Raw genomic sequence first — 65,359 nt, 5'->3', positions numbered from 1 at the left:
CTTGTTCAATTCTTTTGGGATGCCCTTCAGGATATAGAGGATCCTGGGTAGAGACACCACCTCTAGTTGTTACTTCATAAGCATGTTTCTCTTTAGAATTATTCCCTAACAAGTCATTTTGCACTTTAGTGAGTTGATCAATTTGAGTTTGAATCATATGAAAATGTTTAACAAGCATCTTAACATCATTGGAGGTTCTCTCCACAATACCATGCAATTCACTAATAGCTCGAGAATTTTCCATTAAATGATTCTCTACTCTCATATTAAAATTTTCTTGCTTAACAATATAATTATCAAACTCATCTAAGCATTGTGCAGGAGGTTTCGAATACGGAATATCTTCCCTAGTAAAGCGTTGAAGGGAGTTTACCTCAATCATGGATGAAGGGGGAATTATCTCACATATATCTTCTATGGGAGGTAGATTCTTCACATCTTCAGATTTAATACCTTTCTCCTTAAGAGACTTCTTGGCTTCCCTCATATCTTCATCATTTAATTTAATTAAACCCCTCTTCTTCAATATTGGCGTTGGAGTTGGTTCAGACGTAGTCCAATCATCATGATTCCGGCTTATTTTAGCCAATAATTCTTCAGCGTCGTCTGGAGTTCTTTTCCTGAAAACACAACCAGCACAACTATCTAGGTATGCCCTAGACTCAATGGTTAGTCCACTATAAAATATATCAAGTAAATCATGCTTTTCCAAATCATGGTCAGGCTGAGCTCTAATAAGAGAGCAAAATCTCGCCCAAGCCTCAGGCAATTTCTCTTCATCTCCCTGGTCAAAATTATAAATTCTCTGCAAAGCAATATGTTGAGCACTAGCAGGAAAGTATTTGCGGAAGAAAATATCAAGCAATTCTTTCGGACTTTTAATAGAATTAGGTGGCAAATTATTATACCAAGTTTTAGCGTCATCCTTTAATGAGAATGGAAAGATTTTAGCAACAAAGTAAGTACGCATCTTGACATCATCAGAAAACAAGCTACTTATAGTAGATAACTCAGTCATGTGTTCAACAGCACTTTCTTTTTCAGTACCACAAAAGGGTGTTTTCTCAACAATAGCTATATGAGATAGATCAAGAGAAAAATCATAATCTTTATCCTTAATGTTTATAGGAGATGTGGCAAACTTAGGATCGGAGACAGCTTTATATCTAACGGCATGTTACGCAAGCAACTTTTTAATTTTTCTTGCATCAGTAGTAGCATTGCATTTTTCAATAAAATCATCATTAAGCTCCACATAATCTTCCTCAGGATCATCACTAAAATAATCAAGTTCAGGTGAACTAACAGGTGTAGTAGCATTAGGAGTTTTAGTATTTTCAATTTGTCTAGACCTAGCAATTGTAGCATCTAGAAAGGATCCCAATGAACCACTATCATCAAGCACAGCAGAAACATTATCAATATTATGAGAGTTTTCAGATTCAGCAGACGTACCCGCATGTGAAGCATGCGGCGGTGAAACAAGTTTATCAATCACAGATGGTGAATCAAGTGCAGCAGAGGTATTCAGAATTGTACCTTTTCTTGTAGTGGATGGTAATATGGCGATCTTAGTATCGCGAGGTTTACCCATGATGGAGAATTTGCAGCGAACAATATTAATCCAAGTGAACTTCCAAATAAAGCTATGCTCCCCGGCAACGGCGCCAGAAAATAGTCTTGATGACCCACAAGTATAGGGGATCGCAACAGTCTTCGAGGGAAGTAAAACCCAATTTATTGATTCGACACAAGGGGAGACAAAGAACACTTGGAAGCCTTAACAACGGAGTTGTCAATTCAGCTGCACCTGGAAACAGACTTGCTCGCAAGAGTTTATCAGTAGTAACAGTTTTATAGCAGTAGCGATAGTGAAATAACAGCAGAGTAACAAAGACAGCAGTAGTGATTATAGTAAACAGCAGGATTAAAATACTGTAGGCACGGGGACGGATGACGGGCGTTGCATGGATGAGAGAAACTCATGTAACAATCATAGCAGGGCATTTGCAGATAATAATAAAACGGTGTCCAAGTACAAAGCAATCAATAGGCATGTGTTCCATATATAGTCGTGCGTGCTCGCAATGAGAAACTTGCACAACATCTTTTGTCCTACCAGCCGGTGGCAGCCGGGCCTCAAGGGAAACTACTGGATATTAAGGTACTCCTTTTAATAGAGTACCGGAGCAAAGCATTAACACTCCGTGAACACATGTGATCCTCACATCACTACCATTCCCTCCGGTTGTCCCGATTTCTGTCACTTCGGGGCCATTGGTTCCGGACAGCGACATGTGTATACAACTTATAGGTAAGACCATAAACAATGAATATCATGATGAAACAATAACATGTTCAGATCTGAGATCATGGCACTCGGGCCCTAGTGACAAGCATTAAGCATAACAAGTTGCAACAATATCATCAAAGTACCAATTACGGACACTAGGCACTATGCCCTAACAATCTTATGCTATTACATGACCAATCTCATCCAATCCCTACCATCCCTTCGGCCTACAGCGGGGGAATTACTCACACATGGATGGGGGAAACATGGCTGGTTGATGTAGAGGCGTTGGCGGTGATGGCGTTGGAGTGCCAGAACTGAGACTTCTGGCTCCCGCGACGGAGTTTCGCGATGTGGCGGCGTTCTGGAGGGTTTCTGGCGACTTCGACTTCTCTCCGTGCGTTTTTAGGTCGAGGCCGATAAATAGTCCGAAGGAGGGCGTCGGAGGCCGGCCGAGGGGGCCACACCATAGGGCCGCGCGGCCCCCCCTAGGCCGCGCCGCCTTATGGTGTGGGGCCCTCGGGCCTCCACCTCAATTGTCCTTCTGGCTCCGTCATTATTCTGGGAAAATAGGGCCTTCTGCATAAATTCCGAGGATTTTCCCGAAAGTTGGATTTCTGCACAAAAACGAGACACCAGAGCAGTTCTGCTAAAAACAGCGTTAGTCCGTGTTAGTTGTATCCAAAATACACAAATTAGAGGCAAAACAATAGCAAAAGTGTTCGGGAAAGTAGATACGTTTTGGACGTATCACTGGCGTCAAGCGTTGGCCTGTGGATTAGATAGCCACTACTACTTCGCTTCCGCTATTTGTGATGTTCGTTGATCAATAGATCAACTACTATTGTAATATTGGATCATGTGATCTACCTTTGTAAGACGATTATGTGTTGTAATAAATGATGACTCTATGATATTCAACTATTATGTCTCGCAACAACAATATTCCTGGGATTGCGATGTATGGCATAATAGGCATCTGGACTTAAAAATCCGGGTGTTGACAAGTTGGTATCAGAGCCATTGTTTGACCTTAGGAGACCCTAGTTATAATGGACGTCTGAAAAACTTAGTTTCAAAAACCAATGAAGTGAATATTTGTGAAAACTTGTTCTTACTCTTATCCTTGAGATCTTTTTCAAAAATGAGAAATCTATACTCTACTTTCTTTGCAAGCCTACCTAAAATTTTGCACACTTGACTATTTCTTTAACTTACTTATCCTAATTGCTCACAGATGGAGTACCAATGGGAGTTCTATCAGCTTGGTCCCGGAGGCGACCTAAGGTTCGAAAAGGATTTGAAGCAACTAGTGGAATATCTAGGACACCCGTATCCCGAGTTCTTCGGAATACCCCTCAAAAACCACTCCGGAGAACCACCTCGGTGGGAAGTTTCTACTGATCCACGAAGAAAGCTTGGAGCCCCGGTATGGGAAACCATCTGGTTTTCTGTAACAGGAAACACTTGGAAGGAAGGACTAGTAAGAGCTAGGCAAGAAGCAATTTCCCGTCTGTGTGGACAAAATGAGAACAAGATCAAGAACACTCGCTTCATCTACTACCCAAGACATGACCCCATGGGAAGACCGATGACCATGCCACCACCCACGGAGATGAACCACTATGTAGCACCCCGGGACTTCAGGCAGTACAAAACCCGCAGGGATTTGGACAACGCCCTCGCCTCTCGCTAAGCACATTACCCGTGAAGAAGAAGAAACCACCATGACGAGTGAAGAGTAGTATCCCTAAGTCACTTGAGTAGGTGTGAGTTTGTATCAGGATCCCCTTGTATCGTAGAGCGATGAATGGTTCTTCAAACCAATGGTGTGTTAGCTTTGTAATATGTGATGTTTGGTATGAATGAAAAAGTGTTGTTGGTTTTACCCCCTCAACACTACTCAAGTTTTCATATTATGAACTTTTTGAACTTTAACTCAAACAAACCATAGAAATTTCCCTCTTATCTTATCATCTACCTCAATGTTCAGATGGCCCCACCAACCCGCAGCAACACCCAAGACGCAATGCTGCAGATGCTCCAGATGATGATGGAAGACCGCGAAGCCGAGAGAGCTGAACGCCAAGCCAACATAGCTGCGCTGCAACAGCTAGCTCAGAACAATCAAGGCCATGGAAACCACGATCACCCTGGATCGAAACTGAAGAATTTTCAGAACACCAACCCTCCGATGTTTAGCAAGACCGAAGAGCCCCTAGATGCTGATGTCTGGCTCCAAACCATGGAGAACAACCTAGAAGTTGCAGGAGTTGAAGCCGCAGAAAAAGTACTATTCACCACCCACTACCTGTCAGGACCTGCTAGAGCCTGGTGGACAAGTGCCCGTGCAATGAATGCGAGACAGATGATGACATGGGAAGACTTCAAGCTGTAGCAAGTACCATGTGCCCCAAGGACTGATCAAGAAAATGAGAGACGAGTTCCGTGAACTCAAGCAAAGAAGGATGTCCGTGGTGGAATACCGCGACAGGTTTCTCACTCTGTCAAGGTACACCCCGGATGAGACCAACACCAATGAGAAAAGGAAGGAGAGATTTCTGAACGGACTGCACGACGAGATGCAAACTGTGTTAGTGAACATTCCGTTCGCTGACTTGGAAGCCCTCGTGGACTCAACCATACAGATGGAAGGAAAGCTACATCAAGCCAATGAGAACCGCAAGCGCAGAATGATGAACCAGAATGGACCCCACCATACCCAGAAGTACCGCAACAACTCCTCTGGAGGATTCACCCCAAGATACAACAAGCCCCCTGCTCAGAGTTATCGCCCCAACAACAACAACAACAACGGAGGACCCCCGAAGCCCGGAGGTAACAACAACAATAGCCACCACAACAACAACAACCCCAATAGCAACAGCAACAATGGGAACAACAACAACACCAACATTGGCCCGAGGACTGGAAGCAATGCCATCCCCGTCACCCCGAAGGACAAGTCAACTGTAAACTGCTATGAATGTGGAGTTGTGGGTCACTATTCCAATGAGTGCCCCAAGAAGCTTGCCAAGATTGCCGCCAACACCGCTGCACCTGCCCAGCAACAGCGCCACTTCACAGGTAGAAGGAACCAGAACAACAACAATGGCCGCCTCTACCATATGACTGCCGCTGAAGCTCAGGAAGCTCCACAGACCATGCCAAGTATGTTTTCCTGTTAATCAAAATGCTCAATCTCTCTTAGGAACCTAACTTTTCTTAAAATCTCGGGACGAGATTTGTTTAAGGGGGAAGGGTTTGTAACATCCCAAAAATTTCAAAAGAAAGAAAATGAATTTCACTATTTCCAAATTTTGGAACCAACATAAAGTTTTCTAGAATTAAGTTTGAGACATAGTGATCTTGCTTAATTATTGTTTTATTTCCATGATTGCTTGTTATTAGTATTTGAAATGATCTTAAACCCTAAACCTCACCCCTCTTTTCACCACCCAAGTTAAAATAAAATAAAAGGAAATTAAATAAGGAAAAGGTATATGTGCCTATGGCTATTTTGTAAATCTTTACCCTAGGCTTTCTACTTTGTTTAGAGGTTTGGAAAACCCTCATAAACCTTACCTAGTACTTATCAAACCAAATCCAAGTTGAATCCAAAGAAAATAAAAAGAAATTAAAAATGCCATAGAGGCATATGAGAGAAAAATGCAAATTTATGAATTTGGGAATGTTGACCCTAAGACTTGTTGTGAATGGTGGGATCACTCCTATATACCATTTCAACACTCAACAACACCATTTGGGTCAGGCCAAGTCAAATTAAAACTCAAATGCCACATATGCATAGAGGCATATGTGACACATAGCCATAATACCCAATTATTGCCCTATGACTTTAAACCTAGCTTGACCAAATGATGGGAAACCATCTCTAAACCTAATATAACACTAAATTGACCCTAACCCATGCCCAAGCAAAGCAAGGGGAACAATTTACAAGAATAATGAAATTTGACATACCACCTCTTATGTGTTTTGGCCAATTTTGCAAATCTTTGAACAAGACCTTTTGGGAATGGTTTCAATGGTTTGAAAATGGTTCTAAACTAATAAGAATCACATTAGAGTCAAGGAAAGTCAAATCAAATGGAGAGAAATCAAATAGTGAGAAAATCCCAATTTCACTCCCATACACATAAGGCCAATTTTGCAAATCTTCACTCAAGGCCACCATTGCTTGATCTTTGGTTTCTAAAATACTTATATAACTTAAACAAACCCAAATGCATCAAAGAAACCAGAATCAAATCAAAATATTTCTCAAAATCATCTCACATATGATCATGGTCATATGTGCACTTTTTAACATGTTCCTCACTTTACCCCTCTGGTTTTATTCTTTCTCAAACTAAACTTGGTCAACCATTGACACCTCATCCAAGCCCAAGTATTCAAATCTTGTTTAATTAGTTCAACTCAATTACAATACTGATGTCAAATTCAAATTTGAATAACTTTCAAACTACTGCACCAAATCTAGCAAACTTTATATCTCTGGAAAGCCCATGAAATTATCTACGCAATGCCACTTGTCTCACTTGCAGATTGTTTGTAGAATTCAATATAGCAAAAATGACAAGTCAGGGCCTTTTCTAACTTCAAATAATTATTCAAAATTATCTATAATTGATCTTGAGTTGATTCCAACTCTCATAAATCACAATTGATGTCCTTTAATTTATTATGCAATAATATAGCCAAGTTGTTTGCATGATCATGTACTGGATCAAAGTAATGGCTATGTAGCCATTTCTAGTGCATTCAAATTTTGAATTTAAATCTTATAAATAGTATGATAGCTACTCTCTCATTTAAATATTGATCCTAAGTACTACAATAAGATGAAATGACCTTAGGCTAATAAACCTCTGATTGTTATTACTTAGAGATTTTTAAACCATTTAAACGTTAGTTTTAAATTGTATGAGGTGTAGCACCTCATTTAAATTATTACTCCCTCATAATAGATATGAAAGGTTGACCTTGGTCAACTTATATTTCATACCTTATTATTATTTGTAGAGATTAAATCTTGATAGGATTTAATGAGAGGAAATTATTTTCTCCAAAGACTTAAATAGCAAATCAAATAAATGCTTATAATGAGAGGAAATTATTTTTTCTCTTAAATAAGAACAAATCAAGTAATTCACCATACCATGCTTGAAGTGATGTTAGAATTAGATGTGTGAACCCTTTGGTGTGTTTTAGTCTAGCATGTAAGTATTGTTTGGTGATTGTGTACCTCGTATTCATTTATAGACGCTAGTACCGGAGACTATCAAGAGGAAGAGGTATTCTACCAAGAGGAAGAAGAAGAGAACTTTGATCACCACAACAATCAAGGCAAGCTAGACTAATGCAAGTTATAATGTTGCAAGCTAATATTCTTGCAAGATACCCTATGGCAAAGCTCTACAAGAGCAAGGCCTCATCCCCATTTAATTTATGCTTAATGATCCTATCCCAAGTTTTTACCTTACAAGTTTTTGACTTTGGTTTATCAAAGCTTACTTTTTGATTCATGATTCACTTGGTTTAGATATAGAGTAGAACAAGAGCATCAAAGTTAGCCTAGAGCAAGACAAGCTAGTTAGCACCCCTCATGACTAGTTGCTAGTGCTAAACAAATAAAATTACTACTCTAGATGGGAACATGTGAAATGAAATGACTTTGAAAACCTTGGAATGATGATTCATTCTATTGAAAGACTTTGAAGGTGAATATGACTTGTGAATGACTTGGTGAATTTTACAAAAAAACTGATGGTTGGGTTCAGATGCGATACCATTCCAATTTGAAAGTACCCCACAATACCCAACATGGGTAAGGGCTTAACTAGAAATTTATGTGCTTTAGTATGCGTTCCCTCTAAACAAGCATCATCGGGGTTATGCCGAGAGCTGCCTCTACAACAAAAGAAAGGATTGTGATATGACGTGAATGAGGTGAATGTCCGGCCCAAGCCCTGTGCAGTTCCCAGGCTGACAGTCTGTCTTCACTGGGAGGCTAAGCTCATGGGGAGAGGTGCCTATACTAGAGTATGTAAGTGAAAGGTTATGGTTGGTAGTCCGCATACGGAGTATGATAAATCAGGGCCAGTTAACCCTGACGGATTATTGCAAATGTTGTGGCACAAGTGTACGACCCCTGCAGAGTGTAGAACTATTCGAATAGCCGCGTCCACGGTTATGGACGGTTGGAAAGGCCATACTGTTCCGTCATCAGACCATTTTCAAAAATGTGACATATGACTTGTGACTTGAATTTGAAAGGTGAATGATGAATTTGAGTTGAATCAAAACCAAGTTGTGGGAATGACACTAATGTTCCCACTTGAGTTAGTCTAGTGATTCAAGCATCTTTACTAAATGTTTATGAAATAAACTTGGCTTTATGCAAATAAATCTAGAGCTTAGTATCCCCTTACTAAAATTGATAGTGCTTACACTAGTATTAGTTTGCGAGTACTTTAAAGTACTCATGGCTTTGTCCCTGGCTATTCAAATGGCCAGACTTCGAAGGAGAACAGCAGTACGAGGAATATGGACAGCAGGACGTCTACGACAACTAGGACTGCTCCTGACGTCAAGCGTTGGCCTGTGGATTAGATAGCCACTACTACTTCGCTTCCGCTATTTGTGATGTTCGTTGATCAATAGATCAACTACTATTGTAATATTGGATCATGTGATCTAAGACGATTATGTGTTGTAATAAATGATGACTCTATGATATTCAACTATTATGTCTCGCAACAACAATATTCCTGGGATTGCGATGTATGGCATAATAGGCATCTGGACTTAAAAATCCGGGTGTTGACATGTTGTCTCCATCCACTTTCATGTTTCTTGTGCGTGAGTGATAAGTGTGTGTGCAGTTGCCTATGTCAGAGTTGTTTCCATTGACTTGTTCTCCTCTAATTTTGATAATGCATAACTCCAACGATGGATACTTTGACTGGCTTGTCTTGATACTGAACAGTTTGTAACGAGCTTTTATCTGTAATTCTTGCTGATTATAACAAGTTCTTACTGGGCACCGAAGTTTCCATTCATGAAAGTTCTAATAATCAGGCTGACAGGACTACACACTTTCGTAAAATATGAAAATGGTACTGTTGTGCCTACCAGCTTGACATCCTTCGCTGCCAATGATTTTCTTCTTCCTTCATGATCACTTCACCTTTGGTGCTCATAATCTCTTCTGTATATGTGCTATATTGATCTTGGCTCAATTTATATTTGTAGCTCCGTTACTTGTTCATACAGTACTGGTTAAGATGACTAGTTGTTGCACATTCTTACTCTTGGAAATTACCGATGTTTTTCTACTAGTATATACTAATGTAGACCTTTAAAGCTACCATATGTGTCATTTTCTATGGTGGGAATACTTTGTGCCCGTCGAAGAGAACGCATAGCAGATCACACAGTTGCACAGAGGATGATATGGAGAGACTATTTCCCTACTTAAAAAGATGTGGTATACCGCAAGATACACACAAAGAAGCTAATAAAATACAACGACAAACAAATATATGTCCAGGTGCACCAATAATGGATAATTTTCCTCCATTTCGATGATCATGCTGCTTGTACTCTGGAACCATATTAAGAATAAGCATGTTCTTCTTATGCTCAATTATTCACATATCCTAGCAGCTACTCTGTGTCAATTTTATTGTAATATGAAGTACATTATCAGACTAAATCACCTGGTCCACCATTGTATATATGCATACCAGATTTGTTGATTCCATAACCATCGACCATGAATTTTGATGAATTGCTGCTGCCAGTTAAAGCTTTGTTGTCATCTGGATTAAAAAACTTGTTGTTTCTATCAATTATTTGGATGTTTTTTATAAAAGCTGATTTTCCATATCCTTCGGAGGCAAAATGACCACTACCAATTTGTGGAGAGTCTATTGAGGCAGTGGGTCCAGAAACTTGCCCGCCCCAAAATGCACTTTCACATCTGTCCTTAATGTAGGTGAATAATGAACTTGGCCAATATCCAACTGGAGTATTCTCTTCACCATATACCACCCACCAATTCTTAGTCTTCGGGTCCTAAAATAAATAAATTTATGGAATGAGTGTCTTATATAATGCATATGCAGATGTATGTAAATTCCGTTGTTTAAGTGTTCAGGGGCATAACTTATTTTTCTCCTCTTAAGATAGATAAGTAGACATGTTTTCTCTTAAACTTTTGTCATGGCAAGGAATTTAAATCGATAGAACACATTTGAGTTTCATGGGTGTTAAAAATGTTTGCTAAATACCTACTATCTTAATGGTATGCTGAGTAGTAAGTTCATTTAGAACAATACTTTGTGATGGGGGTATGCCCATAGGGGGTGGGTCGCCAGTCCCACTCGCCATGAGGATGAAGGCCCAGGAAGGACCGCCAGTCGCCCAACCGACTGGGCCCGAAGGCGACTGGGCCGAAGTCCTAAGGAGATGATCTGCTCGGTTCAAGATAGAGATTACTTGAAGAAGGGTGCGGTATCCCGGATTTGTAGTAACTGATACGATTCGGAGTTATCCCTTTGTAACCCTAGGCCGGGGGTGGAAATATAAACCCCCGGGCTGAACCCAAGAAGGACACATCATCTGAGATTCAATCTCCTCATTGTAAGCTCTTGGCTTCTCGCCGACTGAGCCCCCCCCATTGTAATTCTCCACTGAGCAATAAGATCTAGCAGGACGTAGGCCTTTTACTCTCCGGAGGGGCTGAACCTGGGTAAAACCCTTGCGTCTCTTGCACCTCGACCCGTAGATGGCGATGTTCCCTTGCCCTCGCATCAATGAAGTGCTACCCCCTGTAGCATCTGCCGTGGTCATATCCACGACAGTGGCGCCCACTGTGGGGCATGGGACATCAAGCCTCCGAGCTACGGCGAGGCCCTACTCGCCAGTACGGCGGCCGGTCGCTTCCGGCAGGATGATCGCCACCGGCAGTTTCTTCCACATCCAGCCAAGCACCTACCGGCCCGCCTCGTCACCTCTCAAGCACGCCTGGATGGTGCCGATCGGCTCCATCAACCTCTTCGTTGGGCTCACCGGTGTCAGCGACCCCGCCGAGCCTCGCCCCGGTCGGTCGCATGACCCCTTCGCGCCGGGAAAGCTCCTCACCGCTACTCGCCCAGTCACCGGCGAGGTATACGCAGAGGCCGAGTCGGCCCTGGAGGATGATGCCGATTCGGCGGCCGTGGCGCCGACCGCCAACCCCATCGTCATCGCGTTAGCCGCCGACTCCATCGTTACCTCGTCAGCCGCCGACTCCATTGACACCGTCCCAGCCATCGACTCCGGTATCGCCGCGATCGACGCTGACTTCACCGACATCATCGCTATGACATCGGTCGCTGGGTCCACCACTGCGTCCCCGACTGCCCGCTCTGTCGCCACGGCGTCGTTCAAAGACTCTATCTCCTTGGTCTCTCACCCAAGCGACTTTGAGGATGGCTTCGAGGACGACTCCGTCCTCTCCCTCTTCGGCAGCGACTCCGACCCGGACTCCGTCGAGGCCCCACGCTACCGCTACCCGACCGCAGTCTTCATGGCAGGGGGCGAGGAGGAGCTTCCGGTCGACGCCTTCACCACCCCCCTCCCTGCAACCGCCACCGCGACCGAGATCGAGGCGCACCGGGCGGCCCTCGAAGAGCAGAGGAAAAAGGAGCTCGCCGAAAGGTAGAAATTCCGTCTCGAGCAAGACGAAGTGAGAGCCGTATCTCATTATCGTCAGCAGCGAAGCCGCCGGCGCATGGAGCGCGCCCGCGCAAATGACTTCCCCAGCGCGCGCCTTAACTTCGACGACCCAGATGGAGAAATCCGGGTCGCCCGAATCCAGAACCCCGACATCCCGGAAGGAAGTCGGGCTGCTGCCGACAGTGCGGCGCACGGAGCACCTCCGCCACCACTACCGCCACCACCCGAAGTTCCTCGGGCAGAAGTTGACGCCAACGGCCTACCGTTGCACTCGTCTCCAGCCGACAACGTTGCGGCCGCACAAGCCGTCCTCGCAAGAATCCCCGAAACGGGAGACGGCGCGATCCTTGTCCAGCACGCCAAGGCCTTAGTTGCCAAGGCATTGGAGCAACAGCACGCCGCAGCCGACTCGCAAGGGCGACTCTATTCGCGCACATCCGCCAGTCGCGCGGCGTCGTCGGACGCGGCAAACCGCGCAGTCGTCAACGCCAACAACGGCCCACCGCCAGCACCGCGCGCGGCCCACTCGTCCAACAACCGAATCGAGCCGCGCCCCGCGCGGGTGATGGTCGCCGCCAATGGACAACCAGTCGACGCACGAACCCACATCGTCAACGACCAAGAATGGCGGGCGCGAAACCGGCTGAACGACCGCCACGCCGATGAAGCCCCGCGCCAGAGCGCGTTCACTCGAATCGGCCCCGCTTGCTTCGGGCCAATGATCAGAGGCGAGCCATACCCCGTTGGGTTCAAAAGGCCCCGTGACATCGAGAAGTACGACACACATATCGACCCCACAGTCTGGATCGATTCGTACGCCATGGCAATGGGAATCCAAGGCCACTCCGAGTTACTCGCCGCACGTTACCTGCCTCTCATGATGGACGGCGTCAATCGCCACTGGTTCAACACCCTCACCGCCAATAGCATTGACTCCTGGGAAGAAGCCCGCGCTGCATTTATCCAGCACTTCGCCAGCGCATACACTCGTGCTACAACCATAGAAGACCTGGATCGCTGCGTCCAAGGCCCGCGCGAGTCGACCCGCCGGTGGGTGCAGCGCTGGCAGGACATGTGGACGACCTCCAGCGGCATCAGCACGGACACGGCAATCTATTGCTTCCGACGGTGCTGCCGGTATGAACCGCTAAGCGCCAAGCTCCGTCGCGTTAGCAGAGATAACATCTCAATCTCCGAGCTCTTCGACATCGCCACCCGCTACGCCGACGAAGACCCTACAGTCGACTCGGACGACGAGTACGGCCAGCGACGCAATCGCCGCCCCGCGCACACGGAGCCCCGGCGTGGCGACTACCGATTCGCCGGCTGGTCTAACAGCGGCAAGCGCCGCGGAGAGGGAGGACACAACGAGCTGGTCGCCAACGCCGACTACGATCAACGCGAGCCAAAATCGTTCCGGCGCGACACTCATGCACCACGGGAGGATCGGCCTCAGCCCAAGCGCTTCGACGCCCATGCATCTATCACAGCAAGGAGGGCAAACCCGCCAATCACACGACGGGAAATTGCTACTCCCTGAAGCAGATAGAGAAGGCCCGCCGCGCCAAGGAAAACGATGGCGGTAATCAGCACAAAGACCGCGCCAAAGACCAAGACCAGCACAAGGGAGAAGGCTTCGGTCGCAGCGCCGGCTCGCTCCACACCTTCACTGGGGTCGGCGATCGGCGGGACAGGAAGGTCCTCGCAAGGGCAGTGGCGGTACACGCGGTCATCCTTTCTGACGTGCCCCGGTGGCTTAACTGGTCCGAGCAGAGCATTACCTGGAGCCGCGAAGATCACGCCCCCCGCATCGAGTACCCTGGTCGAGTGGCACTAGTCGTCAGGCCCAAGGTTGCCGACTACTGGCTACCAAAAACCCTGATGGACGGGGGAAGCTCCATCAACATTATGTACTACGAAACCTTCCAGCGACTCGGTTTACCAGACTCACGCATCGAGAACACCAAGGTCACGTTCCACGGCATCGTCCCCGGGCGGAAGGCCTTCCCGATCGGCAAGGTTACGTTGCCAGTCACCTTCGGTACGCCCGTGAACTACCGCACCGAGCGGATAACGTTCGAGGTGGTGAACTTCCACAGCTCCTACCACTGTGTGCTCGGCCGACAGGCATACGCCCGCTTCATGGCGACACCCCACTACGCATACAACATGATGAAGATGCCAGGGCCTCGAGGCGTCATCACTGTCCACGGCGATTCGGAGATGGCACTGGAATGCGAGGACGTCAGCGCCAAGCTCGCCGACGCCTTCATCGCCGACGAACAAGACAACTCCGCCGAGCTCGCCAAATACCCAGTCGATCGCAACGACCCCGCCATCCTGGAGAAGCCGACCGAGCTCGAGTCGTCCGCAGCAACCTTCAAGCCTGCAACAGACACTCGCCAAGTAGATCTTGTAGAAAACGATCCAAGTAGGCAAATTACCATTGGGACGGGCCTGTCCGCCCAATAGGAAAGCGCGCTCATCAAGTTCCTCTGTGAGAATCGAGATATCTTTGCATGCAAACCGTCTGACATGCCAGGTGTCCCGAGAGAACTTGCTGAGCACAAATTACACGTCGATCCCTCCGCGTGACCCGTTAGGCAGGCACTGCGCCCTGTAGGAGAAGAGCGGCGACGCGTGATGCGTGTAGTTGACACGTCCGTTGGGAACCCCAAGAGGAAGGTGTGATGCGCACAGCGGCAAGTTTCCCTCAGTAAGAAACCAAGGTTTAATCGAACCAGTAGGAGTCAAGAAGCACGTTGAAGGTTGATGGCGGCGGGATGTAGTGCGGCGCAACACCAGAGATTCCGGCGCCAACGTGGAACCTGCACAACATAACCAAAGTACTTTGCCCCAACGAAACAGTGAGGTTGTCAATCTCACCGGCTTGCTGTAACAAAGGATTAGATGTATAGTGTGGATGATGATTGTTTGCAGAAAACAGTAGAACAGTATTGCAGTAGATTGTATTTCAGTAAAGAGAATTGGACCGGGGTCCACAGTTCACTAGAGGTGTCTCTCCCATAAGATAAACAGCATGTTGGGTGAACAAATTACAGTTGGGCAATTGACAAATAGAGAGGGCATGACCATGCACATACATATTATGATGAGTATTGTGAGATTTAATTGGGCATTACGACAAATTACATAGACCGCTATCCAGCATGCATCTATGCCTAAAAAGTCCACCTTCAGGTTATCATCCGAACCCCCTCCAGTATTAAGTTGCTAACAACAGACAATTGCATTAAGTATTGCGCGTAATGTAATCAGTGACTACATCCTTGAACATAGCACCAATGTTTTATCCCTAGTGGCAACAAAGACATCCGTAACCTTAGTGGTTCTTGTCACTCCTCCATTCACGGAGACATGAACCCACTATCGAGCATAAATACTCCCTCTTGGAGTTACTAGCATCAACTTGGCCAGAGCATCTACTAATAACGGAGAGCATGCAAGATCATAAACAACACATAGACATAACTTTGATAATCAACATAACAAGTATTCTCTATTCATCGGATCCCAACAAACGCAACATATAGAATTACAGATAGATGATCTTGATCATGTTAGGCAGCTCACAAGATCCGACAATGAAGCACAATGGGGAGAAGACAACCATCTAGCTACTGCTATGGACCCATAGTCCAGGGGTAGACTACTCACACATCACTCCGGAGGCGACCATGGCGGTGTAGAGTCCTCCGGAGATGAATCCCCTCTCCGGCAGGGTGCCGGAGGCGATCTCTGAATCCCCGAGATGGGATTGGTGGCGGCGGCGTCTCGATAAGGTTTTCCGTATCGTGGCTCTCGATGCGGGGGTTTCGCGACGGAGGCTTTAAGTAGGCGGAAGGGCAGGTCAGGAGGCGGCACGAGGGGCCCACACCACAGGGCCGCGCGGCCAAGGGGGGGGCCGCGCCGCCCTAGGGTTTGGCCACCTCGTGGCCCCACTTCGTCTCCTCTTCGGTCTTCTGGAAGCTTCGTGGCAAAATAGGACCCTGGGCGTTGATTTCGTCCAATTCCGAGAATATTTCGTTACTAGGATTTCTGAAACCAAAAACAGCAGTAAAAACAAAGAATCGGCACTTCGGCATCTTGTTAATAGGTTAGTTCCAGAAAATGCACGAATATGACATAAAGTGTGCATAAAACATGTAGATAACATCAATAATGTGGCATGGAACATAAGAAATTATCGATACGTTGGAGACGTATCAGCATCCCCAAGCTTAGTTCTGCTCGTCCCGAGCAGGTAAAACGATAACAAAGATAATTTCTGGAGTGACATGCCATCATAACCTTGATCATACTATTTGTAAAGCATATGTAGTGAATGCAGCGATCAAAACAATGTATATGACATGAGTAAACAAGTGAATCATATAGCAAAGACTTTTCATAAATAGTACTTCAAGACAAGCATCAATAAGTCTTGCATAAGAGTTAACTCATAAAGCAATAATTCAAAGTAAAGGTGTTGAAGCAACACAAAGGAAGATTAAGTTTCAGCGGTTGCTTTCAACTTGTAACATGTATATCTCATGGATATTGTCAATATAGAGTAATATAATAAGTGCAATATGCAAATATGTAGGAATCAATGCACAGTTCACACAAGTGTTTGCTTCTTGAGGTGGAGAGAAATAGGTGAACTGACTCAACATAAAAGTAAAAAGAATGGTCCTCCATAGAGGAAAAGTATCGATTGCTATATTTGTGCTAGAGCTTTGATTTTGAAAACATGAAACAATTTTGTCAACGGTAGTAATAAAGCATATGTATCATGTAAATTATATCTTACAAGTTGCAAGCCTCATGCATAGTACACTAATAGTGCCCGCAGCTTGTCCTAATTAGCTTGGACTACCGGATCATCACAATGCACATGTTTTAACCAAGTGTCACAATGGGGTACCTCTATGCCGCCTGTACAAAGGTCTAAGGAGAAAGCTCGCATTGGATTTCTCGCTATTGATTATTCTCAACTTAGACATCCATACTGGGACAACATAGACAACAGATAATGGACTCCTCTTTTATGCATAAGCATGTAACAACAATTAGTAATTTTCTCATATGAGATTGAGGATATATGTCCAAAACTGAAACTTCCACCATGGATCATGGCTTTAGTTAGCGGCCCAATGTTCTTCTCTAACAATATGCATGCTTAACCATAAGGTGGTAGATCTCTCTTACTTCAGACAAGACGAACATGCATAGCAACTCACATGATATTCAACAAAGAATAGTTGATGGCGTCCCCAGAAACATGGTTATCGCACAACAAGCAACTTAATAAGAGATAAAGTGCATAAGTACATATTCAATACCACAATAGTTTTTAAGCTATTTGTCCCATGAGCTATATATTGCAAAGGTGAATGATGGAATTTTAAAGGTAGCACTCAAGCAATTTACTTTGGAATGGCAGAAAATACCATGTAGTAGGTAGGTATGGTGGACACAAATGGCATAGTGGTTGGCTCAAGTATTTTGGATGCATGAGAAGTATTCCCTCTCGATACAAGGTTTAGGCTAGCAAGGTTATTTGAAACAAACACAAGGATGAAGCGGTGCAGCAAAACTCACATAAAAGACATATTGTAAACATTATAAGAATCTACACCGTCTTCCTTGTTGTTCAAAACTCAGTACTAGAAATTATCTAGACTTTAGAGAAACCAAATATGCAAACCAAATTAGCAAGCTCTAGGTGTTTCTTCATTAATGGGTGCAAATTATATGATGCAAGAGCTTAAACATGAGCACAACAATTGCCAAGTATCACATTACCCAAGACATTTATAGCAATTACTACATGTATCATTTTCCAATTCCAACCATATAACAATTTAACGAAGAAGAAACTTCACCATGAATACTATGAGTAGAAACTAAGGACATACTTGTCCATATGCTACAGCGGAGCGTGTCTCTCTCCCATAAAGTGGATGCTAGGATCCATTTTATTCAAACAAAACAAAAACAAAAACAAACCGACGCTCCAAGCAAAACACAAAAGATGTGACGGAATAAAAATATAGTTTCAGGGGAGGAACCTGATAATGTTGTCGATGAAGAAGGGGATGCCTTGGGCATCCCCAAGCTTAGACGCTTGAGTCTTCTTAGAATATGCAGGGGTGAACCACCGGGGCATCCCCAAGCTTAGAGCTTTCACTCTCCTTGATCATGTTGCATCATACTCCTCTCTTGATCCTTGAAAACTTCCTCCACACCAAACTCGAAACAACTCATTAGAGGGTTAGTGCACAATAAAAATTAACATGTTCAGAGGTGACACAACCATTCTTAACACTTCTGGACATTGCATAAAGCTACTGGACATTAATGGATCAAAGAAATTCATCCAACATAGCAAAAGAGGCAATGCGAAATAAAAGGCAGAATCTGTCAAAACAGAACAGTTCGTAAAGACGAATTTTAAAATGGCACCAGACTTGCTCAAATGAAAATGCCCAAATTGAATGAAAGTTGCGTAAATATCTGAGGATCACTCACGTAAATTGGCATAATTTTCTGAGTTACCTACAGAGAATTTAGCCCAGATTAGTGACAGCAAAGAAATCTGAAACTGCGCAGTAATCCAAATCTAGTATGAACTTTTCTATCAACGACTTTACTTGGCACAACAAAACACTAAACTAAGATAAGGAGAGGTTGCTACAGTAGTAAACAACTTCCAAGACACAAAATAAAAACAAAGTACTGTAGGTGAAAATATGGGTTGTCTCCCATAAGCGCTTTTCTTTAACGCCTTTCAGCTAGGCGCAGAAAGTGTGCATCAAGTATTATCAAGAGATGATGCGTCGGCATTCTTACCAGGGGTGTTGCTCTTACCTTTCTTACTCTTATTCCTACTCTTTGGTCTAGGGAATACATGACCGCATCCGGGTGTAGAGGTAAAATTTAGAGTGCCTTTCCCAACATCTATGACTGCTCCCATGAGTTTCAGCAGGGATCTTCCAAGCGTGATTTGTCCTGTCCCTACACATTCAATAACGAGATAATCAGTGGATACCGCCCTTCCAAGAAAGGTTGTGAAAACACCTTCAGCTATACCCTTAGGAATTACAATAGAGTTATCCGTAAGAGTTATTTCTTCTCCCCCTTCAGTAAGTCCCCAAAGTGTCAAAGATTTATAAAAAATTTCAGGCATGAGGCAAAACTCGGACATAATATCACAACGAGCAGGAAAAGTTTCACCACCAATAGTAGCTTTAACGGTAGGCACCCACATTGAAGGTTCGAAGCTTAATGGAACATAATCATAATATTCGCGAATTCGGTTATACACTTCTTTTAAACAGGATATATTTGTTTCAATAGTGTTTAATCTATTATGCATGCTAGCATGAGATGGATCAAAATTATTATCGGAACTAAATGATGTAATCAATTTCCTTATGGCATTAAAAGCTTGATCCCCATCACAATGAAGGAAATCTCCTCCCACTACAGCATCTAAGGCATATCTATAGCGAAGAATAATCCCGAAATAGAAATTACTAAGAAGCAAACTTAAGGTCATTTTAGGTTCAGTTTTACTATAAGCATCAAAAATTCTAGACCATGCTTCTTTAAAATTCTCTTCACCTCCTTGTTTAAAAGTGAAGATCGATTCCTCAGGTGATAGAGTAACAACTACGGGACTAGACATGATAATAAAGTAAATGCGAGTAACTAATTTTTTTGTGTTTTTGATATAGCAAACAAGATAGCAAATAAAGTAAAACTAGCAACTAATTTTTTTGTATTTTGATTTAGTGCAGCAAACAAAGTAGTAAATAAAACTAAGCAAGACAAAAACAAAGTAAAGAGATTGAGAAGTGGAGACTCCCCTTGCAGCGTGTCTTGATCTCCCCGGCAACGGCGCCAGAAATTTGCTTGATGCGTGTAGTTGACACGTCCGTTGGGAACCCCAAGAGGAAGGTGTGATGCGCATAGCGGCAAGTTTCCCTCAGTAAGAAACCAAGGTTTAATCGAACCAGTAGGAGTCAAGAAGCACGTTGAAGGTTGATGGCGGCGGGATGTAGTGCGGCGCAACACCAGAGATTCCGGCGCCAACGTGGAACCTGCACAACACAACCAAAGTACTTTGCCCCAACGAAACAGTGAGGTTGTCAATCTCACCGGCTTGCTGTAACAAAGGATTAGATGTATAGTGTGGATGATGATTGTTTGCAGAAAACAGTAGAAACGATATTGCAGTAGATTGTATTTTAGTAAAGAGAATTGGACCGGGGTCCACAGTTCACTAGAGGTGTCTCTCCCATAAGATAAACAGCATGTTGGGTGAACAAATTACAGTTGGGCAATTGACAAATAGAGAGGGCATGACCATGCACATACATATTATGATGAGTATTGTGAGATTTAATTGGGCATTACGACAAAGTACATAGACCGCTATCCAGCATGCATCTATGCCTAAAAAGTCCACCTTCAGGTTATCATCCGAACCCCCTCCAGTATTAAGTTGCTAACAACAGACAATTGCATTAAGTATTGCGCGTAATGTAATCAGTGACTATATCCTTGAACATAGCACCAATGTTTTATCCCTAGTGGCAACAGCACATCCGTAACCTTAGTGGTTCTTGTCACTCCTCCAGATTCACGGAGACATGAACCCACTATCGAGCATAAATACTCCCTCTTGGAGTTACTAGCATCAACTTGGCCAGAGCATCTACTAATAACGGAGAGCATGCAAGATCATAAACAACACATAGACATAACTTTGATAATCAACATAACAAGTATTCTCTATTCATCGGATCCCAACAAACGCAACATATAGAATTACAGATAGATGATCTTGATCATGTTAGGCAGCTCACAAGATCCGACAATGAAGCACAATGGGGAGAAGACAACCATCTAGCTACTGCTATGGACCCATAGTCCAGGGGTAGACTACTCACACATCACTCCGGAGGCGACCATGGCGGTGTAGAGTCCTCCGGGAGATGAATCCCCTCTCCGGCAGGGTGCCGGAGGCGATCTCCTGAATCCCCCGAGATGGGATTGGCGGCGGTGGCGTCTCAGTAAGGTGTTCCGTATCGTGGCTCTCGGTACTGGGGGTTTCGCGATGGAGGCTTTAAGTAGGCGGAAGGGCAGGTCAGGAGGCGGCACGAGGGGCCCACACCACAGGGCCGCGCGGCCAAGGGGGGGCCGCGCCGCCCTAGGGTTTGGCCACCTCATGGCCCCACTTCGTCTCCTCTTCGGTCTTCTGGAAGCTTCGTGGCAAAATAGGACCCTGGGCGTTGATTTCGTCCAATTCCGAGAATATTTCGTTACTAGGATTTCTGAAACCAAAAACAGAAAACAAAGAATCTGGCACTTCGGCATCTTGTTAATAGGTTAGTTCCAGAAAATGCACGAATATGACATAAAGTGTGCATAAAACATGTAGATAACATCAATAATGTGGCATGGAACATAAGAAATTATCGATACGTTGGAGACGTATCAACGCGCAATCGCCGAAGATGTGAACCGTCTACTCGCCGCCGGCTTCATCATTGAAATCAAACACCCCAAATGGCTGGCAAACCCAGTCCTGGTGCTAAAGAAGAACAAGACGTGGCGAATGTGTATCGATTACACAAGCCTCAACAGCGCATGCCCCAAGGACCCATTCGTCCTGCCGCGAATCGACCAGATTATCGATGCGGTCGCCGGGTCCGAGTCGCTATGCTTCCTTGATGCTTACTCCGGGTACAATCAAATAAAGATGGCCAAGGAAGACCAAGAGAAGACAGCATTCATTACGCCCCTGGGTGCCTACTGCTACACGTCCATGACCTTCGGCCTCAAGAACGCCGGAGCAACATACCAACGGTGCATGAACAGCTGCCTGGAAAGCCAAATCGGCCGCAACGTGCACGTCTACATCGACGACGTGGTAGTCAAGTCGACTCACCAGGCCGACCTCATCAATGACCTCGCCGAAACATTCGCCAACTTACGGCGATACAAGATCAAGCTCAATCCTCTAAAGTGCACCTTCGGGGTCCCTTCTGGATAGCTGCTAGGCTACGTCGTCTCCAAACGAGGCATCGAGCCCAACCCGGAGAAGACACTGGCGGTCATGCGCACCAAGCAGCCGACCTGCCTAGTCGACGCGCAGAAACTCGCCGGCCGGGTCGCCGCCCTCAGTCGCTTCATACCCCGGCTCGGCGACAAGGCCATGCCACTCTACCGCTTGCTCAAGAAGTCGGAGTCATTCAGGTGGACAGATGAGGCGCAGCGGGCCCTGGAAGAACTCCAACACGCCCTTTCGAATGCCCCTATCCTCGCGGCCCCGCTGCCAAAAGAGACTATGCTGCTATACGTCGCCGCGTCGAACCGCGCGATAAGCGCGGTCATGGTCGTCGAACGAAAGGAAGAGGGAAGGGAGCAACTGGTACAGCTCCCGGTCTACTACATCAGCGAAGCTCTAATCGAATCCAAGCAGCGGTACCCGCATTACCAAAAGCTGGTGTACGCAGTCCTCAGGGCCCAGAGGCGACTGGCCCCTTACTTCCACGAGCACCCCATCAAGGTAGTCGCCTCAACACCACTCGCCGACATCATCCGTAACCGTGATGCAACTGGCCGGATCGCCAAGTGGGCAGTCGAACTCGGCGTCCACAACATCACCTACGAGTCGCGCCACGCCATTAAATCTCAGGCACTCGCCGACTTCCTCGCTGACTGGGAAGAGGCCCAGCAACCAAGCTCCCCTGCGGACCTCAAGCACTGGACACTGCACTTCGACGGTTCTAAGAACCTCGAGGGGGCAGGCGCGGGAGTCGTCCTCACATCACCAAAGGGCGACACCGTGAAGTACGTCCTGCAACTCCGATTCGAGCCCTGCACAACCAACATGGCCGAGTACGAGGCACTTCTACACGGTATGCGAGTAGCAAAAGAGATGGGCGCAACGCGGCTGCGCTGCCTCGGCGATTCCGACCTGGTCGCCAGCCAGACTTCCGGCACCTGTGACGCCACCGACGCCAACATGATTGCATACAAGCGCGCCGTCGACCAAGCCGGCGCTAGCTTCACCGGCCACGTCGTCGAATGGGTCGACAGGCGCAAGAATGAGGAAGCCGATGCACTAGCCAGAATTGGGTCCAAGCGACTCCAACCCCCTCCGGGCGTCGTCCTGGATATCCTCAGCCACCCCTCGGTGCGCGCACCCCGCGAGCTGGACATTGCTGAGCCTCCAGCTCCCGACTCCACCCTAGTCGCACTCGCCGCCGACAGCGCCGATTGGACCGAGCCGTACATAAGCTACCTCGAGCGCCAGATACTGCCAATGGATGAAGCCAAAGCACGAGCTATCATACGCAGGTGCAAGTCTTTCACCATCATCAATAACGAACTATACAAGCGCAGTGTCTCGGGAGTGTTCCAACGATGCGTTGCCACCAAAGAAGGGCGCAACATCCTGCGCGACATCCACGCAGGGGACTGCGGCCACCATGCAGGCGCGCGTTCAATCGTTGCCAAAGCTTTCCGTCATGGCTTATATTGGCCAACAGCCCACGAAGACGCAGTCGCGCTCGTCCGTTCGTGCGCCGGGTGCCAAAAGTACGCAAGCCAGTCGCACATGCCGGGGTCAGCATTGAAGACCATTCCCCTTACCTGGCCCTTCGCCGTCTGGGGCATGGACATGGTAGGGAAATTCAAAACGGCCCCCGGCGGATATACTCACCTCCTGGTTGCGGTGGACAAGTTCACCAAATGGGTAGAAGCAAAGCCCATAAAGAAGTGCGACGGGAAGACAGCCACAAAGTTCCTACGCGAGCTTATCTATCGATATGGCTACCCTCACAGCATCATAACTGACAATGGCACCAATTTCGCCAAAGGGGAGATGGCCGACTTCTGCGAAGAGAAGGGCATCCGACTCGACCTCGCGTCAGTCGCACACCCCGAGTCGAACGGCCAAGCAGAAAGAGCAAACCAGAGCATCCTTCACGGACTCAAGCCGTGCCTGGTTGTGCCCCTGGAATGCGCAGCCGGTTGCTGGGCAGAAGAGCTCTCTTCAGTACTGTGGGGCATCCGCACAACACCAAACAGGTCAACCGGCTTCACGCCTTTCTTCCTGGTGTATGGCGCCGAGGCCGTTATGCCCACGGACATCGCCTACGACTCGCCTCGGGTCGTCAACTACGCCGAAGAAGACAACGAGCGAGCTCGCCAAGATGACATCGACCTCCTTGACGAGGCCAGAGACCTCGCACTCTCCAGGACCGCCATTTACCAGCAAGATCTCTGTCGCTACCACAGTCGTCGCGTTCGGAGTCGCTCCTTCCAAGTCGGAGACCTCGTGCTCCGGCTAATCCAAGACAAGAAAGGCATGCACAAGCTATCCCCGCCCTGGGAAGGACCGTTTGCTGTCAGCCGCGTACTCGGCAACGACTCCTACTACCTCACAGACGTCCGCAAGGACGACAAAGGCGAACCGCTCACCAGAGAGGTGGAGCGCCCCTGGAACGTCAACCTCCTCCGACGGTTTTACACCTAAGGACAAAGTGTAACCCATAAATTCAGAGGTTAATAAAAGTCGCCGACTGCATTGATCTCCAACTCCGACTGCCTCTCCTTCACCCGCTAGCTATCTCCATCTCTCATCCCGGTACATACCGGCCTAGTCGCCACGACAAGCGACTCGGTACTGAGAGACCTTCGGTCGCCGCTGCTGGAAGAGTGAAGTCCACGATCGGCCAAGTAGCCGGGCTAACAAGGGCATGGCGGGGCGACTGGACGCAACACCAGGCCCGGTCGCCCACCACCCCTTACGCCGTCGGGCGAAAACAGTGACTGGAACCCACAGCAGGGTCGCATGCTCGACCAGCCCCCCGGGCCACGGCGACCGTCTCGTGCTACGCTATACAGCACACCAATGCCCTCCTCTACCTTAGGCTGGCGAATTGCGTGGCCAAGTACTTCGACCAGGGACCCCGCAAAACGGACCCGCGGCTCGCCAAGGAAAAACGCCCGCAAGAACCCCCTTTGGAGTCGCCTAGCGACTGGCTCACCGAGCCACGACGAGTGGCGCGCTACATACAAACAGCGCAACTACAAGCTCACCGCTACTCCACCCATGAGGCTGCTATTCGCACTATAACGACTACGTACTGCGACTGGGGACGCCCAGCTCGACAGGGAAAACAGTCAAGTCGATAGCCTTCATCGGGGTCGCAAGGCGACTGGCCTGAAGGCCATGGAGAGTCGGACCCAACTCCAAAACATCGCCGCCACAATAACATAAATTCAAAAGCAACCATCGAATTATAGTTAAGCAAACGCTGACACTTTATTTACAATTGACACCCGCTCGCGGGAATTCAAGTTACTTCTTACACAGGGACTCAGTAACCTACTAGGACGGCCCCGGAGCTCCTTCTACAACATGCTCGGCGCCACCATCGCCGTGACGAAATTTCGGTGTGTACAGGACGACCGGGTACGTGGACAAGGAGCCGGTGGCCGCGGCGTGGAAAAGGCGCTCCGCGGGGTAGTCCACCGGGCCTGGCTCCTTCTCCGTGTCCCCAGGCGCCGCTTGGCTGGAGATGTGAGTCTCCAAGTCAGCAGTCGCCAGCACCCGGTCGGCAAAGGGGCGCACCGCCTCCATCAAGCGCGGCACTTCGGCAACGTCGAACTCACCAGTCTCTGAGGGGAAGCCAGCGGTGACCTCCTCCACGTCAAACCCCTCGGAGTAGTGCGCCAGCACCATGCTCAGAGCCATGGTAATGCCAACACGGCAGGAGGAGCGGCGAAGCCAGTCCACGACGGCCGGGATGTTGGACACGGCCCTGAAGACGGACGGCGTGTCCCGCGGAATCACCTCCCATGGACTCAAGTACTGGAGCGCAGCCAGTATCTCCCCCGCGCAGGCAATGACGCGCGCGGTCGCGGTCGACAGGCATTCCCGCGGAGTCGCCGTCTCCGTGAAGTCGCTCGTACCTACAACCAACAACACAAGGAAGAGAAATAAGAACTCGCCCTCGACAACGACCCGCCATGCTCGGGGACTGGCCCCTGATGTCTACGTCCCCCCTCCTTTCCTGTAGACAGTGTTGGGCCTCCAAGAGCAGAGGTTTGTAGAACAGCAGCAAGTTTTCCCTTAAGTGGATCACCCAGGGTTTATCGAACTCAGGGAGGAAGAGGTCAAAGATATCCCTCTCATGCAACCCTGCAACCACAAAGCAAGAAGTCTCTTGTGTCCCCAACACACCTAATAGGTGCACTAGTTCGGCGAAGAGATAGTGAAATACAGGTGGTATGAATATATATGAGCAGTAGCAACGGTACCAGAAAATAGCTTGCTGGCGTGTAGTGATGGATGGTAGTATTGCAGCAGTAGTAACACAAGAAACGATAAACAAGCAGCGATAGCAGTATTTAGGAACAAGGCCTAGGGATTACACTTTCACTAGTGGACACTCTCAACATTGATCACATAGCGGAATAGATAAATGCATACTCTACACTTTTGTTGGATGATGAACACATTGCGTAGGATTACACGAACCCTCAATGCCGGAGTTAACAAGCTCCACAATAATGCTCATGTTTTAGTAACCTTATAGTGTAAGATAGATCAACAGACTAAACCAAGTACTAACATAGCATGCACACTGTCACCTTCATGCATATGTAGGAGGAATAGATCACATCAATATTATCATAGCAATAGTTAACTTCGCAATCTACAAGAGATCATGATCATAGCATAAACCAAGTACTAACACGGTGCACACACTGTCACCTTTACACACGTGCAGGAGGAATAGAACTACTTTAATAACTTTGCTAGAGTAGCACATAGATAAATTGTGATACAAACTCATATGAATCTCAATCATGTAAAGCAGCTCATGAGATTATTGTATTGAGGTACATGGGAGAGATGAACCACATAGCTACCGGTACAGCCCCGAGCCTCGATGGAGAACTACTCCCTCCTCATGGGAGCAGCAGTGGTGATGAAGATGGCGGTGGAGATGGCAGCGGTGTCGATGGAGGAGCCTTCCGGGGGCACTTCCCCGCTCCGGCAGCGTGCCGGAACAGAGACTCCTGTCCCCCAGATCTTGGCGTCGCGATGGCGGCGGCTCTGGAAGGTTTCTGTGGTTTTCGTCGAACGCATCAGGGTTTTCGATCCAGGGGCTTTATATAGGCGAAGAGGCGGCGCAGGAGGGTCGAAGGGGCGACGACACCATAGGGCGGCGCGGCCAGGGCCTGGGCCGCGCCGGCCTAGGGTGCAGGGGCCCAGTGCCCCCTACGGGTCCTTCCCGGGTGTTACGGATGCTTCCGGTGAGAATAGGAACTTGGGCGTTGATTTCGTCCGATTCCGAGAATATTTCGTTACTAGGATTTCTGAAACCAAAAACAGTGAAAACAGAAGCGGCACTTCGGCATCTTGTTAATAGGTTAGTTCCAGAAAATGCACGAATATGACATAAAGTGTGCATAAAACATGTAGATAACATCAATAATGTGGCATGGAACATAAGAAATTATCGATACGTTGGAGACGTATCAGCATCCCCAAGCTTAGTTACGCTCGTCCAGCGAGGTAAAACGATAACACAGATAATTTCTGGAGTGACATGCCATCATAACTTTGATCATACTATTTGTAAAGCATATGTAATGAATGCAGCGATCAAAACAATGTATATGACATGAGTAAACAATTGAATCATATAGCAAAGACTTTTCATGAATAGCACTTCAAGACAAGCATCAATAAGTCTTGCATAAGAGTTAACTCATAAAGCAATAATTCAAAGTAAAGGCATTGAAGCAACACAAAGGAAGATTAAGTTTCAGCGGTTGCTTTCAACTTATAACATGTATATCTCATGGATATTGTCAACATAGAGTAATATAACAAATGCAATATGCAAATATGTAGGAATCAATGCACAGTTCACAAAAGTGTTTGCTTCTTGAGATGGGGAGAAATAGGTGAACTGACTCAACAATGAAAGTAAAAGGATGGTTCTCCATAGAGGAAAAGCATCGATTGCTATATTTGTGCTAGAGCTTTGATTTTGAAAACATAAAGAGAGCATAAAAATAAAGTTTTGAGAGGTGTATGTTGTTGTCAACGAATGGTAGCGGGTACTCTAACCCCCTTGCCAGACAAACCTTCAAAGAGCGGCTCCCATTTTATTTTATTTTTGGGTGGCACTCCTTCCAACCTTTCTTTCACAAACCATGGCTAACCGAATCCTCGGGTGCCTGCCAACAATCTCATACCATGAAGGAGTGCCTTTTTATTTTAGTTTTATTATGATGATACTCCTCCCAACCTTTGCTTACACAAGCCATGGCTAACCGAATCCTTCGGGTGCCGTCCAACAATCACATACCATGGAGGAGTGTCTATTTTTGTTAATTAATTTGGGACTGGGAATCCCATTGCCAGCTCTTTTTGCAAAATTATTGGATAAGCGGATGAAGCCACTAGTCCATTGGTGAAAGTTGCCCAACAAGATTGAAAGATAAACACCACATACTTCCTCATGAGCTATAAAACATTGACACAAATCAGAGGTGATAAATTTTGAATTGTTTAAAGGTAGCACTCAAGCAATTTACTTTGGAATGGCAGGAAATACCATGTAGTAGGTAGGTATGGTGGACACAAATGGCATAGTGTTGTTTGGCTCAAGGATTTGGATGCATGAGAAGTATTCCCTCTCGATACAAGGTTTAGGCTAGCAAGGTTATTTGAAACAAACACAAGGATGAACCGGTGCAGCAAAACTCACATAAAAGACATATTGAAAACATTATAAGACTCTACACCATCTTCCTTGTTGTTCAAACTCAATACTAGAAATTATCTAGACCTTAGAGAGACCAAATATGCAAACCAAATTTTAGCATGCCCTATGTATTTCTTCATTAATGGGTGCAAAGCATATGATGCAAGAGCTTAATCATGAGCACAACAATTGCCAAGTATCACATTACCCAAGACATTAATAGCAATTACTACATGTATCATTTTCCAATTCTAACCATATAACAATTTAACGAAGAAGAAACTTCGCCATGAATACTAAAAGCTAAGAACACATGTGTTCATATGCAACAGCGGAGCGTGTCTCTCTCCCACACAAGCATGATGTAATCCAATTTATTCAAACACAAACAAAAACAAAAACAAACAGACGCTCCAAGCAAAGCACATAAGATGTGATGGAATAAAAATATAGTTTCAGGGGAGGAACCTGATAATGTTGTCGATGAAGAAGGGGATGCCTTGGGCATCCCCAAGCTTAGACGCTTGAGTCTTCTTGATATATGCAGGGGTGAACCACCGGGGCATCCCCAAGCTTAGAGCTTCCACTCTTCTTGATCATAGTATATCATCCTCCTCTCTTGACCCTTGAAAACTTCCTTCACACCAAACTTCTCATAAACTTCATTAGAGGGGTTAGTGCACAATAAAAATTAACATATTCAGAGGTGACACAATCATTCTTAACACTTCTGGACATTGCATAATGCTACTGGACATTAATGGATCAAAGAAATTCATCCAACATAGCAAAAGAGGCAATGCGAAATAAAAGGCAGAATCTGTCAAAACAGAACAGTTCGTATTGACGAATTTTAAAATGGCACCAGACTTGCTCAAATGAAAATGCTCAAATTGAATGCAAGCTGCGTACATATCTGAGGATCATGCACGTAAATTGGCTTAATTTTCTGAGCTACCTACAGGGAGGTAGACCCAGATTCGTGACAGCAAAGAAATCTGGAACTGCGCAGTAATCCAAATCTAGTACTTACTTTTCTATCAAAGACTTTACTTGGCACAACAAAACACAAAACTAAGATAAGGAGAGGTTGCTACAGTACTAAACAACTTCCAAGACACAAATATAAAACAAAGTACTGTAGCAAAATAACACATGGGTTATCTCCCAAGAAGTTCTTTCTTTATAGCCATTAAGATGGGCTCAGCAGTTTTAATGATGCACTCGCAAGAAATAGTATCTGAGGCAAAAGAGAGCATCAAGAGGCAAGTATGAAACAAATTTAAGCCTAACATGCTTCCTATGCATAGGAATCTTGTAAATAAACAAGTTCAAGAAGCATAATGCAACAAGCATAGAAAGATAAAACAAGTGTAGTTTCAAAAATTTCAGCACATAGAGAGGTGTTTTAGTAACATGAAAATTTCTACAACCATATTTTCCTCTCTCATAATAACTTTCAGTAGCAACATGAGCAAACTCAACAATATAACCATCACATAAAGCATTCTTATCATGAGTCTCATGCATAAAATTGTTACTCTCCACATAAGCATAATCAATTTTATTAGTAATAGTGGGAGCAAATTCAACAAAGTAGCTATCAAAAATAGGAGGCATATTGTAATCATAATCAAATTTCTCCTCCATAACAGGTGGTAACAAAAGACTACTATCATCATAATCATCATATATGGGAGGCAAAGTATCATCAAAGAAAATTTTCTCCTCAATGCTTGGGGGACTAAAAATATCATGCTCATCAAAGCCAGCTTCCCCAAGCTTAGAATTTTCCATATCATTAGCAACAATGGTATTCAAAGTGTTCATACTAACATGTTCCATGGGTTTTTTAATTTTCGGATCAAACCATCCATGTCTTAACTCAGGAAATAGAATAAAAAGCTCATTGTTGTCCATTATGCCAAACTAGTGTAAACAAGAAACAAAAAGATGCAATTGCAGGATCTAAAGGAAATAGCTTCGAGTACTTACAACAACGGAAAATAGCTTGGTAGCCGAGGTCCGGAGTGTGAGTACCTTTTACCTTTCCTCCCCGGCAACGGCGCCAGAAAAGTAGCTTGATGTCTACGTTCCCCCTCCTTTCCTGTAGACAGTGTTGGGCCTCCAAGAGCAGAGGTTTGTAGAACAGCAGCAAGTTTTCCCTTAAGTGGATCACCCAAGGTTTATCGAACTCAGGGAGGAAGAGGTCAAAGATATCCCTCTCATGCAACCCTGCAACCACAAAGCAAGAAGTCTCTTGTGTCCCCAACACACCTAATAGGTGCACTAGTTCGGCGAAGAGATAGTGAAATACAGGTGGTATGAATATATATGAGCAGTAGCAACGGTACCAGAAAATAGCTTGCTGGCGTGTAGTGATGGATGGTAGTATTGCAGCAGTAGTAACACAGTAAAACAATAAACAAGCAGCGATAGCAGTATTTAGGAACAAGGCCTAGGGATTACACTTTCACTAGTGGACACTCTCAACATTGATCACATAGCGGAATAGATAAATGCATACTCTACACTTTTGTTGGATGATGAACACATTGCGTAGGATTACACGAACCCTCAATGCCGGAGTTAACAAGCTCCACAATAATGCTCATGTTTTAGTAACCTTATAGTGTAAGATAGATCAACAGACTAAACCAAGTACTAACATAGCATGCACACTGTCACCTTCATGCATATGTAGGAGGAATAGATCACATCAATATTATCATAGCAATAGTTAACTTCGCAATCTACAAGAGATCATGATCATAGCATAAACCAAGTACTAACACGGTGCACACACTGTCACCTTTACACACGTGCAGGAGGAATAGAACTACTTTAATAACTTTGCTAGAGTAGCACATAGATAAATTGTGATACAAACTCATATGAATCTCAATCATGTAAAGCAGCTCATGAGATTATTGTATTGAGGTACATGGGAGAGATGAACCACATAGCTACCGGTACAGCCCCGAGCCTCGATGGAGAACTACTCCCTCCTCATGGGAGCAGCAGCGGTGATGAAGATGGCGGTGGAGATGGCAGCGGTGTCGATGGAGGAGCCTTCCGGGGGCACTTCCCCGCTCCGGCAGCGTGCCGGAACAGAGACTCCTGTCCCCCAGATCTTGGCGTCGCGATGGCGGCGGCTCTGGAAGGTTTCTGTGGTTTTCGTCGAACGCATCAGGGTTTTAGATCCAGGGGCTTTATATAGGCGAAGAGGCGGCGCAGGAGGGTCGAAGGGGCGATGACACCATAGGGCGGCGCGGCCAGGGCCTGGGCCGCGCCGGCCTAGGGTCTGGGGGCCCAGTGCCCCCCCTCTGGTCCTTCCCGGGTGTTCTGGATGCTTCCGGTGAAAATAGGAACTTGGGCGTTGATTTCGTCCGATTCCGAGAATATTTCGTTACTAGGATTTCTGAAACCAAAAACAGCAGAAAACAGGAACTGGCACTTCGGCATCTTGTTAATAGGTTAGTTCCAGAAAATGCACGAATATGACATAAAGTGTGCATAAAACATGTAGATAACATCAATAATGTGGCATGGAACATAAGAAATTATCGATACGTTGGAGACGTATCAGCCCCCGAAACCGATTCGCCATACTCGGGGACTGGCCCCCGAAACCGATTCGCCATACTCGGGGACTGGCCCCCGAAACCGACTCGCCATACTCGGGGACTGACCCCCGAAACCGACTCGCCATACTCGGGGACTGAGCCCCGAAGCCGACTCGCCATACTCGGGGACTGGCCCCCGAAACCGACTCGCCATACTCGGGGACTGACCCCCGAAGCCGACTCGCCATACTCGGGGACTGACCCCCGAAGCCGACTCGCCATGCTCGGGGACTAGGCCCCGAAGTCGACTCGCCAGGCTTGGGGACTGGCCCCTAACGCCGACTCGCCACGCCCGGGGACTCGCAGCCTCGGCAATCAAACAGCAAGGGAGAGGCGAGAACTTACCGAGAAGCTGCCGCGACATCTCACGGATGAAAGCCTCGAAGTTGGTCTTCTCGGCCTGCACCGCCAGGACGATGCCCTCGGACGCCTCCTTTTCCGCGGCCAACTCCTTGGCGTGCTGCTGCTTCAAGGCCGCAACCTCTTCCCGCAGAGCCGCGGCGGCGCCACGCGCGGAATCCCGCGCATCAGTCGCGGCCTCCAGCTTCACCTTGTACTCGGCGATGACATCTTCCAGCTCCCAGCCCTTCTGCTCCAAGACCCTCGTCAAGTCCGCCACCTCCGCTTTCGCCCTTTTCCGGGCCTCTTCGGCCTATTGCGCCCCGAACTCGGCTTCGCGGTAGAAGGATTCCTTGACGAACCCTTCCCGAGCCTCGGCAAGCGCCTTCGCCTACGCCTCTGCTACAAAAAAAAGAGGGCGGTGAGAACAGAAGTACAAGCAAGGCAAGCGCGACTGAGAGAGGAAAGCGAGCGGGCATGACTTACTGCCCAGAGCAATAAGCTTCCGGCTCTTTTGCGCCGCCTCCTCCACGAGCGCGGTCAATCGCTTAACCTCCGCCTGCACAAAAAAACAATGCCAAGGTCGATAAAAGCAGTCCAGATAGGCAAAAGGAGACTCGACTCGCCCTTTCAGGCCAAGTCGACCCTCGGGGACTGGGGGTGACTGGACTGCGAGTACAGAAATACTCACCACGTGTGCTTCACCAAGCGCCGTGTGGAGCTCGGTGAAGGTCAAGGAAGAGGGCGGTGGACGGCGCGACTCGGCCGCCTCACCCGCCTGCATCACCGCTTCAGTCGACGGCGCCCCGTCTGTCCGCGTCTCGGCGTCGCTAGGTGGGGCTCGGTCTCTAGCAGCCTTGGACCGGCGCTCCTTCAGCGGCACCGAGAGGCCGCCCTCCTCGGCGGTGTTTTCTTCGGCTTCGGGCGCCTTCTGGCCCTCGGTCGACCCGACGCCCGCCGACTCCTCCTCCACCACGGGTGGAACGGCGCCTGGTCCCATCGCTGCGCTCGCCGTGCCCCCGCGAACCATGCTGGGCAAGGGGAAGACTTTGGCGGTGGGCTCGGCGTGGCTGGCGCCCGCCTTCTCAGCCTGGCTCGCGGTAACAGGCTCCTCCGGAGCCGACCCTGCGCCCCCGAGGTCGGAAGGCGCCGCTTTCTTCTCCGCGGCTTTCTTCAGTTCGGCCGCCTTCTTCGCCTCGGCCGCCCTCGTGGCCGCCGCCCCAATTGTGGCCGGTCTCGCCAAGACCTTCTTATTGGACCTGCAGGGGAGCGGGGTGAGTCGACATCCAATCCCGCCATGAAGAGAACAGGTTTGACGGGGAGCACTTACTTCACCGTGGGGATCGCCTTTACGCCCGGACCGGCCCGAGCTCCCGCGTCGATTGCATCCTTCAGGGGGCGCTGAAGCCTTATGGAACCCTCCAGGATAGTTGGGCGCAATCACTTCGACAGCGGCTCGGCCCCTTCCTTGGAAGGCTCCGCCTCCCCCTCCGGGTGAGAGGTCGCCACCTCATCCCCTGCGCCCTGAGACGAGGACCCGGCGCCCCTCTTCGACCCGCGCGGGAGTCGGACGAAGTCCCGCGCCTCGGAGTCCGACTCGGTGCGCTCCTCCTCGTCGTCGACCTCTTCTTCTTCGCCTTCGGTCATTTCCGGAGGCTCCTTCCCGGCGAGGCGGGGGGGGGGGAGATGGTCAGCAATTTTCTGCCACCGCTACATTCGAATCAAGGAAACAAGTCAGAAAAGAGAGACATTGCCAAGGCGTTCAGAGTCGCTGCACAAGGTGTTACCTGAGGTGCCGGGTTATCTTCGGAGAAGGGCTGCAGGCCGTCCTCGAAGGAGGTGAAGGTGGCCGTGGTGATCTTGGCGAGTGCCTTCCGATACTCGCCCTCGTCCCACTCGGTCGCCGTCGACCGGGTGCAGTCGTTCTGCCCCCGGTACTCCCACATGGGGTGAGCTCGGCACCGCAGGGGGATCAACCGGCGGCCAAGCTAGCAGTTGTACATGTTGGCCGCCGTCAGGCCATTGTCCTTCAGCGCCTGGATCGCCTGGCGCATCTCCTTCACCACTTCCTCCTGCTCGCGCGGCAGCGACCGGACATTGAGACGTCGCGGGACGCTGGGCTCGGGGTCGAACTGGGGAATGCAAACCTCGCCGGGGGGAGTGTACTCCTTGGCGTAGAACCAGAAGCGGCGCCACTGCGACTGCGCCTTCTTGGGGAGCGCCATGTCGATGAAGCTCTCCCCGGACTTCACCTGGAAGGTGATTCCGCCGTTCGGGATGAGCGCCTCGCTGCTCTTGTTGGCCCGAGTCGCCCGCCCGTGGAAGATTGATACCCACAGCGGGAAGTACGGCGGGCAACCCAGGTAGCACTCGCACAGTGCTACGAACAGAGAGATCTGCTGTACACTGTGCGGCCCCAGGTCGCATATCTTGATGCCGTAGAAGGCCAGCAACTGGCGGATGAAGTCGGAGGAGGGGAGCGCGAATCCGCGATCCAGGAAGCTGAGGAAGAGCACGAATTCGCCCGGCCTCGGGAGCGGCTCCACCTCGTTCGCCGGAGGAACTCGCCAGCGCTCCAGTTTGAACTCGGGGATGACCCCGGAGGCGACGTACGGAAGGAGGGACTTGTGCGTGACCTTGGACTTGCCCCAGGCTCTCGCCGCCATGGCTGCGCTCGGGAGCTCTCGACGAAAAGAGAAGGGAATGGGAATGGAGGAAGAATGTGGCGGAGTGATAAGCCCTAACCCCCGGGTTCGGCCTTTTATATCGCTGCATTCGCCCCAGATAAGCACCAAATCCACCCGTTGATTCGCTGCGAGATCGCCGCCCCGTGATTAACGGTCAGGATCGGCGGCGGGATCAGCGGAACGGGCGTTAAGACTAGCCGTTAACGGTCACATCAGGCCCAATGGTCAACTCCATGCAAACGGCCTGCACCTCGGTCAACGTGAAATCTAGCCGTTGCCTCCTCCACGTGTCTGCGCACGGGGCTTACGCCAACTGGCCTGCGGCGACTGGCATGCGCTGACTGCCATACGACGACTGGCATAACGCCGACCGTCCTGCGTCGAGTGGCTCATCAAGTTCAGGCGAGTAAAGACTAGCGATCAGCTGGAGTTTACTTCGGGAGCCCGGTGGTGATTCACCTCAATCCGCCTTTGTGCCTCTCCGCGACCCGCACCGGATCTACACTTCGTCACCACCGCGCTCGGGGACTACTGATGGGGGTATGCCCATAGGGGGTGGGTCGCCAGTCCCACTCGCCATGAGGATGAAGGCCCAGGAAGGACCGCCAGTCGCCCAACCGACTGAGCCCGAAGGCGACTGGGCCGAAGTCCTAAGGAGATGATCTGCTCGGTTCAAGATAGAGATTACTTGAAGAAGGGTGCGGTATCCCGGATTTGTAGTAACTGATACGATTCGGAGTTATCCCTTTGTAACCCTAGGCCGGGGGTGGAAATATAAACCCCCAGGCTGAACCCAAGAAGGACACATCATCTGAGATTCAATCTCCTCATTGTAAGCTCTTGGCTTCTCGCCGACTGAGCCCCCCCCATTGTAATTCTCCACTGAGCAATAAGATCTAGCAGGACGTAGGCCTTTTACTCTCCGGAGGGGCTGAACCTGGGTAAAACCCTTGCGTCTCTTGCACCTCGACCCGTAGATGGCGATGTTCCCTTGCCCTCGCATCAATGAAGTGCAACCCCTGTAGCATCTGCCGTGGTCATATCCACGACACTTTGGATGATCTATATGTCAAATGTCTAGCACATATTATGAATTTCAGAGATGGTAGGAAAAGAATCAACTCTTCATTATTTCAATGGCAAATCTCAATAAATATCATAGTAAACTACCTAGATTTTTCACAAATCAAATAAATTAAGTAAACACAAAGATTCACATGCAAGGCTTTTAGATTATATAAGGTATCTAAATTAGAAAAAATCGAGAATACCTTGAACATAAGAACAGTTATGACATATTGTGGTCCATTATATACTGAAATAGGTTGCACCCTTCCTCCAAGACCAACATTGTGATTCACTTGCACAAAACCAGGACATGTGTGATCATAACATGGCTTTTTTAGTAAGCCATCATCCTAGTAAACATTAATGTAATATAAAATTATATTTATAGTTGCATATCATAATATATCTAAAGTTCAACAAGTTTCAAAAGGAATATCATAATTACCCAAGAAACATGGAACCTAGCGAAGCTATCACCACTTAGACTCGGGGATACCGAATAACCAACAACAATTGCTTCTTCACGACCTGATCCATTATAAATTTTTATGGATGTTGCACTAAGATCCTTCGTATGATTCTTCACCTTTGGCTCATAAACATTTATTATAGCCCGTGTCCCGTATATATCATCGTGCTGATACTTGATTCCCACCTCCTACATGACAGAACTAGTATCGTTAAATGAGAAGACAGAATATTAACGATATATGTACTATAAGTCAGTACTAGGAAAAGGGCTATAGCTGCACGGAATAGTGCCGGCGCACCATCATTGACGCGCGCCGGTGGCAAAATACCGCCGGCGAGCCATGTTAGGCCGCGCCGACGAAGAACCTATACTGCCAGCGCACAAGAAAATTTAGTGCGCCGGAGCGCACCACCATAGAGGTGCGCCGGGGGTAAGGTGCCAAGATTTTTCTCTCCCCCCCCCCCCCCCCCCCCCCCGGGAATCGCCTTTTCAGTTTTCAAAAAATAAAAAAGAAAATGATAGAAAATTCAAAAAATAAAATCCTTTGAACTGCCCATGTATTATGTAATCTAGCTTTCATAAAAATTGAAAAAAATGAATTTCGATATATTATGCAAAATGGCGTCATCTTTCGGTAAAACGGGTTTTCTGGTTGCATACGACCTCCGATGAAAAACTTTTTTATATCAAAATCGATCTACGCGAAATTTCCTATTCGATTTCAACCGCCTACGGCCGTTTGGAGAAAAAATGGATTCGTCATTTGGAAAACAGAAACAGGACTTTTTTCAGCTTTTAGATTTTGATGAAAAAAAAGAAAAAATTACCCCCGGCGCACCACCCTAGTAGGTGCGCCGGCAGTAACCTATGGTATATATATACTCCACACCTGCCTGTGCTCCTCATTTTCACATTTTCCTTCTCTTTTCCTCCTCCTCCTCCTCATCTACTACACCGAGCTACTGCGGCGAGCTACTCCGGTGACCTTTACTGCACCGACGGCCACGATGGCCACCGACGGCCACGACGTCCTCCGGCCTCCTCCACCACCTCCGGCCTCCTCCAACAACTCCGGCCTCCTCCACCACCTCCAGCCTCCTCCACCACCTCCGGCCTCCTCCACCACCTCCGGCCACCTCCATCAACTCCGGGCTCCCCCACCTACTCTGGGATCCTCCACCTCCGGCCTACTCCTCCTCCTCCTACACTGACACAACGATCTCAGGAGCTTCCGCCATCCTCCTACACCTCCTGTACCTCCTACACCGGCGCAGAGACAACAACCACTGACTAGCTAGATCTAGATCTAGATCTAGATCTAGATTTGATTTTTTTTTTGTTTTCTTGTATAACTTACCGCCGGCGAACAAGACAGGTGCGCCGGGGATAATGCGAGTTACCACCGACGCACCAACTGGTGCGCCGGCAATAAGCGATTGTCACCGGCCTGTTCCCACCGGCGGGCTCTAGTGCGCCGGCAATAGGCCTTTTTGGTGCGCCGGCAATAAGCATTTTCCTAGTAGTGAGTCATATAGCGCGTCACATATATCATTTCATGAATATAACTTAATGTTGGAGAATATGAGTTGGGAATGTGTATGTTAAACCCTTCAATAAGGTGTCAGCAGAACTTGGTAACAAATGATATCCATTCAAGTAAAGGTCAAGTAACATGTATATTCAAGAAAATGTGAACGATACCTACTGAATAAACAAAATTGATTCCATTTAATGACGACCCTAAATCATATATTTCATATGACAGACCATAATTAGAGACTAAAAGAGAGGGTTCAAATATGATGCTGCACTGGGATAGTATTTAGGAACTTAACCAACTTATCATAGTATGCATACATGGTGTGTTTTGATGAACTAATGGCTGCTAATGTTCTCTCAAAGATATATAATAAAACTCACCTCTTGTTGTTTATCCTTTCCAACCACTTCATCAATACCTTTGGATGATATACGGTATCTTATATGGTTACGTAGTATAGGGATTGTTCCTCTTGGGCAGGAAACAAGAGGTAGCTGTGCTTGTGATACATGATGTAGAGACGCTGATTTGACATCCATCCCTATTGGGAAAGAACTTGGTTCCATCTGTTTGCAAGCGGAACTTAGTCACTGAATAATGGATATGTATAATCGGATGTGTAATTTGAGTCATTATAAACAAAGTATATTTATCAACTCATGTTTAATAAATCTACACATATCGAAAATTTATTTATTTGATGCTTCTAATTTCATAATTTATAGAATGGAAACAAAGAGAGATTCTTGAAACAAGAAGGAGGTGGCAGAAGCAAATTTACGAAATACAATAGCCTGGAAAAGAGCAATGCAAAAAAAAAATCATGATATAATTAATCTTGTCAGTTTCTACAGATCCAACCTCCATCTATAGCAGGTAACTCACTCTTCATGCACGCATGTACTCAAATATGAATCAAGTAAATTGACCAAATATTGAATGCAAAACTTTTATTTATGTATTTGATTTACCTGAATTATGTGGTCTTTCAACAATGGGTGATTAAAAGATGGTTGTAGATTCACGTCAACGCAATCAAAGATATCTCCGCCTTCCATCTGCTTTGAAGTTTCATCACCTTAGCCACCAAAGAAGCTGCTAGATATAAAAATAAGGCAATTGTTGGTCCATACCTCAATGGTTTTGTTAAATTGCTGACATGTGACGATGTGACCATAATTTTTTCCTTGATTTATAGATTGTGTACCATTTCCTCTAGTGGCTAGAAAAATATATGATAGAATAAGGGTCAGTCTAAGAGATTGCCTTTCCTTCATTTCAAAAGCTTGGATGGTCAATTCCATAATGCATATAGAACTTTTTATATAGACTTTCCAACATATCACAAATTAAATGGTCCAATTCAAGGTACACAATGAATTGCAATTACAGCCAAAATATCTTATTTGGTACTCTATGCACATGAAGATCTATTATTAATTGCATAAATGTAAGTATAGAATTCTATGCTTCCTAGGTGCAATTATATTCTTTCGTATGCACTAATTAAATGGATCACATATTTTACGACATTAAATACTTGATCTAATGAAATCAATCACAAAGATTTTTCTATGCACTAAATGCATCATATATTTTACGACATTAAATACTGGATATAATGAAATGAATCGGACAATTCAGTGCCCACGGTATCTTATATCCAATCAATAATATATTTTTATATTGTATAAAACATATGATGCATTTAGTGCGTAGGAAAATCTTTGTAATTACGCCAACGTTGTGTTTCCATGCAGGGAATTAAACCTTGAGCTGGCTCTTGAGAATCAAGTATACCTAATTCTATTGTTTTTTTAAGTTAACTCAACTTTTTAAGGGATGAAGTTAATTCTATTGTTTAGTTGGTCATAAAATTCGGCCCTGCATACGAACGTGAATTCCAAGCCCACCCGCCGCGCGGGTTCGTCCGTTCTAGGAACGAGAGGCAGATCACGGCTTTTATAAACAGAAACTTCTAGTATGCCTCCATCACTTCTCTCGCATGAACCATAGGGAGAGGTAGGGATATTGATGGGAATGACGAAGCGTCAGAAAAATGTGCCTCCATGACTTCTCTTACATGAATCGTGGGGAGAGGAGTCTCATATTGATGGGAAAGACGAAGCGTCAATGACTACCTTTTAAAGGGAATTCTTAATTTTTTTCGAAAAGGGGGAAAATCGCCCCAGCTTCTGCATCCAAAGGATGCACACGACTTTTTATTAGATTATTGATGTCTACGTTCCCCCTCCTTTCCTGTAGACAGTGTTGGGCCTCCAAGAGCAGAGGTTTGTAGAACAGCAGCAAGTTTTCCCTTAAGTGGATCACCCAAGGTTTATCGAACTCAGGGAGGAAGAGGTCAAAGATATCCCTCTCATGCAACCCTGCAACCACAAAGCAAGAAGTCTCTTGTGTCCCCAACACACCTAATAGGTGCACTAGTTCGGCGAAGAGATAGTGAAATACAGGTGGTATGAATATATATGAGCAGTAGCAACGGTGCCAGAAAATAGCTTGCTGGCGTGTAGTTGATGGTGGTAGTATTGCAGCAGTAGTAACGCAGTAAAACAGTAAACAAGCAGTAGTAACGCAGTATTTAGGAACAAGGCCTAGGGATTACACTTTCACTAGTGGACACTCTCAACATTGATCACATAACAGAATAGATAAATGCATACTCTACACTTTTGTTGGATGATGAACACATTGCGTAGGATTACACGAACCCTCAATGCCGGAGTTAACAAGCTCCACAATAATGCTCATGTTTTAGTAACCTTATAGTGTAAGATAGATCAACACAACTAAACCAAGTACTAACATAGCATGCACACTGTCACCTCCATGCATATGTAGGAGGAATAGATCACATCAATACCATCATAGCAATAATTAACTTCATAATCTACAAGAGATCATGATCATAGCATAAACCAAGTACTAACACGGTGCACACACTGTCACCTTTACACACGTGCAGGAGGAATAGAACTACTTTAATAACTTTGCAAGAGTAGCACATAGATAAATTGTGATACAAACTCATATGAATCTCAATCATGTAAAGCAGCTCTTGAGATTATTGTATTGAGGTACATGGGAGAGATGAACCACATAGCTACCGGTACAGCCCCGAGCCTCGATGGAGAACTACTCCCTCCTCATGGGAGCAGCAGCGGTGATGAAGATGGCGGTGGAGATGGCAGCGGTGTCGATGGAGAAGCCTTCCGGGGGCACTTCCCCGCTCCGGCAGCGTGCCGGAACAGAGACTCCTGTCCCCCAGATCTTGGCCTCGCGATGGCGGCGGCTCTGGAAGGTTTCTGTGGTTTTCGTCGAACTTATCAGGGTTTTCGCGACGGAGGCTTTATATAGGCGAAGAGGCGGCGCAGGAGGGTCGAAGGGGCGACGACACCATAGGGCGGCGCGGCCAGGGCCTGGGCCGCGCCGGCCTATGGTCTGGGGGCCCAGTGCCCCCCCTCTGGTCCTTCCCGGGTGTTCTGGATGCTTCCGGTGAAAATAGGAACTTGGGCGTTGATTTCGTCCGATTCCGAGAATATTTCGTTACTAGGATTTCTGAAACCAAAAACAGCAGTAAAAACAGAACGGCACTTCGGCATCTTGTTAATAGGTTAGTTCCAGAAAATGCACGAATATGACATAAAGTGTGCATAAAACATGTAGATAACATCAATAATGTGGCATGGAACATAAGAAATTATCGATACGTTGGAGACGTATCAGCATCCCCAAGCTTAGTTCTGCTCGTCCCGAGCAGGTAAAACGATAACAAAGATAATTTCTGGAGTGACATGCCATCATAAACTTGATCATACTATTTGTAAAGCATATGTAGTGAATGCAGCGATCAAAACAATGTAAATGACATGAGTAAACAAGTGAATCATATAGCAAAGACTTTTCATGAATAGTACTTCAAGACAAGCATCAATGAGTCTTGCATAAGAGTTAACTCATAAAGCAATAATTCAAAGTAAAGGCATTGAAGCAACACAAAGGAAGATTAAGTTTCAGCGGTTGCTTTCAACTTGTAACATGTATATCTCATTGATATTGTCAACATAGAGTAATATAATAAGTGCAATAAGCAAATATGTAGAAATCAATGCACAGTTCACACAAGTGTTTGCTTCTTGAGGTGGAGCGAAATAGGTGAACTGACTCAACAATGAAAGTAAAAGAATGGTCCTCCATAGAGGAAAAGCATCGATTGCTATATTTGTGCTAGAGCTTTGATTTTGAAAACATGAAACAATTTTGTCAACGGTAGTAATAAAGCATATGCATCATGTAAATTATATCTTATAAGTTGCAAGCCTCATGCATAGTATACTAATAGTGCCCGCACCTTGTCCTAATTAGCTTGGACTACCGGATCATCACAATGCACATGTTTTAACCAAGTGTCACAAAGGGGTACCTCTATGCCACTTTGTACAAAGGTCTAAGGAGAAAGCTCGCATTGGATTTCTCGCTATTGATTATTCTCAACTTAGACATCCATACCGGGACAACATAGACAACAGATAATGGACTCCACTTTTATGCATAAGCATGTAACAACAATTAATAATTTTCTCATATGAGATTGAGGATATTTGTCCAAAACTGAAACTTCCACCATGGATCATGGCTTTAGTTAGCGGCCCAATGTTCTTCTCTAACAATATGCATGCCTAACCATAAGGTGGTAGATCTCTCTTACTTCAGACAAGACGAACATGCATAGCAACTCACATGAAATTCAACAAAGAATAGTTGATGGCGTCCCCAGTGAACATGGTTATCGCACAACAAGCAACTTAATAAGAGATAAAGTGCATAAGTACATATTCAATACCACAATAGTTTTTAAGCTATTTGTCCCATGAGCTATATATTGCAAAGGTGAATGATGGAATTTTAAAGGTAGCACTCAAGCAATTTACTTTGGAATGGCGGAAAATACCATGTAGTAGGTGGGTATGGTGGACACAAATGGCATAGTGGTTGGCTCAAGTATTTTGGATGCATGAGAAGTATTCCCTCTCGATACAAGGTTTAGGCTAGCAAGGTTATTTGAAACAAACACAAGGATGAACCTGTGCAGCAAAACTCACATAAAAGACATATTGTAAACATTATAAGACTCTACACCGTCTTCCTTGTTGTTCAAACTCAATACTAGAAATTATCTAGACCTTAGAGAGACCAATTATGCAAACCAAATTTTAGCATGCTCTATGTATTTCTTCATTAATGGGTGCAAAGCATATGATGCAAGAGCTTAAACATGAGCACAACAATTGCCAAGTATCACATTACCCAAGACATTATAGCAATTACTACATGTATCATTTTCCAATTCCAACCATATAACAATTTAACGAAGAGGAAACTTCGCCATGAATATTATGAGCTAAGAACACATGTGTTCATACGAACCAGTGGAGCGTGTCTCTCTCCCACAAAAGCATGATGTAATCCAATTTATTCAAACACAAACAAAAATAAAAGCAAACAGACGCTCCAAGTAAAGTACATAAGATGTGACCGAATAAAAATATAGTTTCAAGAGAAGGAACCTGATAATTTGTCGATGAAGAAGGGGATGCCTTGGGCATCCCCAAGCTTAGACGCTTGAGTCTTCTTGATATATGCAGGGGTGAACCACCGGGGCATCCCCAAGCTTAGAGCTTTCACTCTCCTTGATCATGGTATATCATCCTCCTCTCTTGACCCTTGAAAACTTCCTTCACACCAAACTCGAAACAAACTCATTAGAGGGTTAGTGCATAATCAAAAATTCACATGTTCAGAGGTGACACAATCATTATTAACACTTCTGGACATTGCCCAAAGCTACTGGAAGGTAATGGAACAAAGAAATCCACCCAACACAGCGAAAGAAGCAATGCGAAATAAAAGGCAGAATTTGTCAAAACAGAACAGTCCGTAAAGACGAATTTTAAAATGGCACCAGACTTGCTCAGATGAAAATGCTCAAATTGAATGAAAGTTGCGTACATATCTGAGGATCACTCACGTAAATTGGCATAATTTTATAAGTTACCTACAGAGAATTAGGCCCAGATTCGTGACAGCAAGAAAACAGTTTCTGCGCAGTAATCCAAATCTAGTATTTACTTTTCTATCAAAGACTTTACTTGGCACAACAAAACACAAAACTAAGATAAGGAGAGGTTGCTACAGTAGTAAACAACTTCCAAGACACAAATATAAAACAAAGTACTGTAGCAAAATAACACATGGGTTATCTCCCAAGAAGTTCTTTCTTTATAGCCGTTAAGATGGGCTCAGCAGTTTTAATGATGCACTCGCGAGAAATAGTATTTGAAGCAAAAGAGAGCATCAAGAGGCAAATTCAAAACACATTTAAGTCTAACATGCTTCCTATGCATAGGAATCTTGTAAATAAACAAGTTCATGAAAAGCAAAGTAACAAGCATAGGAAGATAAAACAAGTATAGCTTGAAAAATTTCAGCACATAGAGAGGTGTTTTAGTAACATGAAAATTTCTACAACCATATTTTCCTCTCTCATAATAACTTTCAGTAGTATCATGAGCAAACTCAACAATATAACCATCACATAAAGCATTCTTATCATGAGTCTCATGCATAAAATTATTACTACTCCCAACATAAGCATAATCAATTTTATTAGTTGTAGTGGGAGCAAATTCAACAAAGTAGCTATCATTATTATTCTCATCAAGTGTAGGAGGCATAGTATAATCACAACAAAATTTACTCTCCATAGTAGGTGGCACTAAAAGACCAATATCATTATAATCATCATAAATAGGAGGCAAAGTATCATCAAAGAAAATTTCCTCCTCAATGCTTGCGGGACTAAAAAGATCATGCTCATCAAAACCAGCTTCCCCAAGCTTAGAATTTTCCATATCATTAGCAACAATGGTGTTCAAAGTGTTCATATTAATATGTTCCATGGGTTTTTTAATTTTCGGATCAAACCATCCATGTCTTAAATCAGGAAATAGAGTAAAAAGCTCATTGTTGTCCATTATGCCAAACTAGTGTAAACAAGAAACAAAAAGATGCAATTGCAGGATCTAAAGGAAATAGCTTCGAGTACTTACAACAACGGAAAATAGCTTGGTAGCCGAGGTCCGGAGTGTGAGTACCTTTTACCTTTCCTCCCCGGCAACGGCGCCAGAAAAGTGCTTGATGTCTACGTTCCCCCTCCTTTCCTGTAGACAGTGTTGGGCCTCCAAGAGCAGAGGTTTGTAGAACAGCAGCAAGTTTTCCCTTAAGTGGATCACCCAAGGTTTATCGAACTCAGGGAGGAAGAGGTCAAAGATATCCCTCTCATGCAACCCTGCAACCACAAAGCAAGAAGTCTCTTGTGTCCCCAACACACCTAATAGGTGCACTAGTTCGGCGAAGAGATAGTGAAATACAGGTGGTATGAATATATATGAGCAGTAGCAACGGTGCCAGAAAATAGCTTGCTGGCGTGTAGTTGATGGTGGTAGTATTGCAGCAGTAGTAACGCAGTAAAACAGTAAACAAGCAGTAGTAACGCAGTATTTAGGAACAAGGCCTAGGGATTACACTTTCACTAGTGGACACTCTCAACATTGATCACATAACAGAATAGATAAATGCATACTCTACACTTTTGTTGGATGATGAACACATTGCGTAGGATTACACGAACCCTCAATGCCGGAGTTAACAAGCTCCACAATAATGCTCATGTTTTAGTAACCTTATAGTGTAAGATAGATCAACACAACTAAACCAAGTACTAACATAGCATGCACACTGTCACCTTCATGCATATGTAGGAGGAATAGATCACATCAATACCATCATAGCAATAATTAACTTCATAATCTACAAGAGATCATGATCATAGCATAAACCAAGTACTAACACGGTGCACACACTGTCACCTTTACACACGTGCAGGAGGAATAGAACTACTTTAATAACTTTGCTAGAGTAGCACATAGATAAATTGTGATACAAACTCATATGAATCTCAATCATGTAAAGCAGCTCATGAGATTATTGTATTGAGGTACATGGGAGAGATGAACCACATAGCTACCGGTACAGCCCCGAGCCTCGATGGAGAACTACTCCCTCCTCATGGGAGCAGCAGCGGTGATGAAGATGGCGGTGGAGATGGCAGCGGTGTCGATGGAGAAGCCTTCCGGGGGCACTTCCCCGCTCCGGCAGCGTGCCGGAACAGAGACTCATGTCCCCCAGATCTTGGCCTCGCGATGGCGGCGGCTCTGGAAGGTTTCTGTGGTTTTCGTCGAACTTATCAGGGTTTTCGCGACGGAGGCTTTATATAGGCGAAGAGGCGGCGCAGGAGGGTCGAAGGGGCGACGACACCATAGGGCGGCGCGGCCAGGGCCTGGGCCGCGCCGGCCTATGGTCTGCGGGCCCAGTGCCCCCCCTCTGGTCCTTCCCGGGTGTTCTGGATGCTTCCGGTGAAAATAGGAACTTGGGCGTTGATTTCGTCCGATTCCGAGAATATTTCGTTACTAGGATTTCTGAAACCAAAAACAGCAGAAAACAGGAACTGGCACTTCGGCATCTTGTTAATAGGTTAGTTCCAGAAAATGCACGAATATGACATAAAGTGTGCATAAAACATGTAGATAACATCAATAATGTGGCATGGAACATAAGAAATTATCGATACGTTGGAGACGTATCAATTATTCGCAAACCTTACAAGAAGCAATACAAAAAATCAACCTCGAAGCCACCTCACTAGACCTACAGTGGGATGAAGGGGGTGACAATACACCAACTGACATCATCCAAAAACCAAATGCCTTCCCAAACCGCCCAATAGCAGGTGAGAAGCACATCCAGTCAAGCAGACTCTCCGCGCATGCCAACGCACACGCCACAGAAGTTGCTACCGCCGTCTTCCTCGACTCCATCTTCAAGAGAGATCATCGCATTAACCTTGCAAGACCTGCCGTCGATGCCACCATGACGCCAGACGGCTCCGCCATCCTGCACACATACATCATCCCGCATCTGTCGTCGAGACCCTGCAGCACCATGCCACCGAGCCTCAGCGCCAACAATGTGGTAGATGAATACCACTCCACCGACATCCGTCAACATCCAGCAGCTGCTCCAAAAACGATGCCCCAAGAGGTAGAACGACGTAGGGTGCGCCGCCATCGTCCGATCCGGAAGACCCGGACCTAGGGTTTCCCCCGGAGCAGCACGAGTGAGAAACCGCAGACTGCGACGATGATGCCTTCAACAAGGTAGCGGCGCGACATGTCGCCATCGTCCGCCAACCGAGGTCAGAGCACGGTTTTCACCGGCAGCCGCGCATCCCCAACTCGCCGAGTGTAGTGCCAAGACGGGCAAAGATGCCGCCTTCGACAAGGTAACGACGTCGACCGACGCCGCCATCATCCGCCAAGACCGAGGTCGAGGCTCAGTTTTCACCGGCCGCCATGACACCCCGGACTAGATCACCATTGCCGGAAACCTGTGTGAGATCCCATGATCCCCCACACAGGACTACCAGCCTGGCCGACCACCTCCGACGAAGAAGATGACCACCACCACCATGCCCGGGGCTGCTGCCCCAGGTTTCCTCATGACGCGAGGGATGCCCACGAACGCCTCCTTGCCGAGGAGGCAGAGCCACGACAGGCAGATCGTCACCCGCCCCGGCCCAAACGGACCAAGATTGGACCCGATCCACGCCGCCGCCGCCCGCCGCCTGCAGATTGACGCCATAGCCGTCGCCTCCCTGCGCCGCCGCATCAAGGAGAGGCCGGGCAGACGCCGCCGCCGTGCCCTCCAGGTCGTGGGGGCCAGAGGATAGGCCGCCGCCGCCGCCACACCGCAGGGCTTTGCCCGGCAGCGCTCCCGGCAACGGCGGCGGGGGAGGAGGGGCCCCTTGGGAGAAGAGACGGCTGCGGGGGAGGAGGGCCCCGGTGCGGCGCGGCGCCGCCAGCGCGGAGGCAGAGGAGGGTTAGGTCGGGAGAGGAGGGTTAGGTCAAGGAGAGGGTCCTCAAGGGAATTCTTAATGACTGTGTTAATGACTGCAAGGTGGCTTGTCCGGTGGAGAATTTGAGCAGTAGCCGGCTGTTTCCTTCTATTATTGCAGCATTAGAGAGGTAATTAGGATTGATTGCACGGTAACAAAAGTGACGGGGAGATGATGGCCAGCTTTCGGTTACAATTGAAAGGAGGGAGTACGACTGGAAACAATATAGGGGAGGTGAAAATTGTTAATCAGGTGACGTTGTTCGCTGTAAGATTAGTAAAATAGGGTCATCTATTAAAAAAGAGAAGATACTGGGGAGAGTGGAGTTTCAGAACCTGGAGACATTTGCTCCTGTGGGAACTCCAAAGTCTATTGGTCCACGTCATGAGTGGGACCAGTATATGACAGGTATTTCTTTCAGTAAATTGAATAATTATTACCGTATGGTATGTACATGGCCCCACGCAGGAAGATGGTCCCAAGCCACTCAGTAGAGCCTCAGGACTGATTTAGTCAGTACGAAAACGGCCTGTTGCTCTGCTCATCCCCTTGGCGCCATGAGTCCAGGAAAACAGCGTTGATCGCTGGCGACCTTCCTGCCGTCCAGAGCATGTCGACCGACGCCGTACAACTGTCACATCAGGTCGTGCCCCGCACCGGATCAGAACCAACCGTCGCCGCATCATCTCGCCTCATGTCACGCCGGCGGCCACATAGCATCTGCCGTCGCATCAGCTCCCGGGTGCTTGCACCGCACCTCAGATTTTTTTTAGAGAAAAAGGGGCATGCCCCCGGTTCCAATATATTGAAACCAGATATAACAGTTTTACAGCATTCAGAAGTTTAAACCTTGCAAACCAAACTCCTCGCAGGAACCAAACTTATTACAACACAAGACAACGCACGAGAGAGCCAACATCTTACAACTAAACATCAGAAGAAAACAGGCAAGGTCACTGACGACCCATGACCTGAAAACATGCCCCATCCCCCACCAGGACTAGATCATTTGCTTCGAGAGTCCTTGCCAAATCTTCCGCAGTCATTAGCATTGGGCCAAATCCTCTCGAGTTGTTCCTGTCACAAACCTCCAGAGTAGTTCTTGCCTTCTTCTGTGGAATCACCCAGGATCCGGCCACAATATCATTGGTGGCAATCTGGCCACCCCTTCCAACCTGTTCATCATACATATCAGCCCTTCTTTTTCCTCTTCCTTCAGCAGAATCTTCCATTGAGCACAATTGTTTAGCAAGCGTCTCCACAAAGCCTGCATGCCAAACCATTGTACCCGATTGAAGACATGGTCATTTCTGGTAATCCAGATAGTTCTCAAAACAGCAGCAAAAATCAAATTGCATTTCTTATTTTTCTTTCTATCAGTCCACAGAGCAGCAACATCATGTATATTTGAGATATTCAAATCTAAACCCAGGGCATCCAAAACCCCTCTCCACATGTTAGCAGCAACAACACACTCAAAAAACAGATGTTGACACGACTCTAGCTCATTGCAAAACACACAAGTCAGATCATCAACATTTTGCCTTTTGACCAGGTTATCTCTAGTGAGAAGCTTATTATGGGAAAGCAACCAAAGAAAGAAATGGATTTTCGGGGGCACTTTGATTTTCCAAACACAATGTATATCAATAGTTTGAATCCCTCCAAAGTTAACCACAGCATATAAGGACTTAACACTATAGACCCCATTTGCTGCCCACTTCCAAATCAAACAATCCTTAGAATCATTTAAACAGAGAGTTTGTGCAATTTGCTGAATCTCCAGCCATTGCAACATAAGTTTGTGGTCAAAACACCTTCTAAAAGTCATTTTCAGAGAAACACCATCCCAAAGATCAGCAATAGTTTTATTTTGCTCATTTAGCAGGAAATACACTTCCCAGAATTGAATAGCTAGAGAGCAAGATCCAAACCAGTGGTCTTCCCAGAACTTAATAGTTCTACCATTACCAACTTTCCACATATAACCCATCTTAGCAGCCTTGGCAGCCCATAGCACCCCTTTCCAAAAAGGAGAGGCCCCATGATCAGAACAAGAGAAAATATTAGGGTTATTCACATTATATTTGCTATCTACTATCTGTCTCCAAATTTTGTTATCATCCAAGTGGTATCTTTTAATCCAGGAAGCTAGGAGGCAAATATTCATCTCTGATAAGTCTGGGATGCCCAATCCTCCATAATCCTTTTTCCTAGTGACCAAACCCCAATTAGCTAAATGGTACTTATGGTGCCCCTCATAATTATCCCACAGACAGTGAGCCATCTGAGAGTTAATCAAAGTAATAGCCCATTTGGGGAATTTAATCACACTAAGCAGATAAATTGGAATACTGGCCAAAACACTTCTAACCAGCTCTAGCTTGGCAGCATGATTTAGAAGTTTGCCTCTCCAGCCAGCAGCTTTTTTAATAATTTTATCAACAACAGGTTGAATATCCTCTTTTTTAAGCTTACAGTAATGCAGAGGGACCCCTAAGTACTGCAAGGGAAACTCACCCAACTTGCAACTCAAAGATTGAGCAAAAAGTTGTGCATCACTTTCAAGCACATTAATAGGAACTAGATCACACTTATGAAAATTGATCCTCATCCCAGACATATGCTCAAAACAAGCTAAAATCCACTTTAAATTGATGGCAGAAGACAAACTTTTTTCAAGGAAGAGTAAAGTATCATCAGCATATTGCATACTGATGATACTGTAGGATAACGTTGCATAGAAAACAAAAATTTTCCTACCGCGAACACGCAATCCAAGCCAAGATGCAATCTAGAAGACGGTAGCAACGAGGGGGTATCGAGTCTCACCCTTGAAGAGATTCCAAAGCCTACAAGATGAGGCTCTTGTTGCTGCGGTAGACGATCACTTGCCGCTTGCAAAAGCGCGTAGAAGATCTTGATCACGATCGGTTCCGGCGCCACGAACGGGCAGCACCTCCGTACTCGGTCACACGTTCGGTTGTTGATGAAGACGACGTCCACCTCCCCGTTCCAGCGGGCAGCGGAAGTAGTAGCTCCTCTTGAATCCGACAGCACGACGGCGTGGTGTCGGTGGCGGTGTAGAAGTCCGGCGGAGTTTCGCTAAGCAAACCGGACAATATGAAGTGGAGGAGCAAAGCTAGGGTTTGGGAGGGGGTGGCCGGCCACTCAAGGGGGGCGGCCAAGCTATGGTCTAGGGGTGGCCGGCCCCCTCCCTTGGCCCCTCATTATATAGGTGGATCCCAAGTGTTGGTGTCCAAGTCTTCGAATAAGACCCGAAACCAAAACCTTCCATAGGAGGGGGCAAACCTAGCCCAACTAGGACTCCCACCCAAAGGTGGGATTCCCACCTCCCATGTGGGGGGGTGGCCGGCCCCCTATGGTGGAGTCCACTTGGGACTCCACCCCCACTAGGGCTGGCCGGCCATGGAGGTGGAGTCCCTTGTGGACTCCACCTTCCTTGGTGGTTTCTTCCGGACTTTTCTAGAACCTTCTAGAACCTTCCATAGAACCTTCCGCGACATTTTATTTCACATAAAATGACATCCTATATATGAATCTTATTCTCCGGACCATTCCGGAACTCCTCGTGATGTCCGGGATCTCATCCGGGACTCCGAACAAATATTCGAACTTCATTCCATAATTCAAGAACTACCATTTCAACATCCAACTTTAAGTGTGTCACCCTACGGTTCGAGAACTATGCGGACATGGTTGAGTACTCACTCCGACCAATAACCAACAGCGGGATCTGGAGATCCATAATGGCTCCCACATATTCAACGATGACTTTAGTGATCGAATGAACCATACACATATATTACCAATTCCCTTTGTCTCGCGATATTTTACTTGTCCGAGGTTTGATCTTCGGTATCACTCTATACCTTGTTCAACCTCGTCTCTGACAAGGACTCTTTACTCGCACCGTGGTATGTGGTCTCTTATGAACTCATTCATATGCTTGCAAGACATTAGACGACATTCCACCGAGAGGGCCCAGAGTATATCTATCCGTCATCGGGATGGACAAATCCCACTGTTGATCCATATGCCTCAACTCATACTTTCCGGATACTTAATCCCACCTTTATAGCCACCCATTTACGCAGTGGTGTTTGGTGTAATCAAAGTACCTTTCCGGTATAAGTGATTTACATGATCTCATGGTCATAAGGACTAGGTAACTATGTATCGAAAGCTTATAGCAAATAACTTAATGACGAGATCTTATGCTACGCTTAATTGGGTGTGTCCATTACATCATTCACACAATGACATAACCTTGTTATTAATAACATCCAATGTTCATGATTATGAAACTAATCATCCATTAATCAACAAGCTAGTTTAAGAGGCATACTAGGGACTTCTTGTTTGTCTACATATCACACATGTACTAATGTTTCGGTTAATACAATTCTAGCATGATATATAAACATTTATCATAAACATAAAGATATAAATAATAACCACTTTATTATTGCCTCTAGGGTATATCTCCTTCGAGTCTCCCACTTGCACTAGAGTCAATAATCTAGATTACATTGTAATATACCTAACACCCATGGCATTCTGGTGTTGGTCATGCTTTGCCCTAGGGAGAGCTTTAGTCAACGGATCTGCTACATTCAGATCTGTGTGTACTTTGCAAATCTTTACTTCTCCATCTTCGATGTACTCGCGAATCGAGTGGTAACGCAGCTTGATATGCTTCAGCCTCTTGTGTGACCTTGGCTCTTGTGCATTGGCGATGGCACCCATGTTATCACAAAGAAATGATTAATGGGTCCAATGCACTCGGAACCACACCGAGCTCTACAATGAACCTCTTCATCCATACCGCTTCGATGAAGCCTCTGAAGCCGCTATGTACTCGATTCTGTTGAAGACTTCGCCACCGTGCAATCGCTTCGAGCTTGCCCACCATCGCAGCACCATTCAATATAAACACGTACCCAGATTGTGACTTAGAGTCATCGGGATCGGTGTTCCAACTTGCATCGGTGTAACCGTTTACAACGAGCTCTTGGTCACCTCCATAACAAAGAAACATATCCTTAGTTCTTTTCAAGTATTTCAGGATATTCTTGACCGCTGTCCGAGTGTTCCATTCTGGATCACTTTGATATCTGCTAGTCAAACTAACGGCATGTGCTATATCCGGTCTAGTACATAGCATGGCATACATGATAGATCCTCTCGCCGAGGCATAGGGGATGTTACACATCCTTTCTCTTTCTTCTGTAGTAGCCGGTCCTTGAGTTTTACTCAATACCTTGCCTGGTAACATAGGTAAGAACCCTTTCTTACTTTCGTCCATTCTAAACTTCTTTAGAATCTTGTCCAGATATGTACTGGTGATAGCCCTATTAGACGTCTTGATCTATCTCTATAAATCTTGATGCCTAATATATACGATGCTTCACCAAGGTCTTTCATTGAAAAACTATTATTCAAATAACCCTTAACACCGCTTAATAGTTCTATATCATTCCCGATCAATAATATGTCATCTACATATAATATCAGGAATGCTACAGAGCTCCCACTCACTTTCTTGTAAATACAGGCCTCTCCATGACACTGTATAAACCCGAAGTCTTTGATCACCTTATCAAAGCGTCGGTTCCAACTTCTCGATGCTTGCTTCAGTCCATAGATTGAACGCTGAAGTTTGCATACTTTGTCAGCATTTTTAGGATCGACAAAACCTTTGGGTTGTACCATATACAACTCTTCCTCAATGTCTCCATTAAGGAACGCCGTTTTGACATCCATCTCGCCAAATCTCATAATCGAAAAATGCAGCTATTGCTAACAAAATCCTCACAGATTTCAGCTTCGCTACGGTGAGAAAGTCTCATCGTAGTCAACTCCTTGAATTTGTCGGAAACCCTTTGCGACAAGTCGAGCTTTATAGAGAGTAATATTACCATCGCATCTGTTTTTCTCTTGAAGATCCATTTATTTTCGACAGCCTTTCGGCTATCGGTAAGTCTACCAAAGTCCATACTTTGTTATCATACATGGATCCCATTTCGGATTTCATGGCTTCTTGCCATTTGTTGGAATCTGGGCTCATCATCGCTTCTTCATACGTCGCAGGGTCCTCATCATTGTTATCCACAATCATGACATTTAGACAAGGATCATACCAATCAGGAGTGGCACGTTCCCTTGTCGATCTGCGAGGTTCAGTAGTTTCCTCGTTCGAAGTTTCATGATCATTATCATTAGCTTCCTCTGTTGCCGGTGTAGGCGGTACAGGTACAACTTCCGATCGCGCTACTCGATCAACGAGTATAGATTCATCAATCTCATCGAGTTCTACTTTTCTTCCAGTTACTTCTTTAGTGAGAAATTCTTTCTCAAGAAAGGTTCCGTTCTTAGCAACAAAGATTTTGCCTTCGGATCTGTGATAGAAAGTGTATCCTATAGTTTCCTTAGGATAACCTATGAAGACGCATTTCTCCGCTTTGGGTTCTAGCTTGTCCGGTTGTAACTTCTTTACATAGGCTTCGCAACCCCAAACTTTCAGAACGACAGCTTAGGTTTCTTATTAAACCATAATTCATACGGTGTCGTTTCTACGGATTTTGATGGTGCTCTATTTAAAGTGAATGCGGCTGTCTCTAATGCATAACTCCAAAATGATAACGGCAAATCAGTAAGAGACATCATACTACGAACCATATCTAAGAGAGTTCGATTACGACGTTCGGACACACCGTTTCGTTGAGGTGTTCCCGCGGTGTCAATTGTGAAAGTATTCCGCATTTCTTTAAATGCATGCCAAACTCATAACTCAGATATTCACCTCCACGATCAGATCGTAGAAATTTGATCTTCTTGTTACGTTGATTTTCTACTTCACTTTGAAATTCCTTAAACTTCTCGAAAGTTTCGGATTTATGTTTCATGAAATAGATATACCCATATCTACTCAGATCATCTCGTGAAGGTTAGAACATAACGATAACCACCGCGCGATGCTACGCTCATTGGTCCACATACATCGGTATGTATGATTTCCAATAAGTCGTAGCTCGCTCCATCATACCAGAGAATGGAGTCTTTGTCATTTTTCCCATTAGACATGCTTCGCATCTATCAAGTGACTCAAAGTCAAGTGATTCAAGTAATCCATCAGTATGGAGTTTCTTCATGCGTTTCACTCCAATATGACCAAGACGACGTTACCACATATAAGTAGAATTATCATTTAGTTTAATTCGCTTAGCATCAATGTTATGTATATGTGTATCACTACTATCGAGATCTAACAGAAATAAGCCATTCTTTTGTGGTGCTTGACCATAAAAGATATTATTCATAAAAATAGAACAACCATTATTCTCAGACTTGAATGAATAACCGTCTTGCATTAAACAAGATCCAGATATAATGTTCATGCTCAACGCAGTACATAATAACAATTATTTAGGCTTAAAACTAATCCCGAAGGTAGATGTAGAGGAAGTGTCCCGATTGCGATCACATTGACCTTGGATCCGTTTCCAACGCGCATCGTCACTTCATCTTTCAGGTTGTCGTTTATTCTTTAGTTCCTGTTTCGAGTTACAAATATGAGCAACCGAACCAGTATCAAATACCCAGGTACTAGAACGAGAACTAGTGAGATAAACATCTATAACATGTATATCAGATATACCTTCTTTCTTCTTCTTGACAAGGCCGCTCTTTAGATCAGCCAGATACTTGGAGCAATTACGCTTCCAGTGTCCCTTCTCCTTGCGATAATAGCACTCTGATGCATCGAGGCTTAGGGCCGTTCTTAGGTTTCATAGGAGGCGTGGCAGCTTTCTTGCCACCCTTCTTGAATTTTCCCTTAGACTTGCCCTGTTTCTTGAAACTGGTGGTCTTGTTGACCATCAACACTTGGTGCTCTTTCTTGATCTCAATCTCAGCAGCTTTTAGCATGCCAAAGAGTTCAGGTAACTCCTTGTTCATGTTCTGCATATTGTAGTTCATCACAAAGTTCTTGTAACTTGGTGGCAGTGATTGAAGGACACGATTAATCCCCAGTCTGTTAGGAATCACTATTCCCAAGTCACCGAGTTTCTTCGCATGCCCGGTCATGGCGAGCATGTGCTCACTAACGGAGCTGCCTTCTTCCATCATACAGCTGAAGAAATGTTTCGATGCTTCATAGCATTCCATGGCTGCATGAGTCTCGAATATAGCTTTCAGCTCATTCATCAACTCATGAGGATCATGGTGCTCAAAACGTTTTTGAAGATCGGATTCCTGCATCGCACAGGATGGCACACTGAACTTGAGAGTACCGAGTTTTCCGAGTTGCGTAAACAGCTTTTACTTCATCGGATTCATCTTCTGCAGGAGGGTCACCTAGCGGTGCATCAAGCACAAATTGCAGATTTCCGCCAGAGAGGAAGATCCTCACATGACGGAACCAGTCGGTGAAGTTGCTACCGTTGCTCTTAAGTTTCTCTTTCTCTAGGCAGGGATTAATATTGATTGAGGACGCCATCTCTACAACATATATTTGCAATAGTTTAGACTAAGTTTATGACAAATTGAGTTCAAATTTTAATTTAACATAATTAAAACCCTAGGTGAACTCCCACTCAAAACAATATCCCTCGCATTGTCTTAGTGATCACACGAACCAAATCCACCGCACCTAAACCCGATCATCACGAGAAAAGGTGTGATTTCAATGGCGAACACTCATAGTGTTCATCATATCAACCATATGATTCATGCTCTACCTTTCGGTATCACGTGTTCCGAGACCATGTCTGTACATGCTAGGCTCGTCAAGGCCACCTTAGTATCCGCATGTGCAAACTGTCTTGCACCCGTTGTATGTACTTATCGAATCTATCACACCCGATCATCACGAGATGCTTCGAAACGATAAGACTTAATAACGGTGCTACTAAGGATGAACACTTTATTATCTTGAGATTTTAGTGAGGGATCATCTTATAATGCTACCGTCGCGATCTAAGCAAAATAAGATGCATAAAAAGGATTAACATCACATGCAGTTCATATGTGATATGATATGGCCCTTTTGTTCTTGTGCCTTTGATCTTCATCTCCAAAGCACGGATATGATCTCCATCATCTTCGGGCATGATCTCCATCATCGTCGGCGTAGCACCAAGGTCAATGGCACCGTCTTCATGTTTGTCCTCCATGTAGCAACTATTACAACTACTTTGAAATACTACTCAACATGAAATTTAAAGACAACCATAAGGCTCCTGCCGGTTGCCACAATACAATAATGATCATCTCATACATATTCATCATCATATCATGGCCATATCACATCACCAAACCCTGCAAAAACAAGTTAGACGTCTCTAATTTGGTTTGCATATTTTACGTGGTTTAGGGTTTTTCGAGAGAGATCTAATCTACCTACGAACATGAACCACAACGTTGATACTAATGTTTTCAATAGAAGAGTAAATTGAATCTTTACTATAGTAGGAGAGACAGACACCCGCAAAGCCTCTTATGCAATACAAGTTGCATGTCGAACGAGGAACAAGTCTCATGAACGCGGTCATGTAAAGTTAGTCCGAGCCGCTTCATCCCACTATGCCATAAAGATGCAAAGTACTCAAACTAAAGATAACAAGAGCATCAACGCCCACAAACCATTGTGTTCTACTCGTGCAACCATCTATGCATAGACACGGCTCTGATACCACTGTAGGATAACGTTGCATAGAAAACAAAAATTTTCCTACCGCGAACACGCAATCCAAGCCAAGATGCAATCTAGAAGACGGTAGCAACGAGGGGGTATCGAGTCTCACCCTTGAAGAGATTCCAAAGCCTACAAGATGAGGCTCTTGTTGCTGCGGTAGACGATCACTTGCCGCTTGCAAAAGCGCGTAGAAGATCTTGATCACGATCGGTTCCGGCGCCACGAACGGGCAGCACCTCCGTACTCGGTCACACGTTCGGTTGTTGATGAAGACGACGTCCACCTCCCCGTTCCAGCGGGCAGCGGAAGTAGTAGCTCCTCTTGAATCCGACAGCACGACGGCGTGGTGTCGGTGGCGGTGTAGAAGTCCGGCGGAGTTTCGCTAAGCAAACCGAACAATATGAAGTGGAGGAGCAAAGCTAGGGTTTGGGAGGGGGTGGCCGGCCACTCAAGGGGGGCGGCCAAGCTATGGTCTAGGGGTGGCCGGCCCCCTCCCTTGGCCCCTCATTATATAGGTGGATCCCAAGTGTTGGTGTCCAAGTCTTCGAATAAGACCCGAAACCAAAACCTTCCATAGGAGGGGGCAAACCTAGCCCAACTAGGACTCCCACCCAAAGGTGGGATTCCCACCTCCCATGTGGGGAGGGTGGCCGGCCCCCTATGGTGGAGTCCACTTGGGACTCCACCCCCACTAGGGCTGGCCGGCCATGGAGGTGGAGTCCCTTGTGGACTCCACCTTCCTTGGTGGTTTCTTCCGGACTTTTCTAGAACCTTCTAGAACCTTCCATAGAACCTTCCGCGACATTTTATTTCACATAAAATGACATCCTATATATGAATCTTATTCTCCGGACCATTCCGGAACTCCTCGTGATGTCCGGGATCTCATCCGGGACTCCGAACAAATATTCGAACTTCATTCCATAATTCAAGAACTACCATTTCAACATCCAACTTTAAGTGTGTCACCCTACGGTTCGAGAACTATGCGGACATGGTTGAGTACTCACTCCGACCAATAACCAACAGCGGGATCTGGAGATCCATAATGGCTCCCACATATTCAACGATGACTTTAGTGATCGAATGAACCATACACATATATTACCAATTCCCTTTGTCTCGCGATATTTTACTTGTCCGAGGTTTGATCTTCGGTATCACTCTATACCTTGTTCAACCTCGTCTCCTGACAAGTACTCTTTACTCGTACCGTGGTATGTGGTCTCTTATGAACTCATTCATATGCTTGCAAGACATTAGACGACATTCCACCGAGAGGGCCCAGAGTATATCTATCCGTCATCGGGATGGACAAATCCCACTGTTGATCCATATGCCTCAACTCATACTTTCCGGATACTTAATCCCACCTTTATAGCCACCCATTTACGCAGTGGTGTTTGGTGTAATCAAAGTACCTTTCCGGTATAAGTGATTTACATGATCTCATGGTCATAAGGACTAGGTAACTATGTATCGAAAGCTTATAGCAAATAACTTAATGACGAGATCTTATGCTACGCTTAATTGGGTGTGTCCATTACATCATTCACACAATGACATAACCTTGTTATTAATAACATCCAATGTTCATGATTATGAAACTAATCATCCATTAATCAACAAGCTAGTTTAAGAGGCATACTAGGGACTTCTTGTTTGTCTACATATCACACATGTACTAATGTTTCGGTTAATACAATTCTAGCATGATATATAAACATTTATCATAAACATAAAGATATAAATAATAACCACTTTATTATTGCCTCTAGGGTATATCTCCTTCAGATACCCCCCCTCCCCATGCCTTGCATAAGCCCAGCTATTCTTCCACCAGAAGCAGCTTTATACAGAATTTTAGTAAAAACATCAGCCATAAAGTTGAAAAGAATAGGTGAAATAGGATCACCTTGTCTTACACCCCTACTAGTAAGGAAGAAATTGCTATTGCAATCATTAATCCTAACACCAACAGAACCATTATGTAGCAGACCCTCAATGATCCTCATCCACTTGGGGCTAAAACCCCTCAACCTCATAACTCTTAGCAGAAAATCTCTATCAACTCTATCATAAGCCTTTTCATAGTCAAGTTTAAAAATAAAACCACTATTTTCACTATGAACAGCATCATGAATTACTTCATGGGCAGAAACCACACTCTCAAGAATAAATCTCCCCTTAATAAAAGCAGTCTGATTAGGAGAAATGAGTTTCTCACTCACCACACCTAATCTATTAGTAGCACATTTAGAGAAAATTTTGAAACTACAGTTAGTCAAGGCAATAGGCCTAAATTTCTGTATAGTTACAGCATCAGTTTCCTTAGGAATCAAAGTCAACAGAGAGAAATTTAGCCTAAAAAGGTCAAGTTTTCCTTCATTCCAATCCTTAACCATATCCATGAAATCAGCTCTAATGAGCTCCCAAAAATGTTGATAAAATAAGAAAGAGAAACCATCAGGGCCAGGAGCACCTTCAGCATAAGAGCCAAAAATAGCATCCTTTACCTCTTTCTCAGAAAAAGGGGCATCAAGCATATCATTATGATTCTGTGACACCATATCATCTGGATCCCAGAAATCATCTACTATATTAACATCAAGACAAGGCTCTTTACAAAACAAAGTCTTATAATACTTAACAGCAATATCCAGCATACCTTTGTTGTCATCCACCATACCCTCATCGCCTTGTAATTGACAGATTTGTTTCTTCCTTCTCCTCTGATTGGCTACAGAATGAAAATATGAAGTGTTACGATCTCCTTCCAAGATATACCTTTCCCTGGTTCTTTGTCTAGCTTTAATTTCCTCATTACTCCAAATTTTGGTGAGCTCAATAGAAATATCTTTCATCCTTTTCTTAGAAACAGGAGAAAGACACTGAGTTTCAGCAATAATATCAAGCAGATCATATTCAGCAACTAGCTTTTGTTTATTCTTCCTTTGAGCAGATTCAATATTAGCAGCCCAACCTTTTAAACCTTTCCTAGTATTTCTAATTTTAAAATTCCATCTGTCAATAGGTTTATGGAGATGACAAGGGGCTTGCCAAAATTTGGCAACCACCTGGTCAAACCCCTCAATGTTAAGCCACCATTTCTCAAATCTAAATTGCTTAATAACAGGAACTTTCAAAGCCCCAGTGTCCACAACCAAAGGAGTATGATCACTCCCAACTCTAGCTTTTGAGGTTAAGCTACTAGCAGGGAAGAGAGAATCCCAGCAAGTAGTCACAAACACTCTATCAAGCAAAGCCATAACCAGATTATCTTGGTTATTAGCCCAAGAAAATTGCCTACTAGGATTTTTAATTTCCATCAAATTAAATTTATTAACCCAATCATTAAAGAGATTGGCCCAGTGTTGGTTGATGTTTCCAGTGCTTTTATCACACTTTTCTCTAATAAGATTGAAATCACCCCCAACCAGGGTAGGACCATTCCAACAAGCCATAATATTATGCATCTCATTGATAAAGTCTAATTTGTGTTCCTCATAAGCAGGCCCATACACAGCAATCACTCTCCAAATGACATTGTCATTTTTTGCTTTAATATGAACAGATACACAAAAAGAAAGAATATCCCATTTAATAACGTCAAACAAATCAATGTTAATTCCAACAAGGATCCCTCCAGCAGTTTTCACAGCAGGCAACCAATTCCAGGTAAACTTCTCTCCTGGATCTAACTGCTTAAGTTGTATGCTAGAGAAGTCCTCCTTCTTAGTTTCAGAAAAACAAATAATATCAGGACATGTCTCTCTAATGAGGTCATGCACTCTAGTTAGCTTATCAGGTCTATTTAGACCTCTAGTATTCCATATTAGAGCTACTACCATTCTTAAAAATCAATTTTCTTCTACCCTTCTTCTTACTGTGGACTAATGTCCAAGGTTCATCCTCATCAGGTACATCACTAATGTGATCCTCCTGATCAGAGACAAACTCCTTCTCATCATCAAAACCAACCCTCAGTTCTTCCACAGATAAACTAATGTCATTTGGGAGAAAACTCTCAGGATTGGAATTATGGGAATTTATAAGCCTATTGGTTTCAACATTTTTAATTTCATTAATAACAGAATCAACCTCTAGACTTTTGTGACCCAGGCTAATGCCAGCAGTTTTTGCAGTGTCATATAAAGTTGAATTGTCAAGAGCAGCAAAAGAATTTGAGAAGCCATGTATTCTATTACCTTTAGGAATCTCCAAATTTTTAGCCTTCTTCAAATCTTGAGCTTTTTCTATGGCAGATTTACCATCCCTTGTAATCCTGGAGCTCATCCTTGTAGCTTGAACAGGTCCCCAGGTCTTCTTGTCTTTCCAAGCCATAGGAGGCACCACAGGAGCAGGATTGTTGAGCACCAAACTATCTTCCTTCTGGATCTCAGCATCAGCTTCCTCATCACTCTCATCATCAAAATGCTGGAGCAGATTCTTCCCAATATTTTCCTCAACTTCCCTTAGGACTAAAGCATTACTGACTTGCACAACTGGTTCTTTCCCCAGGACTTTTTCCTGTACAGACATTTCCAGCTTCTGATGAACAGCAGAATGTAATTCATTCCTCCCACCAAGAGGCATTGAAGACTCTGTCTCCATCTTGTTATTAGCTCCACTTTGTCTATCCTTGTCCAAGCTCTTGAAGTCATCTCCAATTTCATCATCATCATTCACTGTGTCACCTTTTTTGCCCAGACCAGGATCTTCATCATCATCTTCATCCACATCAATAGCTTCTCCTTCACTCTCTACCACAAAATTAACCAGGTAAAAACACTGCTCCATCTCAAACAGCTTGTTGGTTGGGATCTTGGTCTTGTCTCTTACAGCCACCTTAACCCTGACCTCTTCATAGAAACTTCTAAATATGCCTTGCCAGTCAATATTAACAAGCACACCCAGAGATGTTGAGACTTGGCAGATAGTTTTCCAGGTCAACCATTTGGCAGGTATACCATATATCTTGATCCAAATTTCTTGAAACTCCTCAAAAGGCTCAGCTTCCCCCTCCCAATTCTCAAAGTAGATCACCACCCCATCTTTTTTTAGATTGATGGAGGGGTATTCCACCAAATCCTTTATCCCTTTGCTAGGGGGAAATCTCACTAAGAACTTCTTGGGGCCAATCTGTCTGATCTGCCAAAACCAATTTGCCTTCCACATATCAATGAAACACTTCTCAAGGTCACCAGCTGATATTTCACCTTCCTTGACCACCACCACACCAACATTGTCCATATTCAGCCATTGCACAGCTTCTGGACCCTCCACTTCCACATGGAAGAAACCCAGCCCTGGATTTGCACTCCCCCAATATTGAGCTATTGGAAGAAGAGAGTACCACATAAGGCAATTGTCCATATGGTGTCCAGTCTTGCTGCAGATGAAACACCTCTTGATCCTAGTGCACAGGCCCACATAGTGTCCCAACTCTCCACAATTGTAGCAAGTTACAGACTTGAATTTTGGATCTAGAATAGGCCCAGGACCACCCACCACAGATAACTGCAGGTTATTACCTCCTTTATCTCCACTCTGTCTTGACCCATCAGAAACAACATTCTTCTGAATCTTCTTCTTGTTCTTCCCAGCACCAGAGCCTTGTGATTGCTGCAAAGGAATCATGCTGGCACTACTCCCCTGACTGTTTGATTGCGGGAGGTTTTGTGGAATCCCTTGCGGAACCATCAACATTGGATTGAAACCAGGTTGAGGAATTTGCTGGCTGCCAAAAAACTGACGCCACTGATTCATCGGCATGTTCCACATGTGTGGCTGAAGCATCGGGAACATACCTTGCCCAGCCCCCATTTGTTGCATCATCTGTGGAGGAAATTCTGACTTGACCACCACAGGTTCTTTGACAGCACCCGCAGAGGGAGCAGCCGATGATGTCGCCGCCGCTGCTGTAGGTGCACGCCCACCACCAGACCCACGACCAGTCCCACCACCGAATCTGCCCGCACCGCGACCACCTCCGGCCATTGAGACCACCTCGACGAAAGATCTCTTCCCCTCAGCAGCACCCCAGAGATCAGAGAACTTGATAACTGTTGCTCTAGGTAGAAATCCACGACCAGCCGGATAGCAGTCAGCAGGTGTGAAGGATCTATCCCGAACTAGTTCTCTCCTGACCCAGACCAAGGTCGGGGCACTAGGCGAAAACCTAGATCCGACCAGGAGATCGTTGGCCGACACAGACGGCGCACCCACAGATATATAACTAGATGATGACGTACTCCCAAAAGATGCCATCCCTGAGGAAACATGGACGGACCGATTTCGCCTGGAAGGATCCAAACGACGGCCACCAATTGCAGCCACCAGCGAGTCACTGCGCAACGGGGCCCGCCTCTGTTCAAGCCATCCAAATTTCCCCACCCTCTCCGGCGAACAGTACCTCATCGGAGAAGGATTTCCGCTCCTGATCTTCTCCCTGCGCCGCCAGTCATCAGCCGAGCCTCTACGACCCGCAGCGATAGCAGGCCTCGAAGCTCCACCCTGCGTCAGCACTCCACCCTACGTCAGCACCGGGGACGACCTCACCGGCGAGATCTGGAACGAGGTCCTCACGGCTTCCAATTTTCCAGTTCCTCCAGCCCTTGCTCCGCCAATTGACGCCGCGGGTTTTCGGGATCCATCGACTTGACCATCGCCAGCGCCGCGGCCACCTGCTCCTCGAGACCCTGCCCAGAGATTTGCGGCCTCCACCCTTTTTCCATCTGCTCCACCGCCCACTCCGAACCGAGGCTGATCTGAAGGATTAAGAGCTTTCGCCCCAGAATCGCCATCCTTCGCCCCTCCACCCTCTTCGCTTCATCTTCCGCCTTTTTTTTTGAAGGTGAAACAGTGGGGAAAATCCCCACTGCAATTTTTATTTATATATAAAGGATGTTACAAATGTACAAGGTGTACAAAGAAGCAAAAGAAACGAAAAAAAGAGAGAGAAAAAGAAAGAAGAAAATTAGAAAATCTAATCTAAGGAATCTAAGCCATACTAATCATCTGAAAAG

At 45.8% G+C, this 65,359-nt stretch overlaps 1 protein-coding gene across 1 annotated transcript; it reads right to left on the bottom strand.

Moving 5' to 3' along the window:
* Positions 1-9,605: 9,605 nt before the first annotated feature.
* LOC127305126 (protein neprosin-like) lies at positions 9,606-39,641 on the bottom strand. The gene is made up of 5 exons (XM_051335500.2): positions 39,555-39,641; positions 38,964-39,149; positions 37,017-37,229; positions 36,775-36,921; positions 9,606-10,396 (listed from the first exon to the last, which is right to left on the bottom strand). The coding sequence occupies exons 1-5, from the start codon at positions 39,639-39,641 to the stop codon at positions 10,025-10,027; spliced, it is 1,005 nt and encodes a 334-aa protein (XP_051191460.1). The 3' UTR covers positions 9,606-10,024.
* Positions 39,642-65,359: the final 25,718 nt, after the last annotated feature.

Source organism: Lolium perenne, chromosome 6 (assembly GCF_019359855.2).
Source record: "Lolium perenne isolate Kyuss_39 chromosome 6, Kyuss_2.0, whole genome shotgun sequence".
NCBI classification, from domain to species: domain Eukaryota; kingdom Viridiplantae; phylum Streptophyta; class Magnoliopsida; order Poales; family Poaceae; genus Lolium; species Lolium perenne.
The sequence above is the reverse complement of the archived record's forward strand: the minus strand, read 5'-3'. Positions and strand labels throughout refer to the sequence as shown.

Bases quoted from the DNA above. Each gene is read 5' to 3' on its own strand.
- LOC127305126 (XM_051335500.2), bottom strand. From the start codon at position 39,641: ATGGAAGGCGGAGATATCTTTGATTGCGTTGACGTGAATCTACAACCA. The intron at 39,150-39,554 runs GTAAATCAAATA...GCTTGCAAACAG, and splicing joins TGAAAGACCACATAATTCAG to ATGGAACCAAGTTCTTTCCC. The intron at 37,230-38,963 runs GTGAGTTTTATT...TCTGTCATGTAG, and splicing joins GAAAGGATAAACAACAAGAG to GAGGTGGGAATCAAGTATCA.